The sequence below is a fragment of the Amblyomma maculatum genome, chromosome 11 (assembly GCF_055883805.1).
Source record: "Amblyomma maculatum isolate TAMU_Amacu chromosome 11, ASM5588380v1, whole genome shotgun sequence".
Classification (NCBI taxonomy): domain Eukaryota; kingdom Metazoa; phylum Arthropoda; class Arachnida; order Ixodida; family Ixodidae; genus Amblyomma; species Amblyomma maculatum.
In genome coordinates this window covers 156,906,360-156,978,448 of record NC_139354.1, presented here as the reverse complement: position 1 = coordinate 156,978,448, position 72,089 = coordinate 156,906,360, and the positions used below count along the sequence as shown (strand labels likewise).

The window sequence follows — 72,089 nt, the reverse complement described above, 5'->3', positions numbered from 1 at the left end:
TAGAAATGGTTCGATTAAGTTGTATCACTGGTGCGAAAACCAACAGTTCGGTACCCCCAGAAGATCTGTGTCCTGTGGGTGGCAAGGGTATATAGAAGAGGATAATCAGTGGAAAAGCCTGCCTAAAAACTTACAAAGATGACGCAAAAGCGAAATGCTGATCAGGGTGAGTGTCTGATTAGTTCTGTTATCCCACTTCACTTGCTAGGTGATGTGACTATATATGAAGCACCTTAGTATATTTTGTGGTATACTCGCTGAAAATTGTGTAGACATTAAATTTTTCCTCGTTCAATTATTATCAGTAACGCACGAATTGGAATAAAGCGAAGTCATCCACACATCTAATGTCCCTAGACATTAGATGCGTGAATGAGTTCATTAATTGTGTTCCTATGTGAACATGCAATAGTTTGTCGAATATATAATAATATGGTAAAAGTCGACTTTTTTACTGTTAACCGGAGTAATACATATGCTCCGTATCATATCCTTATTTGCCTATAGTTTGTGACTGCTCTTTCCTAAATTGTATTCTGCAGAGTACACGTGTGTCATCCCGTACGCCTATTTAACTCGCGAACAATTTGCAATCGAATTCCTTTTGTGATGTTGTTTCAGCTACAAATAACGAATGACAGTTGTGACAATATAGGTAGCTTTAGGTACAACGTGTAGCGCGGAAATCTTTAATATATATAATGATATTTTTATTCACCGCATTGCCTAAACCAGCCTGTTTGAAGAGACGAAATGAAAACAAATATGGATGTCTTTGGACAGGAACAGTAATCGTGGAGTAATTAAATTTCCCTATGTCGTGGGCTAATCTCTCGACACAAAGGAAAGACCCTTAGGTTTGCAAGATGCGTCGTAGTTTTCTCAGAAAAAAAAAAAAAACTCCTATCACTTAAGCTGGAAAACCCCGTTTTTGTCATTTCAAAATGTTGCACGTTTGGAGGCCTGCTGCTTGCGCACTAAAATTTTGTCATCCATTGTTTTTTACTCACCACATCAACATAACTGTTATTTGTATAAGAAGTATTGAAAGCTTGTTTCATTAATGCAGTTGATTTAGTAAAATATTGCAAACTTTGCTTCAAGCGCAACGCGCTACAAAAATGTTTATTCTCAACCTTACATACTGGCGTGATGCGTTACGTTGTTTGCACTAAAATATTCTGTCTTTATTACGCAGGTTATATTGTTAATTTAAGGCAGAATCTGGAGATCTAAGCTGCTATGTGTGTTCTCTGTAACGCTGGAAAGCAATTTGCTTATGATTGCATTATAATAAATTACACATTTAAAAACTATCTTCAAAAATATATTATTGTTAGTTATGGTCAAAGCTGAGAAATGGAATAATATATTAATAGACTAGATTGAATACTACTGCACCTAGAAATAAAAAAGAATGAAAGACAGAGAAAAAGTGCAGCCTTCACTTGCGCTCTGCCATGAAATTGACAGAAATAGCGAATTAATACCATTTTAAGCTAGATTATGTCCTTGCTGACAAGCAGAAAAAGGCTTTATTAGCGCTGACAAGGCTTTAAATTTTACTTACAGTAAAATGTAACTAAATTCAGCAAATACTAAATTGAAGTTTTGATGCCTACTCTATAAGGGGGAGTCATATAAGCAAATCTATAGATTAAAAACAGGCATTTTTATATTTCTAATTTTACATTTTGCAGAATTCAATATATTTACTGACTCATATTAACAAAGTGCTTTGCATTGTTTCCAGAGATTTCGGTAAAATCGATGTTGCGGCATTTTCTTCAGTCCTAATCAGTTTTCCTTATTTTACCATTTTTTTTTAATTTTGGCCAATTTAAATATTATATGTAGAAAAAAACAAACCTAGAGCTTAAGTTTTTTCAGAAATAAAGAATGGAACCTAGATCATGCAGAGAAATAGTTTCAGTGCCAGGATAATATTGGATCTTGCAAGAATGCAGGCTGAATTTGGCCATTATCAGGACAAGCACTTGGTTTAATATTTAATGTTATATTTTTAAACAATATAACGCAACACTTTTTAGTCCGCGATATTGTTGAGGTACTGAAGATTCTTGAGAGTATTTGAAGATCGAAGATCTTTTTTTTTAATCGCAGCAAATTTACCTTTTACTGCTGTTTTCGAATTTTGGGCAATTTTGATGCGTTGTGTAGAACACACCTAGCGGTCTGGAGCTCCCAATATTGCCTGGAATTAAGAACATGCGTTAGGAAGTGGAAACATATTTAGTGCAACCGACCTAATGCATCACATTCCAGTATACAAGGTTAAAAATGCATGTTTTTACAGCGCATCGCTCCTGAACCAAAGTTTGCGATTTTTTAATAACTCAACTGCAAAAACAAAACGGGTTCCTAATACTGTTTGTAAATGTAAAACCTGCATATATTTAGTGAGTAAAAAATAGTAGATGACAAAATCATAGTATCCAAGTTTGCAACATTTTGAAATGGCAAAAGCAGCGTTTCCTAACTCTAAAGATATGCCGTAATATTTTTTTTTTGTTTTCGAAGAAACTACGCCGTATCTTGCAAAACTAAGGTTAATTCCTTTGTGACTTACAGAGTCGGTGAGCACGTTCGGAAACCTCTGTTTCGATATTTGCGGTTAGAAACCTCATGTGTACCTTTTTTTTCTATCTGCAGTGTTATGTAGATACCGGTTATGTAGATACCGAAACCGTTACCAGCCCATTCGCACACCTCAATTGTGCTGCTCTAAACATGATTTTGAGCGGACGAAACAACCTGCCGCTGTGATGGCTGGTCCCATGCATGAGTAAGGGTGATATGCTGGCAATTTGGTTGCCTCGCGTCAGCCCTTGGCGCACATGAAGGCGCGAGTTACACTGAGCGCGCTGAACTTTGCAGTGCGGATAATGACTACAAAGCGGTAAGGATACAAATGAGTGGAACATTATTTTTCAGCTGTAAAGTACAAATACGGTCTTGTTGAACGGTTGGGCTGGCGCGGACAAAGAAACCATAGGCAACTTATAGGTCTAACGCTACACAGGGCTGTCGAGCCAAGCCAAGGTCTCAATTGTATTGTCCGGCAATCTGATTTTTGTATTTTCGGGGTTTCCTATTGTATCTGGGGAACGAAATGCAGACGTGATGGTTCTTTATCGCTAATAATGAAACGTGGTTTGTGCCGGTAGTCTTCAAAGTAGCAATACCATTTATTGTGTAAGTCAATAATCAGTAATTTAGGTAAATAATGTCAATTAAGGATTCCAAACAAAACCTTTTCTGTGGCGCTCAAGGTAGCTTCCAGCAATATGTATCTGGTTTCCTTCCCCTGCCTCGGAAATGTCTTTTTTATCCCTTGGATCAAATTTGCTTGGACAAGCAGTATATGTGTAAAAATGGTGCACCTCATATTTCAAATGACTTCAGATATCATCGGATGACTACATCACTACTGATACCACTGAAGGTCCTTATAATTGCTTGAGTGACAGCCTTTTATCATTTTAACAGGCTAGGAAACTCATATGAATACGGAATGAAGGCTGATATTTTCTTTCGTATATTTTCTAGGATGCCTGAGGAGAGGCAGCGTGTACCTGAGTGACGTCCTCTCCAAGAAGACCGCGGCAGCAATCAAGCGATGGCTCGTGAGAGTGAAGTAATAGGACGGCGGGCACAACGAGCAGGGAAACGTGACATCTTCAACTCAGTCTAGAAGCTGAAAGCCAGAATAAATTGATGTGAAGCCTCACAAACTTAGCTGTAAGTGCCATTTTTTTATTAGCAGGGCTTTGAGCATGTTTCGAATATTTAAGAAAAACCAATAAAAAGTGCTGTTTAAACCTACATTTGCCGATGCTCAGGCTTTTTTGAGCTACATACGTATGGGTTGCTTTTCACCTGCCCGGAGAACATCATTACTGATGCCACAAAGTTAGAGCCCGCTTGGAGGAGAAGATGCGCATCTCAAAATACTGCCGCAGCGCTAATTTTCCATGCACAATTGAACTGCAGACGTTTTAATGGGTACACCATAGGCCATGGATGAGTAGACCACTAATTATACATGGATAAACCACCGGGCAGTGTGTACCGCCGAAGTGGTTGGGCCACGTGTGGGTAAGCCATGGCCCATATGCATGACCCTAGCGCGGCAGTAGGCTGGCCAAGTCGGCCATACTCGTTGGCCCGATGTCCGCTGCCGACGGTGGATAAACCACCGGCCAGCGAGTACCGCCGAAGTGGTTGGGCCATGTGTGGGTAAGCCATGGCCCATTCATGACCCTAGCGCGGCAGTAGGCTGGTAAAGTCGGCAAGCCATGGCCCATGCATGACCCTAGCGCGGCAATAGGCTGGCCAAGTCGGCCGTACTCGTCGGCCCGAGGTCGATTGCCGATGATCGGCCGTTCTTAGGCCATTGTCAATCCCCTACCTCGGGCTGAGGTAGGTGGCCTAGGTCGGCCCGGTAAGTTTCAGTCGGCCATATTGCCAAGGGCCGAGTACGGGCCGACAATAGGCTTGCCACTTGGGGAAGGCCTGAACGGAGCTCCAGGGAGAACGGTAGGCGGGTCTAAAGCGAGAGGGGGGGGGGGGGGAATACTAATCGCACCTCCGCCACTTGTAAGGCAGCGCTTGCTGCCTTACAAGTGCCAGCTGGTTCTTTTCTAGAACCAGCTGGCACATAGCGCGCGACGCTTAGAGCATAAGTCAGCGATGATGATGATGAATCTACACAGATCAAAAAGGTGAAAGTTCACGCACTGCGCTCACAGTAGTTGCAATAAGTAGTTTTGTTCAAATAAACCAAGACAGAAATAAAATGATGTTTAACAGCACGGTATCTGCTATTTAATCGTCAGAAACACCTGAACTGGGGCAGCGGAAGTCGAGGAATAGTAAGGAACAGGGAGAGAAAATCGGAAATTTGGCAGGAAGAAAGGACAGGGTAGGTTGTATAAACGACAAGTACCTGTTAAAATTCTGCACATCCCTGAATGTCTTGCTTGTTCAATTATACGAAAAATATGGGCAGGTGTCATCTCTGTTAAACCAGACGCAGTGAAAAAACGTGTTTCTGCGTTATTTAAGTAACTGTATCAGCGGGGTTTGCACGAAAATGTTCTCATAACTTCTGGTAGTTATGGACCTGGTCCGAACCTTCTCATTTGCGAAAACTTGCGCGTGTTTACTACATGGATCGAGGGGTCAAACGAAAATTGATGAGCGCATTAGCTAAATTCCTCTTTTTCTACTGCCTGGGGCACTGGTAGTGCTGTTGCAATGAATAGCGGCCTTTTCTTCTGCTCTGTATGATAAGAAGAAGTCAGTGGTCTTGTGCACTTCAATCTGCATAGTTCATGTTACCTAGTAGGCCATAAATGTAGGTCATATGGGGTAAAATTTGAATTGCAGACACCAACAAAATGTCTCAGCGTTTCGCAATGTTAAAACAGACGCTCTTAACGTGTACAATACTAGGCCTTAACATATATTTCCAGACTATTGTCTCAATAATGTGCGCCTGTTAAACATAAAAAAGTGATTGGTTTCGGCGGTTGGATCTTGTGACGACAAATTAAATCTTTATTTGTTTTTTTTCGAAAGCCGCCGGAATACGCTGTTGTCATTGTGAATCTAGCGTGCGAATCGATTCTGTATTCTTTGTTTGTTCATGCTAGTAGTCGCGAGACGACGCTTTATAATTTTGTTTGTCGCGCACAATGCTTCAAGATGTACCTCGAAGATTCGAGCAATCGCGTGCAGTTCCACAATGTTCCAGGTTATGCAACCTTATCTAGATATTTCTTTGCCTCCTGTGTTTATCGGGGAGCGAAATACTTTATTTGTTCGACGACCGCCGAGTACGATTAATGCTATCGCTGCCACCGATTCTTTAGTTCATTTGCGGGAAATGTCAGCCCAATAAAGAGTTCCATTCAAGTGCAGAACCAGTGTCTTCATTTTTAGCTACTGGATTTATCACCACCACGCGAAATCTGGTAGAGGTGCTGCCCTTCGCGTTCCGGTTTACTCCATCAAGCCAAGACCACAACCCTGCTCATGTCCCCATGGGGGACCAGCAAGCAGGCCACCGAACCAGCTGCCGACTTCAAGGGCTCCGATCAGAACACGGTCTGCGGCCTTACCCGATTCGACGCCGGAAGGCGTCAACATTCAGAATGGCCCATTCTACAGTACTGGCTGTCTTCGTGCAGCCCCGCAAGCACCCATCTTCCAAGGGCTGCCCACTGAAGATGCGGAAGACTGGCTTGACCTGTTATCCTGCCGGGGTGGCGCTGTGGTTACGGCGCTCGACTACTGTTCCCAAGGACACGGGATCGAATCCCGGCCTCGGCGGCCGCTTTTCAATAGAGGGGACAAGCAAGGCGCCCGTGTGCTGTGCGATATCAGTGCACGTTAAAGAACCCCAAGTGGTCGAAATTTCCGGAGTACAAACTAACCAACCAATTGTTCGAACGCGTGGCCACGTTCAGGCTTTCACGAGTACAATGAGAAGACAAAGAGCCCAATTCCTACTTCAATCATGAACTCAGCACTCTATGAGTCAGTTCTCGAATAAAGTTAAGAAATTCAGCGTCTCTTCTGCCGCGTAGATCCCAACATGAACGAGGACGCTGATGTAAACCTCCTCATGCGCGCTGTGCAAGATCAGCTATTCGGAGGTCTTCTATAGCAGCCACTGAAGACTGTGGAGGAGTTCTGCCAGGAAGCACCAGCAATTGAGAAAACTGGACCCCAGGTTGCGGCATTACAAGTGGCCACTTCACATGCTCACTGCTAGCCAATGCGACACAGCAGCTATAAGGTAGAAGCCTGCGGAAACTCATCCGTGAGGTCATTTATGAAGATCTTCGCTGACTCTTTCATTTGCAAGCGCAGCCGCAGGTTGCGTCGACCATGGACGTCATCCGTGTGGAGGTTAAGCAAGCATTCGGTGTTTCTCAAATGACGGCTCCGACAGCTCCAGCACATGAAGTAACAGACATAAATTATGCTGCTGCAGTACGCCGTCCTACAACCCGACGCGACCTTCGAATCTTTCCTCGACGCGAACAAGCTGCATCTGAGCGCCCTCCCTTCGCACCCGCCCATCAGGCCTGTGCACGACACCCAAGCCCCAGTAAATGTGACACCTGGAGGACTTCTAACAACCGACCAAACTGCTTTCTTTGAAATGAAAGCAGATTCACTACCCCTACAGACATGTTGGCCTCCGGGGTTTCGCCGTCGACGCACCATGACCCTGTCCTGGCGTGCGACCACATGAAATAGACGACTTCCTGCGTAGGGGAGAGTACGCGCTGCCAAGAGGTCTTTCACGCGCCCCTCACCGTACAACACCCGATTTGCGTAGTGGGGCCGCGGTTGCGTGCGAGGCAGGTCGCCTAGCCCCGTAGTGGAAACTAATGACAGAAGCCTTTTTGAAGTGAGGTTGCTAAACGATGAACTAAAGAAGATCCACCACCACCGACGACGACTGACGAGAGTTCACTCAATACACCGCCGCTACGCACGACGAGGGCATCGATGACCACGCGACCATAGGGTAAACCTACACTACCACCTTGTGAAGCGACAATGGTGTGGCCTGTCAGCGACCTGAGCAAACCTGAGAAAATGACGAAGTATTGATCGAACACCAAAGCCAGCACGCAATACGAGGACACAAAGAAGTGACCTCGCTGTTCCTGTCGACGGTCGCAAGGCTACGGCCATTGTGGACACAGGAGCCGCCTATCCTCTCATTAGTGAAGCTTTAGCTGCCCAGCTAAAGAAAGTGATGACCACCTGGGATGGGCCTATGGTCCGCACTGCTTGTGGCAACCTCATTTCTCCCTCAGGGCGACGGACTGCAATAGCAGCAGTGAATGGACACACTTATCCTACTAGCGTTGTGCTGCCTGCAGCAGTGTTCTCGCGACGTGATTCCGGGAATTGATTTTCTGAACAACGGCGATTATTCACATTCGCTCGAAGCTGATCAAGCTCTCGACAGACAGCGCCCTACTTTCCACGACGACATCGATCAATTACATCGCTCTAAACATCCTCGACTGAGACTTGACCGCGCCGCCCTTATCGGGCGACGCAGACATCGAAAACACCGAAGGCATCGTCGAAAGAAGCACCCAGTTGCTATTGGAAAGAGGGCTCGGCATCGCATTAGGTGTCGTTCATACCCGAGGAGGAAAGGCTCAGGTGCTGGCCACGAACTTCACCTACGAATGCTGGCACCTGAACAAGGGTACAACGATCGCTTATTTAGACGAGCTAGTGGGTGCACGAGATGTCTTCGCCCTTCTCAGTCAGCCTGAAGGCGATGCACTCAAACAAGCCAAGCAGCCAATGCTCGACATCTATGCAGCACTACCCGGAGAGAGACAAGATCGAATTCGCACTCTTCTCGGAAGCTACAGCGAGTGCTTTTATTCAGCTTCGAACGTACGGCAAACTCCACTAGCAAAGCACCGCATCATCGCGGACGCACACGCCTGGCCGCTTCGTCAAAGCCCCTACCGTGTTTCGCAACGAGAACGCCAGGCCATACGCGATCAAGTTGACGAAATGCTTCATGATGATGTGACCCAGCCATCGAAGAGCCCATGGGGGGCACCAATCTTTCGGTGAAGAAGACGACGCACATCGCTTTTGTGTCGATTCACCAGCTGAACATAAAAGGATATCTGTCCGCTCCCTTGCATCGATGACACTCTAGACCGTCTCAGCAACGCTAAGTATTTTTCTTCCATGAATTTGAAGAGCGGATACTGGCAAATTAAGGTTGGCGAAAGAAATCGAAGGAAGACAGCGTTCATGACAACAGACGGCATCTTCGAATTCAAGGTAATGCCCTTCGGCCTTTGTTCCGTATCACCCATGTTCCAGCTAATAATAGATAATTGAAGGGGCACATTTGTTTGGCCTACTTACATGGCTTCGTTGTTTGCTCTGGACTTTGAAGACCACCTGAAAATGCTGCGAAAATGCTGGACGCAATCAAGTCATCAGGGCTAACGTTGAAAGCCGAGAAATGTCACTTCACTTACAAGAAGCTGTTGTTTCTGGAAAGAAATTGTGCATACTCGCAGAAGCCCGCAGTGATTGCGCAGTTTCTACAGGCTTGTGATAAGATAGCAGATCGCCGATTCTTTGAGCTCTGCGCGTATTGCCGACGATTTGCGAAGAAAGTTTGGAATATTGCCGAGCCCTTGACGAAACTTACAAAAGCAGACTTCTGGTTTGAATGGAAAGCACCTCAAGCGGACGCCTTCGAAGAATTTAAGCGCAGCTTACAGTCTTCTCCTGTCCTTGGGCACTTTGAGGAAACAACCAAACTGATATTCATGCCGACGTAAGCAGCGTAGGTCTCGGCGCAGTCCTTGTTCAGTAGAGTGCCAGTGTGCAAAAACTTCGCATATGGTACAGGTGTCTCAAACGAAGCAAGTTACTCGACCGCCGAGGAAGAGTGCACCGCGATAATTTGGACCATGTCCAAGTTCCGTCCATACCTATAAGGTCGACCACTCAAGATAGTGAGCAACCACCATGTGCTCTGCTGGATCGCCATTAGAAAGATTACATCAGATTTAAAATGAAACAAATCGGTAACGTGTCAAGTGGTGGTGGCCAGGGTCGACGACACAGATGAAGACACAGGCTTGATGGTTACGGAAATTAACTCTTTATTGGGCTGACTTGCGCCCGCAAAAGAACTAAGCAACTTGGCGGCGGCAATAGCATCAAACGTGTTGGTCGATCGTTGAACAAAGAATGGTCGCCACACTCGTCAACGCTAAATTTAAAGGCTGCACAGAACAATCTAGATAACGTCGCAAACAGCTACCAGCACGGGCTGGAACATTGTGGAAAGACACACGAGTGGCCGAAATCTTCGAGATAGATATCGGTGCATCTTGGGCTACAACGAAACTGATAAAGGTGTGACTGGCGACATCGAGCATTAACAAACAAATATTACGGAACTGATACGCGATCCAGAATCAGAGTGATAAGCCTGTATGCCGGCGGCTGTTGAAAAACAGCAAATATAATTTTGAAGGTTTCGCGGCAATATACTACTAATAAAGCTCTGACAGCTTTGTACTAACTCAAGCGCTCGCTTAGATCTGCATCAGTTGACATCAAACGTCTAGCATACGCGTCACTTAATCGCACTATACTCGAATATGGAATAGTATGTTGGTTCCCCTTCCATAAACAGTACATAGAAAAATTGGAAAGCGTACAAAGAAAAGCATCTAGATTTATTTTGAACAAGTACCGCCGTCATGACTCCCCTACAGTATTATTAAAATCAGCTTACCTTCCAACTATTCAAATTCGCATCAGACTACTCCGTCTTAAGTTTCTTTTTCTCTCCTTAATGGCCGCATGAAAATTGACACCAGTAAGTACTTAATGCCGTCAGTTACACGCACTACAAGACTAAAACACAGCAAACAATTAACTCTGTAGAGGTTTTGCGACATATTCAGGTACTCGTTTTTCCCATAAGCAATCCCTGTCTGGAACAGTTTACCTGGTGACACGGTCATCTGTACATTGCTCGAAAGTTTCATCGCCACTTTATCAAACAAAGCCATGTAGTGTTCGTTACCATTTTGTTGCAAAGATATCATGATTTCCATCTGATTCACTTATCTGTCTCGTCTTTTTTTTTCCTCGATTGTTTATTACTTTTGATAGTTGTCAGTGGTTGCCGTCACTATATATTGTTTCTTTTTGCTGCATGTTCAATCATACCACCCGTTCCTCCTTGTTTAGCGCTTGAAAAATGAATACACAATGCATATGTATCGCTTTGGTGGATTTTGTGTACCTATGTTCGCGACTGTTTGAACTTTGTCTGTTTCAATGTATATTGTGCCCCTTTCCTGCCTGTATCGTGTAGATAAGCTGAATGCGATGCAAGCCTGCGGGCTGCATCACCGGCGCATGCTCGCCACTTGTGTGCCCTTTCCCGGAGCCTGTAAAAAACAAGCTCTAATAAACGATGAGGCGGCTTTTCGTTTGCCCGGAACTGGTCTCGGCGGTTACTTGGACGAAACAACGAAAGATACATGGTGTCAGAAGTGATTGGAAGCCAAAGCCACGACGCTCTTCCACGGTAAAGAAGCATGGAACTTGCCACCGGAGCCGCTGCACTTCATCGGCGAAATCAGTAAGCAACGAAAACTTTTCAAACAAAAGTTTGAATTTTTCTTGGCTGCTTCCGAGCCCAACAATCAACCTCGAAAGGATGCCGCGAAGGTTGCTTTACTGCTAACTGTGGCATGCGACGAAGCACTGAAAATTTACAACTTCACCTTCAGTGACGAAGAGAGTCGGGAAAGTTACGCGACTGTGATCGCCAAGTTCGACACCTACTGCGAAGAGCAGCTAAATGAAGTGCATGAGCGCTACCTGTTTCGGCAACGCGTACAAGCTCAAGGTGAGCCCGTAGAAAAGTTTGTCAGAGAGCTCAGGAAGATGTATCGCTCCTGCAACTTTGGAACTATGGCAGAGTCTTTCATATGTTAGGAGATAGTTTTTGGAACGAATGATGATAAAGTAAGACAAAAGCTGCTGCAGGATAAGAAGTTGACCTTGGCTAAAGCGGAATAAGTATGCAGGGCTGCGGAAAGGACTGCCGAGCAAAACGAAATCTGGGCCCGCTTGCACGATAAAGTCCGAGCTAAGTCGAGACTTAAACAGCGTCTTTAGTAAGACCAGACTTTTTCAAGACCGGAGTTATTCAGGGCTGTCTTAACATACCCATAGAGACAGTGGATACCTAGTTTGAGGACATCGGGTACCTATATGTGGGAAATCTTGGCCCCTGCTTAGGGAACGCACCGTGGCACCTGACGGCGCTTTCAGTCTGTCACGGCGTGGTGAGGGTGAAAAACTTTATTGAAAAAAAAAAGACCTAGTATGGGAGGCCACTGGACAAAGCTATCACCATTGCCCGCTGGCCAGGGCCAGTTGGGACTCTAGCGATGAGCAGGTAAGCAAGGCCGCCTCCAAGGTCGAATTTTCATGCATGTATAATTTCTTAGGGGGCATGATGCGAGCGCACGTTAAAGCGTACTGCAGTCGTTGCTGCCTAAAACAGAGCTCAACTTCGCATGCATATGACGTGACGTTCACGTGTTAAGCAGCAGAAACCGTAGCCGTCGTGCGTGCTTCATTGGCAATCAGAATGTTCATTCTAGCAATGACAATCAAAATGTTAAGCCGCGTAGTTTTTTTGCCTCGTTGCCTCGTTTTGTTAAATTACCTCGTCTTTGCTTGGGTAAATTTGTTTTTCTCTCATAAAATGCCTACAGGAACGCGCCACGCCCTTCCACCACACGTTTTCGGGATGACTTGAAAAAGCCTCATAGGGCAGCGGTTACACACATTTGGTTAAGCAGCGTAAGAACATGCGCGCGTACTGGTGCTGGTGTGTGAGGTGTGTGTGTGGGGGGGGGGGGGGGCAGACAGGCCGCGGATATCAGACTTGTACGTAGCAGTGCTCTTAGGGAGCTTTAATTGACTGCAGTCCTCAAAAGCAAGCATTGTGCTGACGTCAGTGCCGGTTGAATCGCTATGAGGCATATTGTAGGAATCGACCAGTTCTACTTATTAAAATTTAACACCTATCAAAAGTTGAGGGTTGTCCCCTACAATTTTATAGCACTCTACGAACTGCAGCAACAATTCAGGTTATGTGCGCCGCAAATATGACCTAAAATCAGGTTGTGACAAAAGATGCCGTATTGGAAGGCTCACAGAATTTCGACCTCTTCTCTAAAGGTCGCTCATTCACGGATCGTGCGTTTTATCTTGACGCAAGATTCACCAATCCTGCACTTTATCTTGACGCGAGACTGTCGGGTCGCTCATTCACCAATATCATTGCAATATTCAATATCATTCAGTTTTTAGAAAACGCCTCACTAGCTGCCACGCTCACACATTCCCATTTTTGGAGCCGTCACCACATCCTTTCTCCAACACGTTTTCCTTACCCACTGCTGGCACAGGCCCGTCGCTCGGAACGTTGCCTGTGAAGCTATTTACCAGCGGTATACAAAACGGACCGCAATGGCACTAATATAATAATAATGCAAACACGGGGGCCAGTTGTTTGATCATTCTGTGAAATACTGCGCTACTTGATCGGACAAACGGGAAGATGTGTTAATAAGAGGCTCCTGGAACATCATAATGACTGTGGGAAAATCAGCCACCCTGGAAATCTTGCGCAACATTGCTTGCGACGCGAAACTGGCTGCAAACCATTATTCCACAGGACTGAAATTGTAGGTAAACAAAAGGAAATAATTGAAAGAGAAATCGTAGAAGCCTTCTTAATCGAGTCAGCAGAAAAAGATACGTGCGTTAGTACATCTTCTGTGGCTCTCACAAAAGAGGAGCTAGATATAGCTGTGCAGATGCGGAGTTGTGGTCGAAATGATAACGTGCGTGACCACACGCATGAATGATGTGTTTGTGATTTGACAAGAATGCTATATGTATATATGTACGTGTTTTGTCGATAAAAATAAATAGTTGTAAGTTTGCGCTTCATTCGTGTGTCGTCTTCCATTTGTCTCTGTCTATCAAGTAGCGCAGTATTTCACAGAGTAAAAAAATAACTTGCGCTTAGCAGCGGCACAGGTTAGAACACATGCCTGCAACACCCCTGAATAGAAAACGGGGACGTATTGACGAACTTCAAGATATGCGGTTTTCGTTTTAGAGGGGCTTCGCGAAAAAATCGATACGATTTAAATATGCTTGTTAATCTATCCGTCTTCCGAAAAGTTGATTTGAATTTGTGACTAGTGTAAAAATACCAAATATACCATTAATTTCTCAATCACCTTAATTTGAATGCTTCCACACTTTACCGTGATCGCGTGGACCATGCAGTGAAGTATTCTCGAAACGCGATGGGGCCGTTTTGTAAAGAGGGCCTTTGCGACGGTGTGCCCAGTAAAGCGCTTTACGAAACCCGATAATAACGTTGTTCTCAATACGCTTTCACTTAAAAAGCAGACAAAATCGCGCAAGTGCACGTCAGGTACAAATGGTTTCTGTCAATTTATTCAGGCCCCTTAAATAAACAATGCTTTCTTATATACCGCAGATTTTTTTCATGATCCTTAAAGGCTGATATACGTATATGGAAGTTTACTGCATTCTGCCACGATATGACACCTCCCACTAGTTTTATGCAGGGCCTTATTGAAAAAACAATTGTATGTCCAAAGCTGTGTTACATTTGTAATGTACTTTTAGTTCTGGTGTATGCCTATGCATAATATCAGTCATGTGCAAATGTTACGCAGAAATGACATACAAAATTTAATTTTTATTATTTTTGCACCAGTTTGTAGAATATATATTCTAATGCATTCTTCCCCATAAATGTACTCGATTTGTATATCAAAATGTCAGCACTCCACACCCCAATATCTGAAACACAAATGAACACAAGTATGTTAGTATTGTTGACAAATACAGCTCTTCATATGACTACAGCAGTTGACATCATGACAGTAATATGGTATACTTGTGCAAGCACAGAATTTGCTCTCACCGTTTTTTCCTGCGGATAAACAAAAACGACCAGGTACTTTTCTTCCAGTCATGTAATTCTGGCCTGTTCTGGGTGTTGGATGTGCACAGGTTTCGAGTGGTATTGCAACCATATACAGATGTGCAAAATCAGTAGCCCTTGAGGTGATTTAATGAAAGCATGTGACCAGCACCAGCACAACATTGAGCAAAATCATTTGCACATACTGTTCCCACAGCATACAATTGAGGAAATGGTGGCCCACATTGGCAAGAAATAATATCCTACAAGCAAAACTTGAGAACATATACTTGAGAAAAGTACCAAATGACAGTTGTAGATGCCTTACACACTCACCAGACATGCTGATATTTGTTCTGCAGGTCACGCTACATAGTGAGCAGCAGAGAATAAATAACAAACAACAGTTTGTAAGGGTTACAGGTCTTGGTTTGAAAGGGTGGAATTAATAATTTTGAAGCACTTGCAAGAGTATAATGCAGAAAAGCTTAGTTGACATAAAAACTGGACACAACAAAACATGCACATGATTTGAATCACGGTGGGTGAGGAGTGCTACAAAAGGCTATAAACATTCTAATACGAGGTTAACCAAAATGCTGTTGAATATTGTACCTGCAAATAAGACAGTTTTCTGTGGCCCTATATATACTCTACAGTTGTCGCAACTGTAATTGCAATGTAAGCACTGCCAATAATACAGGTGTGATCATTGAAAGTTGATGGCAAAATTACTCATAACACTTTGAGCAGGTAGCTCGCATTTTATTTTTATGCCACATGACTCCTCCGAGCATTGCTGCCATGGATGCCATACAACGAGACAATATATACAAAACCTGGGGCTGTGAACACCTACCACAATATGGTAGCCCGGGCTTTTACTTTTGCATACATTCACCAAGTCTCCCAGAGTTTACCATTGCACTCTAATGCCATGCAAGTATTTGACAAAATGGCAATCTTTGAGTGATGGAAAAACATATTGTATGTTTAACAATTTACTGCACAGACTCTAACAAAATATATATTGTAGGCCTTAAAATAACAAATTCACAGCTTAAAAACGTATCTGTAATCTGTTAAGTACCATACTTTACCACATTGCACCAACTCTTGGTGTAACCGATGTTAATGTTACGCTTGGTTTCATTTATTGGGCTTAACATCCCACAGTGATTCAAGCTACGAGAGATGCAGTAGTGGAGAGGTAGGGAAATTTCGACCACCTCGGATCATTTAACAATCACTGACATTGCACAGCAGACGGGCACCTATGTTTTTGCCTCCATCGAAATGTGGCCACCATGGCCAGGATTCAATCCATCTTTGGGTGCAGTAGTCGAGCACCCTAACCACTGTAACTCCACTGCAGGTAGACATTAGCTTAGTGCTCAAATATAATCTCCTGTTTACATGTCTCGAATCGGGTGTTACAACCAAAATGAAGTAAAAAGGAGATGTTTATGCTCCATCTGTTATTATGCTCTATATGTACTGCAATGTTAAACAGCTCAACAGCAAATACTTCAATGCACACTCTTGCATAGGCTTCAAGATGTCAATACAAGACTGACGTAGCACATAATGAAATAAGCACATTTGCATAGTTATCCGGTCATGAGAGGTCACCCAGTGAAAACATTAAACTCAGTGACTAGCACAGGCATAATTTATTTCACGTGACTGTACTTAAAGCAGGAGAAATCGTGCTGCACCATGCCTCTGCGCAGCATAAATCTATAACCTCAGTGAGGATAAGCATGTACAGACACTTCATCTTGCACTTCCGTGTGCTTGCCTATGCTGCACGCATACTCCTGGAAAACGTTGTGGAGTTAGCACTTGGTCATGATGCTGGTCCACACATGGTCCAGTGACATGTGCTGCTGATCATGGAGGGAATGGAAGCAGCGTTTCAACTGCCCTATTGTCCTACAAAAAAAAACATGGTGAGTGGGCTATGCACTGGCACTATAAAATTGGTGACGCGCGTAACGCAAGTTGCTGCAGTTAAAGTGAATGCATATGCCGAATAATAAAAATTTTCTCTCCATCATGATGCATTTCAAATAAAGCCACATCTGCTCTGAGTAACATGTGGTTTATGGAACTGGCAGCTTCGTAATATGCTGTGCATGGAATGTATGCTTTGAGCATTTGTTCTTCCAGGCTATCACACAACCTGTAAACGTGTCCGGTGGAAAGTAATTCAGCAAATACCTTTGCACCATTAATGAATGCAAAAATTTTGATACCTTCATTTAAGGAAATATATGTCATGCTCAAAAGTCAAATAATGCTATGATTTTCTGGACAAATCTAATTGCTAAGTAAATATTGATATGTGTCATTCAACAAATATAACTTGACTGACACCCAACGATAATTTGTTTGCTGAAATGCTCCCCCATCCCTCCCCCCCCCCCCCCCCCCCCACAGGCTTGGCCAAAGTTATTTGACTGCAGTGTTATTTCACTAGTAAACAAATGCGACATCAAAGTCAATTTCTTTCAGCATACATTCTTCGCTCAACGACGCTTGCAACTGTACCAAGCTTTTCGAAACACACGGACATCCACAACCGGTCAGTGTCCGGGATACGATGTAATCCTTTATTTAGAATGTGCTGCGCACCTAACTTTCAATCACTGCTCTGCTGGTGCCGTGAGCTGCGCTGTATCGCTTTTTGCCGCACATGCCTGCATTCTGGAGCCAAAGTCTGCATGGATAGCCACTGCAGCAGGATGCCGGTGTAAGTGCCCGATTTGAAGAGCTGAGCGAGGGCGCTGTGTGTGAACACTCGTGCGTCATATGTGCCACCGGGCCACTTTGCGACCACATCGAGGATCTGGCACTTGCTGTCTACCACAAGCTGCACGAAGATGGAGTGGTAGAAATGCCTATTTATATGTACGCTTCCTCACACAGCTCATGGGCCTGGTTTTTGACATGAGTGGCATCGATGGCGCCCACGATGCCAGGGAAACCTCCAGCAGCACAGACGTCGCTCATGCAGCCCGGCAGCTCATCCTGGAATGGCCAGCTGTAAAGCAGGAAGCCTATGTCACTTCTGGTGCGCATTATCATCGCTTACAGTTGCAGGCATTCATGTGGCAGCACAAAACCGAGATTAACTTCCACGCTGATGCTATAGCGCAGCAAGACTTGTCGTCTCTTACTCCGTCGGTGATGTGCCGATGGAGCTCTGAAGAAGATGCAGTGCAGAGCACATGCCCTAAGTTCTAAGGCCAGCTGCCGAGATGGATCTTCGCCACATTTTATGGACATGCCCAGGAATGCAGCCGTCAAGAATAAGACGACTACAAGAAGTTGGATAGACTGTCGGCTACAAAGGAGGAACATTTACACTTGTGGCTAATGGACAAATTAAGAGCCGGAGCTTGCTCCGATTCCTTGAAGAAAATAGACTGCATGATTCCCTTTAAGTTAAAAGACAGCCTCATTCTGTGCCACATGGCAAGCCTTCCAAAAAAGAAAAGGAAAAAAAGTTGTCGTAGACCCTGTATGATGCAAACCCCGTCAAGGTGCGCAATCGGTACTATAAACCTGACTTAGTCAACCGTTGTGCCCGATCAAGGCAATATACGCTTTAGACCGTAATAAGTGAAAAAAAAAATAAACGTTCCTGAAAATGTTGCTTCGCTGTCGCTAACGTCCGCTATGGGCCCTGTACATCACAACAATCGCTTAATAAAGCTATACGATTTAAAAACTTTCTTCTATTTCTTCGTGTCTTGACTCTAATGTTCCAGAAACATCACAACAGGCAAAATGGGTGAAATGACAACGGCGGCTCTTACCGTGCCCAGGCTGCGGCGTTCCGTTTCAGTACGACCACGACTCTTCTTACTGCCCGGCTTGCCATCGACTCGTCCACGCCGACCGGTTCAACAGCCTTTATGAGAAAGCCGCCGGTAGCAAAAACTTCAACGCCAGAAGCACCTGGCAGTATGAAATTAACGCGACTGCGATGAGTCGGGCTCGCTTACCGGATGCTGACCCTGTCGAAGTGAGATCGCAGCTGCAGCTCCTACTCGCAGGGATATTTCCTGTCCCTGAAAGCACGTTCACGACACAAGTGGAGATCAGCAACGGGCAGCACGCGATACTGACGCTCCGCAGGCATTCGACGAACGAGAAAACGTGAGCGAACGCACACTACGCCGATCAACACACAACGGGTAACCATCTGTTTAGTTTTACGGCCTCCCAAAACATGACGACGGGATTCAGTGCAGTTTCAGTTATTTTGGAAAGCTGCCGAAAAGCGGCGCGCACATCCTTATTTGACAAAACAACGCAAGAAAGGCAAGGGGCTAAAACAAAAACAAAAACGCGTATATGAGCGTCAAACCAAGCCGCTACTTCTATGGCGTTGCCACCTCTCGGTGGAATATTGCGGCAAACGTCGTGACTGTCCAGCTCGTTCATAGCCTTTGTGCAGGCACCAAGTCTATCTCGGTTGGCTCTGTGTGTCCCTATGGCCAGCGTTCTTAGCTTAGATTTCCCTACGGCTTAAGTCGCTTGCACAAAACGTTCAGTGCGCGTTTAAGACTGCGGTTAAGACGGAGCTTAAAGACAGCGTACAGGCAGTCTTAACTGCGAACATTATTAAGATTCAAAATGGCTGCAGTGGGGCTGCTACGGCTGGATGCACATGATAGACCCCTTCGAGCGTGGAAAACGTGCAACTAAGTTTTTCTGTACCCCTTCGCGTTGATGCAGAGGTGACACGCGTCCACTCGGAGTTGTTTAGTGACTGAGAACTTGTGACGACGTTCTTCCGTTGCTCTTTGGACTGCCATGCGAGTCGCGCTGGCTTCGTCGGCATGAGGTGAGTTTGAACATTTTCGCCATTCTTTTGCGCGGGTGCTTTGCTATGATACCTCTATCGTGTATTAAACGGTGAATGCAGTAAAAAAATAATAGTACGCGGAACGTAGTGATGCTCTTCATCACCGTTTTGTTTGTGCTGTGGTACCGGGCGATGCAGAATAATTGATGGTGTGTTTCTGTAGCCATTTCTTGGTTGCCGTATTTGTCGTCGTAGTTGTTGCAACGCACATATTTTTTCCCGTTTTCCCTGTTGTGTGTACTGGCACCGTATATCCCACGGGGGCCTTTAGTGGTGTGACTACGTCTAAACGCGGCACGAGTTGCAGGTTTCAAACCTCGCATGAGTCTCGCAATTGCTAATCGCCTGTTTCTTAATCAGTGTGTAAAACGGGGCGTGCAGCTCAAACATGCGTTCGTACCGCTACATGTAGGTGCCAAATCAAGAGCAATTGAAACGTGTGTCACAAGTGAAACACGTACGTCTTGTTTCCAGCCGTCATTCTTCGGAGGATGGGCCTGGCGTGAATTACATCAAAGCTTTGGGAGGCTTCTAACGCGTCGTGGGCACCGTCCATTGCACTCTCTTCAAGATCCTAGTGCTGGGCTGCATCAGAGAGCGTGCACAAACCAACTGATCGTCTTCGCATTAGCGCTTTAGTGATTTTGCGCTGTTCAAACAGCGCTTGTTCTGCCATCTCAGGTAGCAGCTCGCAAGTAGCCCGTTGATGGTTGTATATTTATACGTCCCCGCTGCTTTTGGTGTCAACGCGGTGTGCTTATTGTGGGAACCCTTCACAGCGTCACCAGAAGTGAGACTAGCTGCAGATTGTTTTGATTGCCCATGTGTTCTTGGTGTCAGCACTATGTGTTCAGTGTGTGCAACTTGGATGTTCACAGTGCCGCTAGAGAAGTGAGACCCGTTGCACCTGTGCTGTTGGTGTCAGCCTTGTCAGCTTTGTGTGGTGCCGAAACGTTCAGTGTTAACACATGTGAAGCTGCAGCTGCCAATGTTGGACTTCTAACATATCTAGCAAACCTTAAAGGTAAAGGTTGCTGTATCAGGCTCCAGCATATTTAAGCACTCACTTTTGTGGAGACAATTGGTGGAGACCTGACCGGCCTGCTTTTAATGTGTGATTCACAAGAATGCAGATGTTTGCAAAGTGTTTATGCAATTAAAAGGCAATAGCATTCCTTTATAGCAAAGTATCAATACACTGTTTAAAATATATTACTGCATTTGCAACTTTTGGAACCCTTTCATTATCTCGCAGAGTTCACATACTCATACTCCTGTATCCAATGTGAGCATTGTGTTTTGAATACTGATACTACCTGTTGCTGCGCAAGCAGGTACGTTATGTGTTTGCCAAGAATGTGAGAGATGTTTCCAACTCCCTTGTATATTCTGTCCCCTGTCTTGAAGACCTTTCTCTCAAGCTGCACTACCACGATAAAAATGTGCTGTAGCAAAATCCAACTCTGAACCACGGCTTGTCCTTTATGTATTATGTTACTGTGAAAGCTACTGTGGCAATCAGCAAAAGACGCTAAAGACGCAGGCACGAAAGTTATCCGTGACAAACTGACAGTAAATGGTGTAGCCTATACCTGGAACATCGAAACTAACAGTCGTGTTAAGCTCGCGGCAACTCATGCGATAAAGACCATTGACAAATATTCAATAAGGAACCTAATTTGCTAAATGTTAATGCCCGCAGTATTGTTAATAAGCCTGAACTATTCGAATTTTTGTCAGTGTTGCACGAACCGCACTTAATTGCTGGCACAGAAACTTGGTTGCACGACGACGTACAGGACGATGAATTTTTCCCACCCTACTATCATGTCCCCAGGAAAGACCCAAAAACAAGAGTTGGTGGCGTCGCCTTGTTAATTAAGAAAAGTTTAACCTACAAACATCTTCATCCCATAGATGACTAAGAAAGCGTATGGTGCACGTTATTTCTTAAGGATACTGCATTGATAATTGGCGTATTGTACAGGCCCCCTTGTAGCTCTGTTGAACTTTTTCAGACGGATGATTATATTGCGAATAAGCGTAGCAGAATAGTACTGTTGGGTGACTTCAACCTGCCAGGTGTAGACTGGGAAATTTGAATCCCAGGAACAGTAGAAAAATCGCATGCCGATTACATGTTAGAAATAATGGCTAAGCACGGTCTAATCAGGTGGTTCTAATCCAGCAACTCGAGTGCAAGGGCAGAGCAGCGGAATCCTGGACTTACTTCTACCAGACGGTATTTTCCAGTACGACGTAACTGTAGAGGAGGGAATTTCTGATCACAGTTGTGGCGAACATTTGGTTGGATAACAACATTACACGCAACGAAAGGGTAACTGCTTATAACTTTAATCAGGCTGACGATACCGGAATACTTGACAATTTAGAGTTTGCACTCGACCGAATCCCCACTACTAGAGATGTAGGCACTTTATGGACATATTTTAAAGCTGTTGTTCATGACTGTATGGTTCAATTTACACCATCCGATGAGTAGAAAGGCCCAGTCCATTAATAACGCGTAACATAATTCACTGAAAACAAAAACTGCGGCGTGCACGGCAAAAAATTCCAATAGACCCGGTTCTTATTGCTTAGTATGCCGGTGCGAGAAGAGCTACAGAAAGCTAGAAGATTGTATTTTTCTACCACATTACAAGCATATTTGAAAAGTTCTCCTCATACGTTCTGGCGTTACCTATCCGGCTCTAAACCTGATTTGAACGGTGTCGAGATGAATGGAAATATTTGCATTACTCCATCCTTAATTGCTAACGCGTTTAACAGTTTCTTCAGTCCCAAGGCCTGACGATAGTACAACGATAGCAATGTATAAGGCCAACTCTGACTGTAGTAAGGATCAAAACATTATCTCGAAAGAAGGAGTGGCCTTTGTTACTAAAGATGGGCCCGAAAAAGCCGTCAGGTCCCGATATACCTAATGAATTCCTCAGCCATTATTGCGAATGGCTCTCAGAGTTTTTGGTGAAGGTTTTTACTGTATCTGTGCATGAACGTTCTGTTCCGAGGCATCGGCTGCTTGCGAGGGTTACTCCCAGTTCATAAATCGGGTAAAATTATCCTTTTATATTTATTATATATACTTCGTGCAAATTACTCGTCATGTTAAAGCTAAACATTTAATGAACTTTCTCGAAAATAACAGTCTGTTTTACCCCAGGCATTATGGTTTTCTACGTTGCTTATCGACAGTAACTCAACTTATTGAATCTGTTCGTACCTTCGCAGCAAACAAACAGATAGATGTTATTGAATTAGACCTACGTAAAGCATTTGACACAGTGTGTCATGATAAACTGCTTAAGGAAATGCATGCATATGGCATTGATTTGGAGATTATTAACTGGGTACGCGCTTACCTCTCCGACAGGAAACAATATGTCGAAATAGCCAGCAAACATTCATCCACCTCTCATGTATCATCCAGTGCATAACAAGGTTCTGTTTTAGGTTCAGTGTTATTTTTAATATACATAATGACATTGCTGAAGATATAGACTGTCATGTGGAAGTGCCTCTGTTCGCACACGATTGTCTCTTGTTTTGCCACGAGGGAACTGATGATGATCAAATGTTGCTTAATTAGTCTTTAAAAAAAGTCTATGATTGGCGTATGAAATGGGATATGCAAATCAACCCAACGAAATCTGTTGCCATAACCAGCAAGAAATCTCCCCTTATGTTTACCTGTACTATTAACAACAAATTAACATACTTAGGCGTCACAATTACTGAACCTTTAAAATGCGGCGTACACATTGATCAGATATTTGGTTCAGCTCAACGAAACCTTGGCTTCTTAAAACGTAAACTGAAACACTCAACACCTGATGTTAAACTTCAAGCATTGAAAAGTATGGTCCGACCTAAGTTAGAGTATGCAAGTATTATATGGAACCCACATTGCCAGTATCAGATCAATAAACTCGAGAGGGTACAACGATTAGTCTTAAGATCTATAATTTCCGCTTACCAAAAAACACAGTCAGTGACTGCTCTACGCATCCAAGCTTAACTACCTGAACTAGCCACATGTAGAAAAAATAGCGCGCCACAAGTTTCTTTATATGCTGCGTGAAAATAAGTTTAACTTACTCTACTTTGTATATCCAAACCCCAGGAAGATTATCAGCCCGTACTAATCACTCATTTGCCATCATGCCGTAGACACCTAGAATGGGCCTGTTTGAGCACTCGTTCCTTCCGAAAACCATTGTTGAATTTAACAACCTGAACCCCCAACATTTTTTTATAACACTAGCTCCGCTGAGGCTTTCGAGTAAAAACTAGAATTGTATTTCTTGTAGTAATGTTAGTGCCTTTCTTCTGTGTTTTCTCTTTAATTCCAACCCTGTAACAGCCCGTAAGGACTTACAGTGTTGTAAATAAATAAATAAATTGAAATAAATGTCAGTGTTGGCCAAGAAAATGTACCAAAATGAGGGGCTTGTAAATGGCACACACATGATTGGTTTGCTTCGTGGGGTTTTGTGTCCCACAGTGACTCAAGCTATGAGAGACATAGTGAAGGCCTCCAGAAATTTCGACCACCTGGGGTTCTTTAGCATGCACTGACGTCGCACAACACACAGACAGTATTTGACACTTTTGGCAAGTGGTGCTCTCCCTCATCCCCTTCATGGATCACTGCCTTGTCGTGGCGGAGGGGCTTGCGAAACTCGAAGTCGTGAGCTCTGCTGCGTAGGGCCATCCAAGATAGACAGGTCACGACAGAGAGTTCTGACAAAATGTGATTCACTGGAGAAGGTAATGGCAACTCACGCCAGTATTTCCTGCTAAGAAAACCCTATGACCAGTCACAGCCAGAAGATCAAATCAGTCGATATTGTCGACCATAAACCCTGACTGCTCATTGGAGGGTCAAATACTAAAGTTAAAGCTTAGCTACTTTGGTCATCTGATGAGAAGAGAGGAGTCGCTGGAGAAAGATTTGATGTTGGGAAAGGTTGAGGGTCACCGAAGAAGGGGTAGGCAGCGAACGCGATGGTTAGATGGCATCCTCGAGGCGCTGCAGATGAAGTTACGTGATGTTAGAAAGATAGTGAGAGACCGGAAAGCGTGGCGTGGTATGGTCCATAGGGTCACGAAGAGTCAGACACGACTGAACTGAACTCTCTCTCATAGGGGAGACAGGACAATTACCTAATGGAATGTGAACACAGTGTGAGAGTGGGAGCTATGCAAGAAACCCTCTATGAGAACATCAAGACAACCAGTATAGCAGGGTAGCTAAACCATTCTTACAATTCCATAATAAGCAACAATTCATTGCTATACAGGTTGGATATAAAAGTTACCAAGTTTTACATGGGTATTCATTCTGATGAAGGAATTGATGATCAAAAGTATGAGTTGTGCTCACACCACAGAAGTGAAGAAAAGCTCTTCAATCACAATACATAAGGTAACATATTTCATTTCCACTATCGTCGCCCTCACAAAATGGTGCTTTATAAGGTGCTACAGTACACTGCAGCGGGGGCTTTGCTTTTCGGTTGCATTTTTTTATATTAAAGCAATTGTTTTTATGCAAGATGCTGGTACTACCCATGACTTCATGTACTCCCGCTCGGCCTGCGCCATGTACAGAACGCTGAAGACCGTCTCATCTTTTATTTGCCGTTGGCTCAGGCTTTTTCAGATAGTAGCATCACAATATTTTACATGACAAACTACAATCCTTAAACATTCAACCCTTTAAGGCTCATGATCTTTTTAAATTGCTTAGTTTTTCTTTAGGTTATTGAGCAGGCTGAGTGCATGGAAACAATGTGCACAACAGGCTATTTTGCTAAGATTCTGTATCATGATATATTAATTGTTTGTACACATTTCCTTGTGGTTGTGCTATGCCGCACTTCACTTCCAAATGGTCATCGTTGAAATATTTGTGTGAATCACAAAAGGCCAACAATTGAATGTAATGATTGCAATATGCCAAGTTTGAAAGCATTTTGTTCCAACATATTCCTGCTTACAAAAATTTAAATATTTCGGCAGAGAAATAGCTCGATTGTGGTACAGCAGAACAAAATTGCATACTGTTCGTCACGTCAGCTCTATAAGTGCAGTATCGTCACTTGTCTAGCATCTTAATCTTTGCTTTTGCTGTTAAGTGAAAGCCTCCAACAAAGCCTCCAGGCATGAGGTTTTTAGTGGTTTTCAGCCTCCAGGCAGAGGTTTTCAATACCTTTAACGATTACAGCAGACAAAGTAGGTCACGGTCACGACACTCAGCACCAATAAATGGTTGTTGACGTATTTATGCACTTTCCTTTATACCTGATTTCATTAAGGACGTTAAATACCGTTAATGAAAGTATGTTCTTTGTCCTTGCTAATATCCGAACACTGTGATTCTTTAACTGCATGTGCACTAGCAGCTCATATTGACAATGGTTAACCTATTGAAAGTAGATGGGATGCTACAATTTTAATGGGGTGTTTGGCTGGGTTTCAAAGAAACTTCAGGGGAAAAAAGGCGGGGGGGGGGGGAAACATGCCCACCAATATGGTATAGAGAAATACCTTAAGGCGGTCTTTTAGGCCCCCTTCTTTTTATTCTCTACATTAATGATCTTGTTTCCATAGATTCATCTGCACAACACATTATTTATGCTGATGATACAAGTCTGTTTTCCTCTGTCACTCAGGCATAGAGCTATCCAGTCGGGCTAACATAACCTTGGAAAAACCTGAACACTAGAAGTGTCAAAATAGTCTAAAACTCACTGACAATAAAACAAAAAGCAGTTCTCTTCCATCCCAGAAATAAAGCAATCGAGCTTCATCAATAGTACTCAGTGGCGCTAAAATAGAAATTGCTCACACTGTGAAAACATTAGGCGTGTACTTCTCAGGGCACATGACATGGGATGTTCACATAGAATATTTAGTCAACAAACTACCACACACAATAGGTTCTCTACGCCGACATTTCCCAGTATTTCCACTTACCATTAACATTATGCTTTATAATTCACTCTTTTCGTCAGTTCTGAACTACTCCTTGCTAGTATGGGCAACAACAACAGCAGAAAAACGTAGAATAAGAAATATTCCTAAAGCTTCTTACCTCTAACATACAGGACCAATATTTAAGCAGCTAAAAATGGGTAAAGTAGCACCTTTGTATACCAACAGGCTTTTGTGATTATATAAACAAGACATCAATAAAAAGGACCACACACTAACACTCATAGCAGCGCTTCAAGACAACATAAACACATACGACACCCGTTACCCGGAGCATTGGCACGTTACAGCATCAGGGTAAACTGATCAGGGTCTTAAAATTCAAGGCCATGAAATACCTAGAGTAGCCGAATATAAATATCTGGGGGTATGGGTAAACGAAGGATTGACATACATTGGAAAGAATGAGCAATCACTTAAGGCCAAAGGGCGAAGGAATGCCGGGATAATGAAGCATAAGGCATTGTGGGGATACAATAGGTATGAGGTTTTGAGGGGTATTTGTAAAGGAATTATGGTGCCCGGACTTACTTTCGGAAATGCGGTTTTGTGCCTAAAATCAGAGGTACAGTCGACATTAGAAATAAATCAGAGATCCGTTGGACGATTAGCACTAGGTGCCCACGGCAAAACTACAAGTGAGGCGGTACAGGGAGATATGGGCTGGGCATCTTTCGAAGTACGGGAAGCTCAGAGTAAAATATTATGAGCAATGCCTGAGGAAATTGGACAGTAACAGATGGGCAGCTAAAGTATTTAAATACCTGTACTTAAAAAGCGTGGACTCACAATGGAGGAAAAGAACTAGAAAACTAACTAGTAAGTATGCTAGTCACAAGGACGGAGAAATAAAGAGCATTAAGCAACAGGTGAAAAACACAGACGGTAAAAATTGGATAAATTCGATGGACTTACTTTGCGGCCACTGTTTGCACGTGCTAAGTTGCTTTTCCTGCCTCGTCGTAGGTATCGAGCTCCTGCCGAGTGTGCTTGCCCTTCGCGCCTGCCAGCCATCAGCCCGTCAGTCCTGCTATCTGCGCCTTATCGACCCACAAAAAAAAAAAAAGCCATTGGTTGTGGAAAGCAGTGCTTTCTTCGTCTTCGTGACGTCATCACTACTCGCCGTGCCACCTGGACGTATAAAAGGAGCGGACAACTACTGGACCCTTGGGATTTGCGGCCACTGTTTGCACGTGCTAAGTTGCTTTTCCTGCCTCGTCGTAGGTATCGAGCTCCTGCCGAGTGTGCTTGCCCTTCGCGCCTGCCAGCCATCAGCCCGTCAGTCCTGCTATCTGCGCCTTATCGACCCACAAAAAAAAAAAAAGCCATTGGTTGTGGAAAGCAGTGCTTTCTTCGTCTTCGTGACGTCATCACTACTCGCCGTGCCACCTGGACGTATAAAAGGAGCGGACAACTACTGGACCCTTGGGATTTGCGGCCACTGTTTGCACGTGCTAAGTTGCTTTTCCTGCCTCGTCGTAGGTATCGAGCTCCTGCCGAGTGTGCTTGCCCTTCGCGCCTGCCAGCCATCAGCCCGTCAGTCCTGCTATCTGCGCCTCATCGACCCACAAAAAAAAAAGCCCTTGGTTGTGGAAAGCAGTGCTTTCTTCGTCTTCGTGACGTCATCACTGCTCGCCGTGCCACCTGGACGTATAAAAGGAGCGGACAACTACTGGACCCTTGGGATTAGCGGCCACTGTTCGCACGTGCTAAGTTGCTTTTTCTGCCTCGTCGTAGGTAGGGCTTTGTCTTTTTATTTACACCTACTTGTTAGTACTTTGTGGCCGCTGATCCCGTTCTGGTCTGTTTGATGTATACATGCTATAAGGTCAACCTGTGATATGGGCGTTGACGTAAACACGTACCGCGCACGCATAGGTACATTTCTACCATGTTCTCATCGTCGCAGTGCAATAACTGTTCGAGCAAACGCAGTCACCGCGCTTCATCGCGTACTTCTGCCGAGACCTTCTTATGTGCTTGCATCTGTATGCTTAGCCCTGCTACTTCTTTCTGCTGGAGACATTGAGGCAAATCCTGGACCTAAGGTGGAAGACGTTCTTAACCTGCTGAAAGAATTCATTAAAGAAAACAAGCAAAATTTTGAGGCCGCGACAGCAACGTTAGAAGAAATTAAGCGCGATGTTTTTGACATCAAGTCTCGGATTAGCGCTATTGAACAGAACACGAGTGGTGTATCCGGCATTAAGGAAAATGTCTGTTCTGTTCATGGCACGGTTAATGAAGTAAAATCTGCAGTGGCAAGCACAAGCAAAAACCTAGATAACGTGGTTGATGATCTAAATAACAGAATGAGGCGAAACAACCTCCTATTAAAAGGCATGCCTGAAACAGAAGGTGAAGACTATGAAAACACTGAAAGCAAAATGCTGGACTTCATTTCCACCCACCTAAAGGTTAAACTGGACGCAAACGATATCGAACGAGCCCATCGCATTGGTCAGCGTCGCAATGACTACAATCGCCCCATGATCATCAAGTTTCTTAATTTTAAGGTAAAGGAACAAGTACTGCGGAATGCATTTAACCCTAAAGACGTCAAACCCAAAGTTTGGTTAGAAGAAGACTTTTCACCTAAAATCCAACTAGAACGAAAACAATTGAAGGAGTATGCAAAAACTATTCGTAAAGAAAACGAGAAATTCACACTTCGGTTTAATAAGCTTCAATTGCGTGGCGTAACCTACAAATATGACCCCACTTTGGAACAAGTCGTTAAGGTAAGCGAACAAGATGTACGCAGTCCTAAATGACCAAGAACTCAAAGCAAAGGATCATCCGGAAAGGTTCACGAAATTTCTGTGATTCTTGCTAATTTCCGTAGTATTGTTCCTAAACTTGACACCGTAAAAGGCATGATTTTCACTTGCTGTCCAGATGTCATTATTAGCACTGAAACATGGCTAACTACTGAAATTTGTAACAGTGAACTATCATTTCTTAACAATCTATGTGTCTTTCGTAAAGACAGGAAAGAGGGAAGGGGAGGAGTTGTAATTATCGCCTTAAGAAGCGATTATCAGCCATGTCAGGTCACCTTCGACACGTGCCTCGAGCTGTTGTGGGTCATGTTTCGACTCAAAGGTGCCACATATATCATAGGTGCATGCTACCGCCCCCCAAACAGCCGTCCGGATTTCATTGACCATCTGCACGATGCATTAGAATACATTTTTGCTACTTACCCCCAAAGCATTGTTTTATTAGGTGGGGACTTCAATTATCCTGCTATTAACTGGATAAAACCATCCGTCACAGCTGGACCCAATCACCACGAATGTTCACGCCTACTTTGTACAATAGCTGAGTTCCATCTAACCCAGCTGGTTTTAGAGCCTACCCGAGGTGATCATGTTCTAGATTTATTATTTACTAACCTCTCCACTCCTTCTCGCACCTACGTACTCGAAGAAATAAGCGATCATAGATTCGTTCACAGTTTCATGACCATGCACATCCCTGTCAAGCAGATTGCTACCAAATGTATACTGAACTACCGAAAGTGTGACAATGAAAAAATGAACTGCATGTTAAAAGACTTTGCGCAGATTTTCGAAGCCGCTTTTGAGACTCGCACGACGAACGAAAATACGCTGTTATTTCGCGATAAGCTGAAGGAAATTGAGCATGCCTGCATTCCAAAATTACACATAAAGCGGAGAACTGATGCCCCCTGGTTCACAAAAGATGTTAAGAAATATCTTAACAAAAAGAAAAGAGTGTACCGGTGAGCAAAAGAAATTAACTCCGACGACGCCTGGAAGAAGTACAAAGCCGTATCAGCTATAACTGCAGTCGCTATTAAGGAGGCTAAAAACAACTTTTTCAACCATACATTACCGAGTTTGCTCACAAGCAACCCTGCAAAATTTTGGCAAGTAATTAACCCCAAGAATAGCCACGAGATTCCTGTATTGAAAGATTTGGGTGGACTTGTGGTGGCTCCAGAGGAAACACCTGATTTATTTAACAAGCACTTTACATAAATCTTTACTAAAGAGTCAGTGCCTTTTAATTTTCCTGAACCTTTGAGGCCATTAGTTCTTGATCCATCAGAACCGGTCGTCATTAACGTAGCTGGTGTTGCCCGTGCTATTGAGCGATTGCCACTTAATTGCAGCCCTGGTCCAGACGGTATCAACATTAACTTCCATATTTCAGCAGGCTTTAGATACCGGATGCATTCCAGATGACTGGAAAACAGCAAACGTCAGCCCAGTTCTTAATCCGGTGACAACACATCTCCGGAAAATTATCGCCCCATATCTCTAACCTCGACTTGTTGCAAACTACTTGAACATATTCTTTACTCGCACATAATGGCTCATCTAAACGACAACAACTTGCTTATTGACAACCAGCATGGCTTTAGGCAAAATAAATCTTGTCAAACAAAATTATTCGAGCTCGTGACAGATCTTCATGAATCGATACACGAATTAATATATACTGACGCCATATTTATAGATTTTTCAAAAGCTTTTGACCGCGTTCCCCATAAAAGATTAATGAAAAAAGTTATTAACCTTCAGCTGCATCGCGACATCACCCGATGGATCGAAGAATTCTTAAGAAATCGCTCCCAACGGGTCAAAATTAAAGACTATTCGTCGAACAGTTCACGCGTCATATCTGGAGTTCCACAGGGATCAGTTTTAGGGCCTCTGCTATTTTTAATTTATATTAATGACATAGCGTTAATTATATCATCTAGCGTACGACTCTTCGCTGATGATTGTGTTATTTATAGAAAGATAGCTGACCCCACTGACGTAGTTATCTTACAGACTGACTTAATGCATCTAAATGAGCGGTGTCACATGTGGCAGATAGAAATTATTATAAACAAAACCAAGCTAATGACCTTTTCCACGCGCAATAATACGCCTTCTAATGCTTACATGATTAATGGCAGTTTAGTTGAAAGAACAGATTGCTTCAAGTACCTTGGTGTTTTTTTCAGTTCTGATTTAGGCTGGAGCGCCCATATAGATCATATCACGAATAAAGCATTTCGAAAACTAGGACTCATTAAACGTTGTTTACAGCTTGCCAACTCCGAGACAAAACTTCACGCGTACACTACTCTCATAAGGTCAGCTCTAGAGTATGCCTCCATAATATGGAATCCAAGTAGTGTGTCATTAATTAACCGTCTTGAGTCTGTCCAAAATAAAGCTGCCAGGTTCATCCTTTCGTCGTACTCAACGTATCACAGTGTGTCTAATCTTAAAAAATCCCTCAATATGCCCGACCTTGTCATTCGACGCAAGTTTTCTCGTTTATCGTTCTTTCATTCCTTATATCATGGTGACTGCCCATTTGCAGCTAATCGCATCGCTCCTGCCCATCATATTTCATCCCGGACTGATCATCTCTACAAAGTACAGCCAATATTCGTAAGAACGTTAAAATACCAAACTTCACCCTTACTGTTATCTGTAGAAAACTGGAATTCAATACCGAGTTATATAGCTACTGAAACTTCTTTATCACAATTTCAAATAAAACTTTCAGCGCACCTTGGTTGTCTGTAATCACCGTTGTGTTGTTCCCACTATTGTCTTCTTAAGCGTTACGTGCTGTTCCCTGCACACCTATGTATCCACTAGTAAATGTAGTGCTGTGTACGTCAATCTGTATGTTGTGTATAGTTCTTAAGTGCATTTTTGTTAATTTACAGAACCTCTATGTATCCGCTAGTGAATGCAGTGCTGTGTACTTCGATCTGTACGTTGTGTATAATTCTTAAGTGCATTTTTAATTAATACGCGTGAAGGATATGTGTTGTGCCGTTTTTATGCCGCTCCCCCCCTATGTAATGCCCACTTGGGTTTTTAGGGTATTTAAATAAATAAATAAATAAATAAATAAATAAATAAATAAAAAAAAGAAAGAAACAGAGTGTGGAATTATACCCTAAGTGGAAAATGCAGATCAGCAAGGAAGATTTCTTTGATAACTCAAGAGGCAGTGCTCTACTTTTTGAAGCTAGATCAGGGTGCCTTAGAACACGCTGCTACAAAAAGAAATTTAACAATGAAGATGACGCATGTGCTGTATGTGGAAACTCCAGTGAAACAATTCACCATATTATACTCGAATGTAATGGTATCCATCCGGAAGTTGATGCAGGCGCAATCACTGTTCCTGAAGCTCTGGGGTTTAGAGATATCAGTGGCGGGGTGAATAAACCGGCGGTGGAAACTAGCAAACAACGACTGGAAGATTGGTGGCTTAAAAGCAGAGAAGTCACATAATGTTAGTAATGTAGGAACAAAAAGTTAAGAAATAGAATGATGGTTTAGTTAACCATTCTAAATCGATAATTAACATATATGGAGAAAAATGAGCATGATAGTTACTGCTACCACCCCGTTTCAAAGGGGACGCTCCTATAATCCATCCATCCATCCAGCACGCCAGACGAACTATATCAAGCAGATGCTTCGCTTCAGGCTTCCTACCATATTAAATCAATAATTTCCTTATAGTGGTCAAAATTTCTCTCTTCCTCCCATTAAATTAATCCGCAAAATGTTTCTATGAATACATGTTTTTAAATTAGGTGTTCTATCTTGCAGCTTGTCTCTGTATTATTTTCATGTATTTTCCCTAGTTTACCTTGTGCTTTTTTGTAATATAATTATTTCTTCATTCATTATTTATTCATTGTGTAACCGTGACGTCTCTGCTGTTAAATGTCATCACATACAGGGGCAGCCGCCCCGTCAAGCTGCTCTTCGAAGCAGCTTTTTAGCGGCTGCTCCTTTCCTTGTACTAAAGGAAAAATAAAGTATATTATATTATTATTATTATTAAATTGCTGTTTTGTATTTCACAAATTGATGCATAGTGCACTGAATCTTTCAAGAGGTACCTGTGTAATATTTAGAATATTACAATGCAATTTTTATTAAGTACATTAAATATTAAATAACATTACATAAACATGCAATATTCCTAATCAGTGGTCCTTGTTTGGAAATGGTGACTGTTCCAGCGTCCAACAACGAACAAGCAGCGTGGAAGCAAGAAGACGAGCGTTTATTCGAGATTGCATGCTGGTATTTATAGCCTACAAGCGGCTGCATGATAACGGCCAGAACGCATGCGCGACTGATACATTGCATCTTCCTCGGTGTAATCTTTAAAAGTATGAGAGCACAATACGCGACACTTGTTGGAAATTCTGGTCGTAGTGAAGACGATTGGGCTGTCTCTTTTGTCGGGTGGATCGCCTTGGCACAAATTGAGTGGGCTGTCTTGTAGACTGTGACGCTTCCACGTTTTCCTGGGAAATGTCTTCGCTGCCAGAGTCACCTTCCGTTAAGTCGCTTCGGAATGGCTCACGTGTGGCTACAAGATGTTGTCGGTTGCGTCGAAGCACTTTGTTGTCCTCTGTAAGGACGCGATAGGACCTTGATGCTACCAGGCCCATGACTCGAGCCTTGCAGTCCCATGCATTCCCTCGTACTCTTACAACTGCATCTTTTTTTATTTCAGGCGGATTTTTCCCTTTTGAGGGCCTTTGCTGGCGTGGTTGGCGCCGGGACTTCTGTTGACTGGAGCATGACACGAAGTCTGGTAGCCGAGTGCATAACTTTCTGCCTTGAAGAAGCTCTCCAGGGGACCGGCCTTCGGCTAGTGGAGTCGAGCGATAACCGAGAAGGCCCAACCAGAATTCCTCGTTGAGTTCGCCAGTCTTCTTCATTATTATTTTGACAATTTGGACTCCCTTCTCGGCGAGGCCATTGGACCGTGGGAATCGCGGACTGGACGTGACATGCTTGAAGTCGTATCTAGAGGCGAAGAAAGCAAATTCATGTGATGAAAACTGAGGACCGTTGTCGGTGCAGACTTCTAACGGAATCCCATACCGTGCAAAAATTGAGCTAAGCTTAGCAATGACAGTGCATAGCGTTGTGTCAGTAAGCTTTTCGACTTCAGGGAAGTTTGAAAACGCATCGAACACGCACAGGTAGGAGCTCCGCCGTACATGAAGATGTCCACACCCACCCTGTACCAGGCATGGCCTAGGATCGGCCTAAGCAGCACTGGTTCGGTTTCTTGTTTGTAAGCGTATTTTTGACAAACAGAACAGGTCTTCACCATGGTTTCAATGTCCGTATTCAGTCTTGACTAGCAGCTTACCGGTATCGCTCAAGAGGAAAGTATACAACAGTTGCATCTTGCCTGTACTCACCTATGGGGCTGAAACGTGGAGGCTAACCAAGAGAGTTCTACTTAAGTTGAGGACAACCCAGAGGACTATGGAACGAAAAATGGTAGGGGTAACATTAAGAGATAGAAAGCGTGCAGAGTGGGTCAGAGAAATAACTCAAGTTACCGACATTCTAGTGGAAATTAATAAGAACAAATGGACATGGGCAGGACATGTAGTGCGAAGAGAGGATAACCGTGTGTCGCTTAGGGTAACAAACTGGATTCCAAGGGAAGGAAAGCGTAGCAGGGGGAGGCAGAAACTTAGGTGGGCGGATGAGATTAAGAAGTTCGCAGGGGTCAAGTGGATGCAGCTAGCACAGAACCGGGTTAAGTGGAGAAATGTGGGAGAGGCCTTCGCCCTGCAGTGGGTATAATCAGGCTGATGATGATGATGATGATGATGATTCAGTCTCGGCCAAAATACCAAGCGACGGGCTCTCGCCTAGCACTTATTTATGCGTAAGTGACCTTCATGAATACGACCCAGTATTTCAGCTCTAATATTCTTCGGAATGACGACCTTTGTCCCCTTCATAATAATACCCTTAACTTCTGATAACTCAGGACCAAAAGGTTTCATCGAGCCTTCAATTTCTTCTCCATTCCTTAGTTGCCGCCACACTGTTTGCAAGTCTGGGTCAGAGGCTGTCGCTTCTGCCAGTCGATCAAACATTTTCTTGCTCACCAGCTCTAAAGTCACGCTCACTGCATGAACGTCGACGTCTTCAGTGAGGTCATCACGTTCGCTTGGAACGGCTGGCGACGATCTTGAAAGCATATCGGCCAGGAACAGCTGCTTGCCTGGAACAAACTGAAGAACGTAATCGTATCTTAGCAAGCGCAGGAAAAATCGTTACAGTCTTGGTGGCATGTCACCAATGACTTTCGAAGCAATTGCTATCAACCGTCTGTGGTCTGTTTCGATGACGAACTTGCGGCCGTAAACGAAATGAAAAATATTTTCACAGCCGAAAGTAATGGCCATTGCTTCTTTCTCGATTTGCGCTATCTTTGTTCTGCCTCCGTCATTGTGCGTGATGCATAGGCGACCGGCCGCCAACTACCACCGTAGTTCTGAAGAAGGGCAGCACCAATCCCATTTTTTTAGGCATCAGCAACGACTTTGGTCTCTTTAGCAGGATCGAAAATGGCTAGCAAAGGAGGACCCCTTAGTGCGTCAGAGACAGCTTGCCATTCCTTACAGTGGTTTGCAGACCATTCAAAAAGGGCGTCTTTTTTAATGAGGCTTCGTAGAAGCGTCGTCCTTTCCGCTAGATGCGGTATATACTTTCCGACGTAGTTCACTACCCTGAGCATTCTGTGAACGCCGGCTTTGTCCTTCGGCTGAGGCATTTCACTTAAAGGTGCGATCAGTGCGGGGTTAGGTCTTATTCCGGCTTTGTTTATGATGTCACCCAAAAAGTCAATTTCCGTGACACCGAATTTGCATTTCGCCGCATTGAGCGTCAGGCAGGCCTTTTTGGCTAGTTGCAAGGCTGTGCGGAGGCGAGTATCGTGCTCTTCCCTTGTGCTCCCCCATATCAATATGTCATCGACATAGATTCGGACCCCTGGAGCCTGGTCGAATATTTCATTCATAGTTCTCTGGAAAACCTCAGGCGCCGAAGCAATGCCGAAGGGAAGTCGCAAGAAACGGTAGCGTCCGAAGGGTGTTCCGATTGTGCATACCTTTGATGTAGCTTCATCTAAGGGGATTTGGTGGAACCCCGAATTCGCGTCGATGCGAGAGAAAAAGGAGGCCCCGGCAATCTCAGCCTCAATGTCATCTTGCTTAGGCATTTGATAATGTTCTCGCTTTAGGCACTTGTTAATTCGTCTGGGGTCAATACATATGCGCAGTTTCCCATCCTTTTTTTCTTGGTTCAACAAACGGACTCACCCAATCAGTGGGTTCGGTGACTTTGGCCACGATGCCAGCCCGCTCCATCCGATCCAACTCTTCTCGAGCAACGCCAAGGGCACCCGTAGCACCGGCTGAACTACCGGTGTTGCATCCTCGCGTAGAACCATGTGGTAAGGGCGTGCTAGGCAGCCGATGCCCTGAAACAACTCGGGAAATTCCTTAACCACTTGGTCAGTGCTGTTCATGTGCCCAGTGTTCACAGAACGCGACAACAGACCTAACGCTTCACTTGCAGACAGTCCCAATATGGCCTAGTTGCCCTTTTTTACAATGAAGAAGTCGAAGTACCCACTTTGGTCGTTCACAACCACTTGAAGCGTAGCCACGCCGATGTGCTTTATAACGTCACCGGTGTATGAGCGGAGGACGGAGGGGCTTGCTCTTAAACCAGACTTCGCTTTGAGCCTTTGAAAAACGGAGTAAGGCAATGAATTCGCTTACGAGCCTGTGTCTACTTTCAGAGACACTACTTGGGAAGCCACTCTCGCGTGAATGACCCAATCAGCTCTGTTGCCTAAACAGACGTCGAGTATTTCAAAACCTTCCTGCTCGCCGCGTACTTCGCTTACTTGAGACACGTTTCTGCAACAGGCCGAAAATAGTTAGCGCCACGGCACCGGAAGCATGTTTTGCCGAACGCTGGGCATCTGCCGCGTTCGTGGACATGGTTGCACTTGGAGCATTTGACTGCCGGCGTGTTTTTATACGAGAAATTTCCTCTTCTCGTTGAGCCTTGTCCTGCTCTGAACACTCTACACACTGTTCACAGGCTGAAAAGTTGCCTTGCTGGCGCGTTTCAATTCATGCTACTTGCTTCTCCGCTTGAGCCCATGTATTGTTTTGTTCGGCGCATACCTCTTCAGCCCTGCAAATTTCCTCCGCCCTAAGTAAAGTAAGTTCCTTAACTTTCAGCATCTTTTCGCCCAATTTCGGATTATTTGTGCCAAAGACAACCTGGTCCCTGACCATGGAGTCACTCAAAGTTCCAAAATTGCAGCTTCGTGCAAGTCTCTTCAAGTCCCGTGAAAAGCGTTCGAAGGGTTCGCCCTCAGCTTGCGTTCTTGAACGAAAGACATAGCGTTCGTACACTTCGTTTTGCTGCTCTTTGCAGTATTCCTCGAACTTCTTTGTAACAGTTTGATAATCTTCCTTGCTTTCGTTCTCCGAAAACAAAAAGTTGTTGAATACCTCTAGGGCGTCTTCACCGGCTACGGTGAGAGCAGTGCGGTTTTGACTCCTTCCGTCCGTGGTTCTTTCGTCGACTCAGTGGCCTGCAGGAACAGCTCGAACCGCTGCTTGAAGAGGCTCCAGTTCTTCGCGGTGCTACCGGACTGCACCAGCGGCTGCGGTGGCTTCACTAAATCCATCGTGCAGTGCACAGTGACACCACCGCTTCGATCAGCGCGTTACTGCATACGTGAACGCTATCCCACTTCTGACACCATGTCCCAGCGTCCAACAACGAACCAGCAGCGTGGAAGCAAGAAGAAGAGCGTTTATTCGAGATTGCATGCTGGTATTTATAGCCTACAAGCGGCTGCATGATAACGGCCAGAGCGCATGCGCGACTGATACATTACAGTGACAGTTATTATTAAGACTCTTTGTGTTCACTGATTTCAGTCTACTGCATGTTTCCTTTTTCCAGCCATTCTATGAACATCTTTGCCCCTGTCATTGTGCAAGTGCATGCAAAATGTTTTCAGCCAGCAGCAAGAGGCTCATGCTAGTTGGTCACCGTCTAATAAGGCCAGTGCCGAGCATGCATTTACATGCCTGTTGCTTATGTTGAGTTTTTTTTTTTTTTCAAGAATAATTTTTCCCAGTAATTTCCCCTTGCAAAATAAACTGTTTCCTTCGTTAGTTGCCTTGTTTTCAGCCTCAATAATTTCTCATTGTCAACCCTTTGTGTTGTTCCTAGGCCCTAGATTACATCATTCACATCACAGCTTGCAGCTCGGCAGCCTATGGGTACTCATGTTGTCTGAGCACAATGCAGTGGCCCAATTTATGGAACTTGACTGTTAGATTTGGAGAACCCTACTTCGATTCTGCCTTGGTGTCTGCGTTTAGATGGTGACTAAACGCAAAGCTGGCCATGCACTGGGCAATCTCAGTGTATGCTAAAAAAAGGCGCAGTAAGCTTGTGCACATCCCGACTATGACATTGCTTAAATCTTGACATGCTAAATCCTGTAAACAAAAAAAAAATCATTTTCTCAAAACGTACGGGCAGAGGATGTACAGACAGTACTAAATAGGTGCTTGAATGAAGACATAGTCGTTTTGTTAATTTTCAGTAGGTGAGCGGCGGACCGGTCACCGGGAAGTGTCTGTCATATGAGAACAGGTGAAAGGAAAAATGATAGTGGTATTGATTATTAGAGGTTATGACTTGTGATGACCAACATGTGTACCGACGACCTGTAATTGCAATTGATTAGAAATGAATAAAATGACTTGTAATGACCAAATGTCTAGCAATGACTTGTTACGACTACAATTGATCCATGAGTGCTTGGTATTCCAGCCAAGCGGCAACAAGTCCTGTCATTGACACCGCTCAGTAAGAGTCACTTAAGCACTTGATGTTTTATGTGTATGCGCTGTTATGTGTACGCATGTGTATGCCCTGTTCACAAATGTGGAGCACCACCAAATGGTCTAACAGCTGTTCCGATTTTTGAAGACATGGGCCATACAAAAAGTCCTGTCCGTCAAGCTTACTATATTTAATCAACATCAAGCAACACAGGTAATGAATATACCCCTTGTTAGCTATCAAACTAGACTTTTCTGCAGTGCAACACACCATACCGCAATTCCTATTATGTCAAAAGGTAAAAATACGGCCAGCAAAAACAAAGATAATAGCAAGGTACTTTCCCAATCTTCATACAAAGAACATATCTGTACTAAAGCGGGGGGAAAAATGGTAGCACATCTGTGGGGCACATTGCAAAAATAAAGGAATAAAATAAAATTCTGGAATAGCAGCAAGCAGTGAAAACGTGGTCTGTGCGTGTCTCTTCCCGATTTTTTCTCACATCCAACTTCATAAAACCTTTCTTGTCATTTGTGCGTTAATTGCAGCGCGAATGTTACTGCAATTCACACCAATCGCAGCCCAATTTGTGAACACAAACACGACCCAAGGACGAAAGTTTGTGCTGATCACGGGTCGTTTACATTACGAAGACAGTAAAATGGAGGCATGTAGAGAGCACAGCATTGCATTAAAGCCACTGACGACCACAGACGTGACACAGGCGTGATCACGCGCACAACTCATCACTTCGCCACGAGACGTATGCACACGGTGCACAGCGAGCACACATAAGCGCGCACTCAAGCGCGCGAGAACACACACACGCACACACACACACACATACGTCGAATAAAATTATACATCACAGCATGCGCGTTGGACGCGGAAGCTCTTCGGCCATCACCGGAGACGCACTTAGTCACAAGGACGATTTTATCGCACGTTCTGTTTTTTTTTTCTTTTCGCTGATCGCTCACTGATTCACGATGTGCTTGTCTGCCTTACTGCGCCGCGAAAGGGGCCCAAATGCTTCGTACGCTTGCAGCCGGATGCCGAAACTCAGAACTGATTTCAACAGTTGCAGAGAAATAGACTGCTGGAGAACGAATGCTGACAGAGGAAAAAACGAACTAGTGAGCGTACAGGCGAAACAGGCTCGGCCCGTGTTCACCAGGGTGGCTTCCCTGAACACCCTCAGCAACCACGTTAGTCATTTTACCTCATAACACAATCTTAAGCCGCAAAAAAGCAACGGCACGGGCCTAGCACAACGCAAGAATGACAATGTTTACATCTCAAAGCTGGGACGGGGCCAGCACGTCCCTGCTTTCCCCTATTTTGCTACTTAGGTACCTGCCGTCCTTGTGTCTTAACTAAGACGGCACTAGAGTCGTAATCTTCAGTCTTGGCTGCAGTCTTAAGCAGCCATGCTAGCGGCCTATCCTTAAGACTGCAGTTAAGTCTGGACTTAGCTAAGACAGTCTTAAGATCGTTTGTGCAAGCGGGCCCTGGTCTCGAGAACACAGACAGATCCACGCTGTCAAACGACAGGAACAGCAGCCGCTACGCGACGGACAGCCCGCAACTTTCAACTGCCGTAGGTGTGGACGTACACATAGTCCGCGAAGCTGTCCTGAGTTTGGCAAAACTTGCAGGAAATGCCAAGGGCAGAACCATTTTGCTGCACGTGGTAAGGTTAATCGACAAGTTCGGGAAGTGAAGAGCGCCGACGACCGTGATGCTGGATTTGACATCCTGGACGTATCTGTCAACAGCGGTGGAAGAACGCATGGCCGTGGCTGGATGGTCCAGGCGCAATCTGCGGACACGACACTAACCTTGAAAGTTGACACGGGATCGCAAGCCAACCTCTTGCCATTCTCAATCTACAAAAAGCTGCAGCCGCGGATACTCTTGACTAGAAGCAACTGTATCCTACGAGCTTACAGCGGAGGAGCCATCAAGCACCATGGCGTCATAACTACCCCGGTGACTGTCGGAAGAAAGAATGCAGAGATTAATTTTTTCGTCGTGAAGAGGGACCGACAGGCCATACTTGGACTGCGATCCAGCGAACTACTCGCGTGCCGTAAACGACGTCATAGTAAGCAGCAGAGAGGAAGTTGTTCAGCAATTTCGACAACTTTTTTCGGGGACTGGATGTATTCAGCGACCATACCGCATGGTTCTTCGAGAGGACGTTGTCCCAGTCATCCAGACAACCCACCGGGTGCCCCTTTCTTTGCGGGGGCCTCTGTGCAAAGAACTTGCCCGCATGGTCAAGGCCGACATTATAGCCAAGCAAGATTAGGTGACAGACTGTGTAAGTCCTCTGGTTATTGTCAGAAAATGACGGCAAACTAAGATTGTGCATGGATCCGAGGAAAATTATCGAAAGCCTAAAGCAGGAGCACTACGAGATGCCGCGTAGAGAAGATATATAATCTGAACTAGCTCGAGCACCCATTTTTACCCTCCTTGGCGCCAACTCTGGGTTTCACCAAATATCGTTGCTTGATGAAACGTGAAGGATATGTACGTTCGAGACTCCCTTTGGCCGTTACCGCTTCTTAAGGCTACCCTTCGGTGCAGCCTCTGCCCCAGAAGTGTTTCAAAAGACTCTTAGTGAAATCTTCGAGACACTGCCAACAGGGCGAGTGTACGTTGATGACGTCTTCGTGTGGGGTGTTACAAGAAAAGAACACGACGAGAGGTTACGAGCGATACTAGAAGCGGCACAGAAAGCTAGCTTGACATTCAATGGAGCCAAATGTGGCATTGGCGTGCGCAAGATTTTTTAAATATTGGTGACGTTATTGCGTAAGATGGCAACGCCCAAATCCTGCCTTGGTCAGATCTCTGCAAAATATGCCACCCCCGGCTGACAAGCAAGCAGTGCAGCGCATACTCGGGGTTTTAAACTACTTGTCGGAGTTTCTAACATAAATTACAGAGAGAACGACGTTGCTTCGCGACTTGATAAAGAAGGACCGGGTGTTTGAGTGGACGGAAAACCACGCTGAAGAATGGAAACTAATCTGTGATAGTCTGATCAAAGATCCTGTGCTGGCGATCTTCGATTCTAAAAGAATCACGAAGATAACATCCGATGCTTCGCAAAATGGAATAGGCTCTGCTCTCTGGCAGCGTTTTGAGGGTTTGTGGAAGCCCATTGCTTATGCATCACGGGTCCTAACCACATCGTAGCGAAGTTTCATCATTTTGTGTACGGACGTAACATTCTCCTCGAGACAGATCATCGTCCCTTAATAGTAATAATTGAAACGCCGATTGGAGAAATGCCGCCCACACTGCAGCGATGTTTTCTTCGTTTGCTTCGCACTACAAGCTCCAATTTGTTCCAGGAAAATGCTTGGTGGTTGCAGACATGCTGTTTCGTGCATCTGTCGAAGACCCAGAGAAAGAAAGCACCGACGATGACGTGGAAGTTCATGCTGTGTTTTTTTCATCACTCGTCAGCGAGGCAACGTTGAAGTGTTTGGCAGAAAAAACTAGCAAGGACGATTACTTGATTGCAGACATTCATTGCTTGGCAAAAAATCGTCCAGTCCAGGGAACACTGAAGCCCTTCAAAAACGAACTAGTTGTCGTTAGTGGCGTGTTGCTTAAAGGGCCCATGAAAAGCTTGAAGCCGTGCTTAAGAAAGGCGCACGAGCGGTCGGCGTGCCTTCGCTAGTCAGCAAAGCGCAAAAAAATTTTAGGCTAACATCTTTAATAGCGCAGATATTCCATATTAAAAATGACGCTCCTCCTCTCCCGTCACTGTAGCCCTCAACTCATACACGCCGATGCGCCGGCCAAAAAAAAAGAAAATGTCCGGGTCGACGCCCCGCCCATAATGCGTCACGAAGTGACGCCACCGACTCTCGGTTTGTTTACTTCCGGTAGTGCTCCGATTTTTCCCCCTTCGTGTTTGCGGAGCGGCGGTTCGCGTGTCGGTCGCCATGGATCGCATGGATCCCGAGCTCGAAGCGAGGCTGCGTGAAGCCGCTGCCGAGCTGGACTTTGATCCATATGATTATACTCCGTTTCGTGATCCGCTAGACAGCGACGACAGCAGCACGCCATCGACTGGCCCTTCTGAACCACGCTGGCAACGGAGACGACGGCCTACTATGGTGCGTTCCGTGGCGCACGCGCCACTGCACATAAGTTATTACAACTTTCTTATTTCACGAAATGCCATTTCGTGTTTGCTTCGCGGCCTTTTCACATTTTACTTATGCACAGGTGCCGCTGCGGTCGCTGCGAAAGATTTGCCCACACCTGAAGAAGATGTGTGCTGCCGCAGCATGCCGGAGGTGCTGGTGGTGTGCCAGCAGGACGGCGGCTGCATTACGATCCACCCAGCGTTCCAAAGCGTGTGCCTAACGCCCGAAGTCCTTCGGGCTGTGCACATTGCACTAGAGGAGGAGGGAGCGAACATCGATGGAGACGGAGATGTAAACAAGTAGGTAGTGCGGAAGCGACAGGTGACAGATTCGCATTATTTTTTTTGTGTGTGTGTATGATCCGTTTACTGTAAAGCGTGGTATTTTCAGGCAGCACCGCTTCATAGCCTACCGCTTGTTTACTAAGTGGATTTGGGGCAGGCTGGGCGAAGCCAACAGGGTGGTCCTGCCAGCCTGCGTCGTTTGCCGGGTTCGGCGTGAATTTCCGTCGGCGAGCTACATGGGATTCAGGCACCCTCCCCTTTAATCTCAGGTGATTGTCGCTTCACTGCATGCTGTATTCTAAACTTTATCACGTGTGCAGGCGCACTGCTTCGAGTGGTGTATGGAAGTGCGTTTATTTTTAAGGTGGAAAAATAGAGAATGCTACTTTATGAACGCCAAGTTATGCACTGCGTCAAGTGTCTGTTTTGTGGCACTGTTTAAGAACAGACATCTCATTCCTCTAAAGTGCCAGAACTTGTAGATATCTAAGCAAGAAAGGTGTAGAACTGTTAGTGAAAAATAAAGCCTGGGAAGAAAATTCAAATCCTAGTAAAAAAAAAGATACACATCCAAAAACAATCCAGAATGGAGGACAATGCCGAGCATCGCCAAGTCTGCTTGAGAACATGCTTCTAAGCATCTACCGTAAACATTCATTTATTTGGAATGGAATTTTATAGAAAAAAAAAATTAAAATCGAAACACAGAATGCTTATGCCGAGGCAGCACAAGCATTCTGTGTTTTGATTGATACCGAGTGTGTGAGTGCTCAATACTGACACAATGAAATGAGTGCTTGAAGGTTTGTTTATTGATACTCCTAGCCGTGAATACATGACAACAGATCGCAGAATACATCCATTCCAGCAGTGGAGTAATACAGGTGAAGCACAGATCAAACCACAACTCTTGTTCCTGCATTTGCTGATCTGAATTATTAATTTGAATTTATTTACAGTCTAATACGCTTGCAGAGTGTTACATTTCTTATCTCCAAGCTGCAGTAATAGCTGGTCCCTTTCAGGTGTGTTTGCCAAAGTGTAGGGGCAGCACTGCATATTTTCAAAACGTTGTGCAGGTTCAACCGTCCTTGAACCAAATTTCATGAGCGTTAGCCATTGGCCGCAGTAGTCACAGTTGCTGCTGCCACTTCGATCTTGGCTCGCTTGCACTCTTGCTCAGCTTTTTGGCAATGGGCTAGTCTGGCTTCTCTTTGTTCAATGGTCTCGGCAGGCTGTCTGGCACGGTTGCAACCTCCGTCTATAGTGAGGTGGCGTATGTGCATGGTGTATTTCCGTAAGTTTAATGAAGGAGAAGGAGTAGATGAAACATTAAGACGATGATCATTGTAGCGCACGAAAATGTCTTGCAATTAGAAATTGATGGAGGCGATGTTTACTGTACAGAGGAGAGTGTGTTGTAGTTTTACTACGAGGTGTGATAGGTTGTGGCAATAGCATAGTGCTCTCATGTCTAAGCTATAAAGATGACATTATTTGCTGCACAACGTGAGAGTTCAAAGTCTACATTGCATTCACTTTGAGGTTTGTGCACGGGAGAAGTAGAGCGAATGCTCTAAAAGCCTTATTTTAGCTGTCTCGGCTATCACCAGCTGTCATGCCTGGACATAATTCCCTATTTCTTGATTATCAGCTGTATCTAACTGTGCATTACATCGCTCTCCTTTCACAGTGAATATATGTACACAAATTCTGCCAGCTAAGGTAGCCACTGCTTCTCATTTTGTAGCCTGTACCGCAGGAATCACTTTGTTGGGCTGGGAGACCTTGTCATTGCCTGTTCTAATATTTATCCCTCTGGCATTTTATAGAGCGAGGAGCTTCTTTCATAATTCATTCATTTGGCACTGTTGATAAGGATGTTTTTAACTTGTTCTCTTGCAATTTCTGGGGTCTGAACTTTGTCGACAGCTTGGCTTGTTATCTTGCTTCCTTGAGATCTGTGAATATGTTTCTAGTTTTTACTGTCGCTTTTCTATCTGCATATCTCCTCTTCTGTGGCTTCTTTTCATGGTCGCTTTTTCCAGTGTTGGTGTTTACATTTTATTCATCTGTGCAGGATAGTCAAAGGAAAACGAAAGACAGTATAGAACAGAGCACCAGATAGAAGGAGCAGAACTGAAGAATTTACAGCTTTGCAGAAAAAGACCACGATGAAATTTGCAAGGAGAGAAGAAGGGAGCACTTATCCAAGGGGAAGAGGTCATCTGCCTTGGGGCAGAGCACTCCGACCAGTTACGTGGGTGTGTGATGGTGGGCTGTCGGCTTTGACGGTTCCAAGCGGCCTCCACTGGCTTCTGCTTTGGTTATGTGGGCTGAGACATTCCCAGTCTACGGTACGAGCAATGCACTTTGCAACGCACTCTCATGCAGTGCAGTAAGCATCCTTCTCTTCATCAAGTTCAAACTACAACATACTGTTCAGCTGTGCGGCAAACATTGTGATCTTCATGAAGTACCATCTGCACCACTCTCATTTAACCTGGGTAAATATGGCATACACGTACGCCATCTGGACGAGTGCGGCCGAGGTTTGCTAGTGTAGTGTCGGACCAATTTAAGCAGTGTGACATAATTCGCAGTGGTTTCACATTACTGCACCTAAGCAGAATTGAGTGCACTCGTGCAATTTCTTTTGGAGGGGGGGGGGGGGAGCAGTTCTTTTCACTGCACTAGAGTATGCAGGTTGTGCCACAAATTTTTCTCAAAGTTGGCAAATCCCATGAATCCTTGCAGCTCATTGACCTATTTGTAATTTTTGTAATTTTTTAGCATATGTAATACCTTTCCTGCAGTTTTGGTCTGTTTTATATTGTCACAGACCCCGCCTTAACGATTAACAAAGGCGCGGGATCCACTTTACGGTTACCCGTCGTCCCTCTATGAGGTTTGAGAACACAGTTAAAAGTTAGGCCGGTCAACCAGTGAAGTGCGTGTGTTGGTGTGTGATCAAGGAATAAATTTATGCGTCACTTTTTTAACACACAATGGGAACATATATAGGTAGTAGTCCAAATTACACTGCATAAAAAAAATTAATAAAACACCAGGACATGATAGTAAAAAACGACCCAATAAATGACAAGAGAAAAAAACCGACAATGAACAAACGCTGCGATAAAGAAGACTATAAAATAACAAAGCAAGTATTCCAGAGATAGTAAGTAAGGGCGAGAGTTGCACAAAAACACAGCGTAAAATACTAAGCCAGGTCAAGGTTTAAACAAAGGCAAAAAGAATATTCAATTAACCGACAGTCTGTAGCAAAACGGATTCTCACAGCCTTCTTATCTAATGAAGTATCGTAATCGCAGAGTTGGCCGGTAGCGGCGGCCGTACAGGGAGTGGGGACGACAAGTTGGTCGTGGGCTGGGTGAAAAAAACAAGACACTTTCCTGGAGCAAGCAGCCACGAGAGTAAACGTTTTTGTATAGCAGGCCATCACATAGGCATAGGCAAAACTGGCTGTTCGAGGTTGGGTCTTGAGCAGCAGCTAATAACGACTATAGATGCTGATCGGTGTGTTCCTCGGTTCAAAAGGTATGAGTATTTGGAAATCTCTGAGATAAAGCAGTGACGTAATGATCAAAGTTGTCCGCGTCGCATTCCGTCGTGGCAGGTGGCAACCAGGAGAGGCAGTCTCCATCTGCGTGCCGTCGGCCACTTTTGTATGAAATGCTGTTGTCGTATTCTTGCAAGCGAAGTGCCCAGCGGGCTAGGCGACTAGACGGATCACAGAGATTGAGTAGCCAGCATAGGGAATGGTGATCGGTTACTACTACGAAAGGCTCTCCGTACAGGTAGCAGCAAAACCGCTGCACGGCGAAAACAACCGCGAGACATTTCTGCTCGGTGATGGTGTAGTTGTGCTCAGTCTTGCTTAGAGTCCGACTGGCGTAAGCAATCACATGTTCACAGTCGTCATAGCGCTAAACGAGGACAGCACTGAGGCCTATGCCACTTGCGTCCGTGTGCACTGAAGTTGGAGCAGAAGGGTTGAAATGCCGTAAGATAGGATGTGATGTTAGGAGGAACCTCAGTTGTCGGAAAGGATGAGTCGCATTACCTCACTGACTTGAACTTGTGCAGTGTGCAAAATGGCTCCATTCTGCACAGCTAGTACACTGCAAGTCATGTACTTTGCGCTGTAGCCTGGCGAGTCACAGCGACCATCCCCTGCCAGGTCTGTTGTTGTCCCTACAAGCTCACTAGCAAGTTCTGCTTGCCTTTGCTGAAAACGCTGCAAAGAAGGAGATGTTCAATTTAGAGGCTACAAACTTGCAGTCATGTGATTGCCTTAATGCATATTAGGATGAGGGGGGCAGGTTTCAAATGCTGCATTGCTTTTCACTTTTCTCACAGCACATTTACTAAAAAAAAATATTGCAAAAATTATGCCTTCAGTACTAGAGCATGCAGCTGGTCTATTAAACATGTAGCCAAAGGCAACAGAGATGTGCAGTAGCAGGTGCATTGCACTGCAATGCCTCCGCTGTTGCATATATGCTGAATTTTATATGTTTTATATGTTGCATTGTAGCTTCAAGTTGTTGTCATGAAAGGATGCGACATCTAGTTATTGAGTTAATGACATATACTTTGACTTGAATGTTGTATGAGAGATATCCTTATTGTCAAACCTCATTTCTGGCAGGTAGCAAGTATGCCCATTGGTAGTTGTAGTAGGTCCTCTCTGTGATGCCTTGCACCCCAATGGATTGCAGGAACCGAAGAACTGAAGCTATACCGCAGCCAGAGAACAAGATGCCTGCAGCAAGGAGGACATTTCTTGCTGCTTTTCCTTCAACCAGTGGTTGGCTTTTTTAGAGGAAAGAATGCTGCAGTGAGCATGTCCCCTTCACAGTCACAAGGCTTCCCGCTATGCTAAAGTAAAGGGTTCTTGTTTGCCCGCACATTGTTCAGATCTCAAGAAGCTGCCGCAGGCAACCCTCGAACACAAGGAATTTTCGCTCTTTGTAGAGGGGTTCCTCAATCGCTGACTGGGCCGTTTCATCCTGATGGTCGCTGAAAAAGAAGTGCAGTGATGTCAGCGATTGGTGCCGTGTGATTGTTAATATTATGAACTAATACGTAGCAGCCGTGGATGTTCATCTCGGAATGTCTTGGCTGTAAAATGTGCTAAATAAAGCTGCTGTCAAAGTTTATAGTAGGTATGCTTTTTTTTTTTTTCATTCTATCAACAGGGAACAGAAAAATGCCATGGCAAATTAGGTACACTTTAGGGCTACGCAACTTAAATTTTTTTCACAACAGAATCAAATATCCTTGCGCATCTTAGTGACTTGTTCAAATATTTGTGCAAAATTAAACTTCAAAGTGCATGTGATGGCTCCGTAGTAGCTCTAAAGACAGCACTAATGTACACTAGGCAGACACAGCATGACCATATTATGTAAGGAAAAATTGCCCTTTTGCTACCTGACGCAACTGTGAATAACCTAACACCACGTCCGAGATTAGTGGTGTGCAAGGTATGTATGAGGCATGGTCTCAATAGACTCATCAAGGCAATATTTGTTGACCCATTGTGAGTATTACCACATCCTTAATCATGTCAAGCCATGCATGAGAGTTATGAATGCTATCATTCGAATGGACTGTGTCACAGGGAGGGTATATTTGCAGGTTTGAATGAGTGAATATGTGACACATAGGTGACGTATTTCGTCAAGTTTTCTTTTTTTTTTTGCCTAATGAACCGTGCTTAAATGACAAATTTTCTTGCCTGCCACAGCCAGCAAATGCACAAAAGTGGATGAAAGAAGTTCTGTTCTAACGAGCGGCCAGTGATAGCAGTAACTGGCCAGTGATAGCAGCCTGCCACCGACTTCTCTGGTGGCAGGCTTCTCTGTTTAAACCTTGGTTCTGACTAGAGATTTAAATCCAATAGACACCTGTGTGCCTGGAAAAATTTCATATATTTAAAATTATTCGCAAGCACCCCATCTACGTTTAATGTAATCAATCATATAGCTCTTTAATACATTTTCACAACACTACAACATCTTTATCAATAATGACTTACCAACAGAATGGCACTCCCACATTGTGTTGCCACAGTATGCGTGCGAGTAGTTGAAGGCCCCGCTGGTGATTCTTCCTGCAGACAGATATTCATAATTATAATGATGGTTGCAGATTTGAAATTTTTCATGCTTTCATTTTCAGGTGCTGTATAGAGAACTGCCCGTAACAAAATGCAAACATTGTCAACTTGCTAAACATACACAAATATTCTGAAAGTGGAGAACTGATATGACTAAGAAATTTGCACAGACAAGCTGTAGTTTGTGGAGTTTCAAGAGCCCTGAAAAATTTGGAGGCATGTTAGCAGCACAAACAAAAGACACAGTGCAGGACAGTCGACTGATACACTGTTCCATGAACCAATCCAGCAGCTCATTATTTTTGAACGTCGGGTCTCCCATGTTAATCCAGTTAATATATGTGCTCCGAGTTTCTTTTTTTGGTGTGCCAGTGCACACCAAAGCCTTGCATCATCCACTAAACAAAATTAACTATTTGAACTCCAAAATAATCTCATCTATACAAGAAGAGCTACATTTTAATTGCTTCCAGAAGGTGCCTCAAGCGATGATCGAGCTTGTGCATGGAAGCAGACATAACATTTGCACTAATTTGCATAGCTTACTTACTCGGGCAATAGAGCCATCATATGCAATATAATACAAAGCTGTTCAGTACAGTTGAAAATTAAGTGTGTACATATGTCAAAAGACTTGCATCATCCACTGGACAAAATGAACTATCCAAAATATTCTCACCTCTACAGGAAGAGCTGTGGTATTTGGATCACCTCCGGTAGGTGCCTGAAGCAATGGTTGAACACATAACTAACTGCATGAAAGCATAATGACATAGCAACAGTTGTGCTAGTTTATATAGCTTCTAGCAATAGAGCCATCATATATGTGTGCAACATATTCCAAAGTTATATATGTGGCCTAAATATTCATAAATATAAATATAAAAGTATATATACATTGTTATTAATACCATGATAACAGTACTAACCTGTCCAAAGGAAACCTGTGTAGTGCTGAGGTCTTTCGGGCTTCCTGGCGATGATGGTTTGCCATGCTAGGAAAAGAAAGGAAATTTGTGCGTAATCAACATTGTGTTAATGACAGTTTTATTATTCTGCACATGAATGAGAATGAAAGGAGACAAAAGTCTGCAAGTGCAAGGTCAAAGGGGATAACCTTCTTTTTTTTTTTATCTATATACCACATGTATTTTTCCTTCCACTTGGTATTTAATCATCTTTCTGCCTAAAATCGTTACAGGACTAATTCTGATTAATATCACCACAAAAGTATTTAAAAAAAACCTACATTTACCTTGGACTCGACTGTTGGCTCCTTTCATTAATTGTATCATAACGAGCCAATTTCCCCTTCAATTCTCTGCTTCATGAATGAGAAAGACATGCATATACAGGTGTTAAAAGGCAAAGATCAAGAGTAGACTAAACGCACTGTAAAATAAGCATATCTTTAGGTGGATGGGGGGTGGGGGAGGGGGGGATGCAGTTGGTCTGTATTGTTATTAGTGTGCTGGTATTTTTTTATTACAAGTCAGGCTTGGTTTATGGGGTTCAACGCCCCAAATTCGACTCAGACGAGGCGCCGCACAGCACTGAGTGACATCGCACAGCACATGTACAGGTGCGGACGTAAGTAAACGGAGCAGCTAGGCTTTTTCAGTCAAATTGCCTTCCTCACTGGAGATCAGGAAATATTTGTCCGTGAAAGGGCACTTGCGTCTACTACCGGTCCACGCATCCCACGACTACCAGTTTCAAATATGTACCGAGTGAAAAATGAAGAAAAAGCGTGCTCCGTTTACTTTTGTCCGCACCGGTACGCGCGGGCACCTTGCTTGCGCTTCCGTCGAAAAGCGGCCGCTGTGCCTTGGGCACAGCAGTCGACCACCCTAACCCACTGCACCACCCAGGCAAATTATACTGCGATTGTTGTGATCGCGTACACGTTAGTGTATGTTAATTCATGGTTCCATGTGCGCAGGTCGCCTTATTTTTTTTTTTCCTTATCCGCGCGCCGCAGGGCGAGAGCTCCCTTTCATACATTTTCAGCGCCTTAACTTGTTGTGGTCCTCTCGCAAGAGCGGTTTGCGCGCAAGGAATTTGCGCCTGCAAAACTTGCGCTAGGCTTCATGCACTTCCATGCGAGACTCCGAGCCATGCTACGCGTTTCCACAATAACTCGCAACCCAGAAAACTTACCATTCCAGGGAGAAACTTCGTCGGCAAAGCGTCGGACTTGAGGCGTTGACGTCTCATGTTGAGGCCAGTTTGCTGCGCCAAACTGGGATTATACTGGTATGCGTCACGGGAAAAGTGGCGGCCACAAACTCTGAGCTCCTGGCGCTTGTCCGACGATGACAGCCCGACGCGTTGGAGCCAGCTTTCCCGCGTGACACCTTGCTTTGTAGGGACACGATGTCGCATTATAACATCTTTCCTGTCCTCGGCTTTACAGCCAACTACACAGCAATGGTGGTCCATTGCAGACCAGAAAAAAAGCAGCAGCAGTTGAGATCGCGAGATTTCAAGACTGACAACCGGGCAACACGTGCTTTTGCGAGCAGACGGATCTCTCTCGGCCGGAAGTGTTCCGCTTCTATCAAGATGCGCGCAGAATTCTTACCTTTCTTTAATGTACAATAATAACTAACGAATAAAATACTTCTTTCAGGAAGAATAGTGCTAATTTTAAAATCTATAATTGCAAAAATTACACGTGACGTCATATGGCCATGGCCAATGATAACGCTAACCCCAATGACGTCGCATGGGCTGGGCGGCTGAAAACGCACGGTGGTGTGTCGCCGAAATCGGCTGCGAGCGGCAATTTTCCAAAATTATTTGTAAATTACAGCTAACACGCCGAGCTTTTTGAATGTGATCTCGATGCTCACTAAGACCACCTCTAAACACATGTAGCATCAAAATACGGCCGTAAATGGCGTTTCAGGGGCCCTTTAAGGGTACTTCGCCCTGAGGTACTTCGAAGTATTCATGAAGGCCATGTGGGATAAATAAATGCAAATCACGAAAGCGTAAGTTCATGTTTTGGCCTGGTATTAATGCGGACATTGTAGCCCTCATCACGAGCTGCGCAGTGTGTCAGAAGTACGCCTACCGACAACAAAGTGAACCACTTTGGACCGCCCAGTGCCTGAACATGCCTGGTACCGAGTGGGTGTCGAAATTTTTCAGTGGGCTGGAAAATCGCACCTTTGCGTTTGTGATGCGCTATCCAACTTTCCAGAGGTAGAACTGCTATGCAACACAACGACAGCCACAGTTGTGAAGAAACTCAGCGCAGATTTCGCGCGGTATGTATTGCCTATTGAAGTCTGCACGGACAATGGTCCGCAGTTTGCAAGTCACGAGTTTGCATTGTTTGCGAAGAAGTACGATTTCAAACACATAACTTCCAGCCCGCGGTTTCCCCGCTCAAACGGTCTCGCGGAAAAGGCGTCCAAATTGTAAAGAGAATTTTGAAGACATCTGAGATGAACGCTGAATTTTGCCTTGGATTGTTCGCTTACAGGAGCAGTCCGTTAAAAGACGGCCAGTCGCCTGGAGAGTTACTTCAGGGTAGGCGACTTCGGACACCTCTTCCCGACTTCAGCGAAGCTCCAGCCAAATCTGCAAGAACACATATAAAAGACTGACCCCCAAAACGTAGTCTAACACCGCTACAAAAATGACAGGTTGTCAGAGTACGCGGACACTGTTGGTCACCGAAAGCCAATGTTCTTAATGCACAGGATCAACGAAGGTCCTACCAGGTTGCCACCGAAGACGGTAGAGTATTGCGACGCAACCGACAACACCTCATGGCGACGGCTGAGCCTTTCAGCATGTTGCACAGCGATGATGACATGCCAGACGACAGCCAAGAAAACAGAATCTCCTGCCAGGTCCAACCAAAAGATGACACTGCACCCTCCCCACCGACACCCGCACCAAGAAGATCCCAGCGCGAGAGAAGGCAGCCACAGCGGTTGGGATATGGTGACAACTTGACGCAGGTTTCGTGAGGGAACTTTGAACCTCCAGAAATGTGATTTTTTGTTGTGAGTGTTAGAACTGTGAGTGTGATTGTTTTTTGTCACAGCTTCAAATTAGTTTAGATTGTTCGTTTTCTGTCCAAGCAGAGGAAGATGTATCGTGTAGATAAGCTGAATGCGATGCGAGCCTGCGTGCAGCATCATCGGCGCATGCTCGCCACTTGTGTGCCCCTTCCCGAGTATTGTGTAGATAAGTGGAGTGCGATGCCTGCGTGCAGCATCATCGGCGCATGCTCGCCACTTGTGTGCCCCTTCCCGTGTATTGTGTAGATAAGCGGAATGCGATGCCTGCGTGCAGCATCATCGGCGCATGCTCGCCACTTGTGTGCCCCTTCCCATGTTCTGTGTAGCTAAGCGGAATGCGATGCCTGCGTGCGGCATCATCGGCGCATGCTCGCCACTTCTGTGCCCCTTCCCGTATGTTGTGTAGATAAGCGGAATGCGATGCCTGCGTGCAGCATCATCGGCGCATGCTCTCCACTTGTGTGCCCCTTCCCGTGTATTGTGTAGATAAGCGGAATGCGATGCTCGCCACTTGTGGGCCCCTTCCCGTGTATTGTGTAGATAAGCGGAATGCGATGCCTGCGTGTAGCATCATAGGCGCATGCTCGCCACTTGTGTGCCTCTTCCCGTGTATTGTGTAGATAAGCGGAATGCGATGCCTGCGTGCAGCATCATCGGCGCATGCTCGCCACTTGCGTGCCCATTCCAGTGTATTGTGTAGATAAGCGGAATGCAATGCTTGCGTGCAGAATCATCGATGCATGCTCGCCACTTGTGTGCCCCTTCCCGTGTATTGTGTAGATAAGCGGAATGCGATGCCTATGTGCAGCATCATCGGCGCATGCTCGCCACTTGTGTGCCCCTTCCCGTGTATTGTGTAGATAAGCGGAATGCGATGCTTGCGTGCAGCATCATAGGCGCATGCTCGCCACTTGTGTGCCCCTTCCCGTGTATTGTGTAGATAAGCGGAATGCGATGCCTACGTGCAGCATCATCGGCGCATGCTCGCCACTTGTGTGCCCCTTCCAGTGTATTGTGTAGATAAGCGGAATGCAATGCCTGCGTGCAGCATCATCGATGCATGCTCGCCACTTGTGTGCCCCTTCCCGTGTATTGTGTAGATAAGCGGAATGCGATGCCTACGTGCAGCATCATCGGCGCATGCTCGCCACTTGTGTGCCCCTTCCCGTGTATTGTGTAGATAAGCGGAATGCGATGCCTACGTGCAGCATCATCTGCGCGTGCTCGCCACTTGTGTGCCCCTTCCCGTGTATTGTGTAGATAAGCGGAATGCGATGCCTGCGTGCAGCATCATCTGCGCATGCTCGCCACTTCTGTGCCCCTTCCCGTGTATTGTGTAGATAAGCGGAATGCGATGCCTGCGTGCAGCATCATCTGCGCATGCTCGCCACTTGTGTGCCCCTTCCCGTGTATTGTGTAGATAAGCGGAATGCGATGCCTACGTGCAGCATCATCGGCGCATGCTCGCCACTTGTGTGCCCCTTCCCGTGTATTGTGTAGATAAGCGGAATGCGATGCCTACGTGCAGCATCATCGGCGCATGCTCGCCACTTGTGTGCCCCTTCCCGTGTATTGTATAGATAAGCAGAATGCGATGCCTGCGTGCACCATCATCTGCGCATGCTCGCCACTTGTGTGCCCCTTCCCGTGTATTGTGTAGATAAGCGGAATGCGATGCCTACGTGCAGCATCATCGGCGCATGCTCGCCACTTGTGTGCCCCTTCCCGTGTATTGTGTAGATAAGCGGAATGCGATGCCTACGTGCAGCATCATCTGCGCATGCTCGCCACTTGTGTGCCCCTTCCCGTGTATTGTGTAGATAAGCGGAATGCGATGCCTGCGTGCAGCATCATCGGCGCATGCTCGCCACTTGTGTGCCCCTTCCCGTGTATTGTATAGATAAGCGGAATGCGATTCCTGCGTGCAGCATCATCGGCGCATGCTCGCCACTTGTGTGCCCCTTCCCGTGTATTGTGTAGATAAGCGGAATGCGATGCTTGCGTGCAGCATCATCGGCGCATGCTCGCTACTTGTGTGCCCCTTCCCGTGTATTGTGTAGATAAGCGGAATGCGATGCTTGCGTGCAGCATCATCGGCGCATGCTCGCCACTTGTGTGCCCCTTCCCGTGTATTGTGTAGATAAGCGGAATGCGATGCTTGCGTGCAGCATCATAGGCGCATGCTCGCCACTTGTGTGCCCCTTCCCGTGTATTGTGTAGATAAGCGGAATGCGATGCCTACGTGCAGCATCATCGGCGCATGCTCGCCACTTGTGTGCCCCTTCCAGTGTATTGTGTAGATAAGCGGAATGCAATGCCTGCGTGCAGCATCATCGATGCATGCTCGCCACTTGTGTGCCCCTTCCCGTGTATTGTGTAGATAAGCGGAATGCGATGCCTACGTGCAGCATCATCGGCGCATGCTCGCCACTTGTGTGCCCCTTCCCGTGTATTGTGTAGATAAGCGGAATGCGATGCTTGCGTGCAGCATCATCGGCGCATGCTCGCCACTTGTGTGCCCCTTCCCGTGTATTGTGTAGATAAGCGGAATGCGATGCCTACGTGCAGCATCATCGGCGCATGCTCGCCACTTGTGTGCCCCTTCCAGTGTATTGTGTAGATAAGCGGAATGCAATGCCTGCGTGCAGCATCATCGATGCATGCTCGCCACTTGTGTGCCCCTTCCCGTGTATTGTGTAGATAAGCGGAATGCGATGCCTACGTGCAGCATCATCGGCGCATGCTCGCCACTTGTGTGCCCCTTCCCGTGTATTGTGTAGATAAGCGGAAAGCGATGCCTGCGTGCAGCATCATCTGCGCATGCTCGCCACTTGTGTGCCCCTTCTCGTGTATTGTGTAGATAAGCGGAATGCGATGCCTACGTGCAGCATCATCGGCGCATGCTCGCCACTTGTGTGCCCCTTCCCGTGTATTGTGTAGATAAGCGGAATGCGATGCCTACGTGCAGCATCATCGGCGCATGCTCGCCACTTGTGTGCCCCTTCCCGTGTATTGTATAGATAAGCGGAATGCGATGCCTGCGTGCAGCATCATCTGCGCATGCTCGCCACTTGTGTGCCCCTTCCCGTGTATTGTGTAGATAAGCGGAATGCGATGCCTACGTGCAGCATCATCTGCGCATGCTCGCCACTTGTGTGCCCCTTCCCGTGTATTGTGTAGATAAGCGGAATGCGATGCCTACGTGCAGCATCATCGGCGCATGCTCGCCACTTGTGTGCCCCTTCCCGTGTATTGTGTAGATAAGCGGAATGCGATGCCTACGTGCAGCATCATCGGCGCATGCTCGCCACTTGTGTGCCCCTTCCCGTGTATTGTATAGATAAGCGGAATGCGATGCCTGCGTGCAGCATCATCTGCGCATGCTCGCCACTTGTGTGCCCCTTCCCGTGTATTGTGTAGATAAGCGGAATGCGATGCCTACGTGCAGCATCATCGGCGCATGCTCGCCACTTGTGTGCCCCTTCCCGTGTATTGTGTAGATAAGCGGAATGCGATGCCTACGTGCAGCATCATCGGCGCATGCTCGCCACTTGTGTGCCCCTTCCCGTGTATTGTGTAGATAAGCGGAATGCGATGCCTACGTGCAGCATCATCGGCGCATGCTCGCCACTTGTGTGCCCCTTCCCGTGTATTGTATAGATAAGCGGAATGCGATTCCTGCGTGCAGCATCATCTGCGCATGCTCGCCACTTGTGTGCCCCTTCCCGTGTATTGTGTAGATAAGCGGAATGCGATGCCTACGTGCAGCATCATCTGCGCATGCTCGCCACTTGTGTGCCCCTTCCCGTGTATTGTGTAGATAAGCGGAATGCGATGCCTGCGTGCAGCATCATCGGCGCATGCTCGCCACTTGTGTGCCCCTTCCCGTGTATTGTATAGATAAGCGGAATGCGATTCCTGCGTGCAGCATCATCGGCGCATGCTCGCCACTTGTGTGCCCCTTCCCGTGTATTGTGTAGATAAGCGGAATGCGATGCTTGCGTGCAGCAGCATCGGCGCATGCTCGCCACTTGTGTGCCCCTTCCCGTGTATTGTGTAGATAAGCGGAATGCGATGCTTGCGTGCAGCATCATAGGCGCATGCTCGCCACTTGTGTGCCCCTTCCCGTGTATTGTGTAGATAAGCGGAATGCGATGCCTACGTGCAGCATCATCGGCGCATGCTCGCCACTTGTGTGCCCCTTCCAGTGTATTGTGTAGATAAGCGGAATGCAATGCCTGCGTGCAGCATCATCGATGCATGCTCGCCACTTGTGTGCCCCTTCCCGTGTATTGTGTAGATAAGCGGAATGCGATGCCTACGTGCAGCATCATCGGCGCATGCTCGCCACTTGTGTGCCCCTTCCCGTGTATTGTGTAGATAAGCGGAATGCGATGCCTACGTGCAGCATCATCTGCGCGTGCTCGCCACTTGTGTGCCCCTTCCCGTGTATTGTGTAGATAAGCGGAATGCGATGCCTGCGTGCAGCATCATCTGTGCATGCTCGCCACTTGTGTGCCCCTTCCCGTGTATTGTGTAGATAAGCGGAATGCGATGCCTGCGTGCAGCATCATCTGCGCATGCTCGCCACTTGTGTGCCCCTTCCCGTGTATTGTGTAGATAAGCGGAATGCGATGCCTACGTGCAGCATCATCGGCGCATGCTCGCCACTTGTGTGCCCCTTCCCGTGTATTGTATAGATAAGCGGAATGCGATGCCTGCGTGCAGCATCATCTGCGCATGCTCGCCACTTGTGTGCCCCTTCCCGTGTATTGTGTAGATAAGCGGAATGCGATGCCTACGTGCAGCATCATCTGCGCATGCTCGCCACTTGTGTGCCCCTTCCCGTGTATTGTGTAGATAAGCGGAATGCGATGCCTACGTGCAGCATCATCTGCGCATGCTCGCCACTTGTGTGCCCCTTCCCGTGTATTGTGTAGATAAGCGGAATGCGATGCCTGCGTGCAGCATCATCGATGCATGCTCGCCACTTGTGTGCCCCTTCCCGTGTATTGTGTAGATAAGCGGAATGCGATGCCTACGTGCAGCATCATCGGCGCATGCTCGCCACTTGTGTGCCCCTTCCCGTGTATTGTGTAGATAAGCGGAATGCGATGCCTGCGTGCAGCATCATCTGCGCATGCTCGCCACTTGTGTGCCCCTTCTCGTGTATTGTGTAGATAAGCGGAATGCGATGCCTACGTGTAGCATCATCGGCGCATGCTCGCCACTTGTGTGCCCCTTCCCGTGTATTGTGTAGATAAGCGGAATGCGATGCCTACGTGCAGCATCATCTGCGCATGCTCGCCACTTGTGTGCCCCTTCCCGTGTATTGTGTAGATAAGCGGAATGCGATGCCTACGTGCAGCATCATCTGCGCATGCTCGCCACTTGTGTGCCCCTTCCCGTGTATTGTGTAGATAAGCGGAATGCGATGCCTGCGTGCAGCATCATCGATGCATGCTCGCCACTTGTGTGCCCCTTCCCGTGTATTGTGTAGATAAGCGGAATGCGATGCCTACGTGCAGCATCATCTGCGCATGCTCGCCACTTGTGTGCCCCTTCCCGTGTATAGTGTAGATAAGCGGAATGCGATGCCTGCGTGCAGCATCATCTGCGCATGCTCGCCACTTGTGTGCCCCTTCTCGTGTATTGTGTAGATAAGCGGAATGCGATGCCTACGTGTAGCATCATCGGCGCATGCTCGCCACTTGTGTGCCCCTTCCCGTGTATTGTGTAGATAAGCGGAATGCGATGCCTACGTGCAGCATCATCGGCGCATGCTCGCCACTTGTGTGCCCCTTCCCGTGTATTGTATAGATAAGCGGAATGCGATGCCTGCGTGCAGCATCATCTGCGCATGCTCGCCACTTGTGTGCCCCTTCCCGTGTATTGTGTAGATAAGCGGAATGCGATGCCTACGTGCTGCATCATCTGCGCATGCTCGCCACTTGTGTGCCCCTTCCCGTGTATTGTGTAGATAAGCGGAATGCGATGCCTACGTGCAGCATCATCTGCGCATGCTCGCCACTTGTGTGCCCCTTCCCGTGTATTGTGTAGATAAGCGGAATGCGATGCCTGCGTGCAGCATCATCGGCGCATGCTCGCCACTTGTGTGCCCCTTCCCGTGTATTGTATAGATAAGCGGAATGCGATTCCTGCGTGCAGCATCATCGGCGCATGCTCGCCACTTGTGTGCCCCTTCCCGTGTATTGTGTAGATAAGCGGAATGCGATGCTTGCGTGCAGCATCATCGGCGCATGCTCGCCACTTGTGTGCCCCTTCCCGTGTATTGTGTAGATAAGCGGAATGCAATGCCTGCGTGCAGCATCATCGATGCATGCTCGCCACTTGTGTGCCCCTTCCCGTGTATTGTGTAGATAAGCGGAATGCGATGCTTGCGTGCAGCAGCATCGGCGCATGCTCGCCACTTGTGTGCCCCTTCCCGTGTATTGTGTAGATAAGCGGAATGCGATGCCTACGTGCAGCATCATCGGCGCATGCTCGCCACTTGTGTGCCCCTTCCAGTGTATTGTGTAGATAAGCGGAATGCAATGCCTGCGTGCAGCATCATCGATGCATGCTCGCCACTTGTGTGCCCCTTCCCGTGTATTGTGTAGATAAGCGGAATGCGATGCCTACGTGCAGCATCATCGGCGCATGCTCGCCACTTGTGTGCCCCTTCCCGTGTATTGTGTAGATAAGCGGAATGCGATGCCTACGTGCAGCATCATCTGCGCGTGCTCGCCACTTGTGTGCCCCTTCCCGTGTATTGTGTAGATAAGCGGAATGCGATGCCTGCGTGCAGCATCATATGCGCATGCTCGCCACTTGTGTGCCCCTTCCCGTGTATTGTGTAGATAAGCGGAATGCGATGCCTGCGTGCAGCATCATCTGCGCATGCTCGCCACTTGTGTGCCCCTTCCCGTGTATTGCGTAGATAAGCGGAATGCGATGCCTACGTGCGGCATCATCTGCGCATGCTCGCCACTTGTGTGCCCCTTCCCGTGCATTGTGTAGATAAGCGGAATGCGATGCCTACGTGCAGCATCATCTGCGCATGCTCGCCACTTGTGTGCCCCTTCCCGTGTATTGTGTAGATAAGCGGAATGCGATGCCTGCGTGCAGCATCATCGATGCATGCTCGCCACTTGTGTGCCCCTTCCCGTGTATTGTGTAGATAAGCGGAATGCGATGCCTACGTGCAGCATCATCTGCGCATGCTCGCCACTTGTGTGCCCCTTCCCGTGTATTGTGTAGATAAGCGGAATGCGATGCCTGCGTGCAGCATCATCGATGCATGCTCGCCACTTGTGTGCCCCTTCCCGTGTATTGTGTAGATAAGCGGAATGCGATGCCTACGTGCAGCATCATCGGCGCATGCTCGCCACTTGTGTGCCCCTTCCCGTGTATTGTGTAGATAAGCGGAATGCGATGCCTACGTGCAGCGTCATCTGCGCGTGCTCGCCACTTGTGTGCCCCTTCCCGTGTATTGTGTAGATAAGCGGAATGCGATGCCTGCGTGCAGCATCATCTGCGCATGCTCGCCACTTGTGTGCCCCTTCCCGTGTATAGTGTAGATAAGCGGAATGCGATGCCTGCGTGCAGCATCATCTGCGCATGCTCGCCACTTGTGTGCCCCTTCTCGTGTATTGTGTAGATAAGCGGAATGCGATGCCTACGTGCAGCATCATCGGCGCATGCTCGCCACTTGTGTGCCCCTTCCCGTGTATTGTGTAGATAAGCGGAATGCGATGCCTGCGTGCAGCATCATCTGCGCATGCTCGCCACTTGTGTGCCCCTTCCCGTGTATTGTGTAGATAAGCGGAATGCGATGCCTACGTGCAGCATCATCTGCGCATGCTCGCCACTTGTGTGCCCCTTCCCGTGTATTGTGTAGATAAGCGGAATGCGATGCCTACGTGCAGCATCATCTGCGCATGCTCGCCACTTGTGTGCCCCTTCCCGTGTATTGTGTAGATAAGCGGAATGCGATGCCTGCGTGCAGCATCATCGATGCATGCTCGCCACTTGTGTGCCCCTTCTCGTGTATTGTGTAGATAAGCGGAATGCGATGCCTACGTGCAGCATCATCTGCGCATGCTCGCCACTTGTGTGCCCCTTCCCGTGTATTGTGTAGATAAGCGGAATGCGATGCCTGCGTGCAGCATCATCGATGCATGCTCGCCACTTGTGTGCCCCTTCCCGTGTATTGTGTAGATAAGCGGAATGCGATGTTTACGTGCAGCATCATCGGCGCATGCTCGCCACTTGTGTGCCCCTTCCCGTGTATTGTGTAGATAAGCGGAATGCGATGCCTACGTGCAGCGTCATCTGCGCGTGCTCGCCACTTGTGTGCCCCTTCCCGTGTATTGTGTAGATAAGCGGAATGCGATGCCTGCGTGCAGCATCATCTGCGCATGCTCGCCACTTGTGTGCCCCTTCCCGTGTATAGTGTAGATAAGCGGAATGCGATGCCTGCGTGCAGCATCATCTGCGCATGCTCGCCACTTGTGTGCCCCTTCTCGTGTATTGTGTAGATAAGCGGAATGCGATGCCTACGTGCAGCATCATCGGCGCATGCTCGCCACTTGTGTGCCCCTTCCCGTGTATTGTGTAGATAAGCGGAATGCGATGCCTACGTGCAGCATCATCGGCGCATGCTCGCCACTTGTGTGCCCCTTCCCGTGTATTGTATAGATAAGCGGAATGCGATGCCTGCGTGCAGCATCATCTGCGCATGCTCGCCACTTGTGTGCCCCTTCCCGTGTATTGTGTAGATAAGCGGAATGCGATGCCTACGTGCAGCATCATCTGCGCATGCTCGCCACTTGTGTGCCCCTTCCCGTGTATTGTGTAGATAAGCGGAATGCGATGCCTACGTGCAGCATCATCTGCGCATGCTCGCCACTTGTGTGCCCCTTCCCGTGTATTGTGTAGATAAGCGGAATGCGATGCCTGCGTGCAGCATCATCGGCGCATGCTCGCCACTTGTGTGCCCCTTCCCGTGTATTGTATAGATAAGCGGAATGCGATTCCTGCGTGCAGCATCATCGGCGCATGCTCGCCACTTGTGTGCCCCTTCCCGTGTATTGTGTAGATAAGCGGAATGCGATGCTTGCGTGCAGCATCATCGGCGCATGCTCGCCACTTGTGTGCCCCTTCCCGTGTATTGTGTAGATAAGCGGAATGCGATGCTTGCGTGCAGCATCATAGGCGCATGCTCGCCACTTGTGTGCCCCTTCCCGTGTATTGTGTAGATAAGCGGAATGCGATGCCTACGTGCAGCATCATCGGCGCATGCTCGCCACTTGTGTGCCCCTTCCAGTGTATTGTGTAGATAAGCGGAATGCAATGCCTGCGTGCAGCATCATCGATGCATGCTCGCCACTTGTGTGCCCCTTCCCGTGTATTGTGTAGATAAGCGGAATGCGATGCCTACGTGCAGCATCATCGGCGCATGCTCGCCACTTGTGTGCCCCTTCCCGTGTATTGTGTAGATAAGCGGAATGCGATGCCTACGTGCAGCATCATCTGCGCGTGCTCGCCACTTGTGTGCCCCTTCCCGTGTATTGTGTAGATAAGCGGAATGCGATGCCTGCGTGCAGCATCATCTGCGCATGCTCGCCACTTGTGTGCCCCTTCCCGTGTATTGTGTAAATAAGCGGAATGCGATGCCTGCGTGCAGCATCATCTGCGCATGCTCGCCACTTGTATGCCCCTTCCCGTGTATTGTGTAGATAAGCGGAATGCGATGCCTACGTGCAGCATCATCGGCGCATGCTCGCCACTTGTGTGCCCCTTCCCGTGTATTGTGTAGATAAGCGGAATGCGATGCCTACGTGCAGCATCATCGGCGCATGCTCGCCACTTGTGTGCCCCTTCCCGTGTATTGTATAGATAAGCGGAATGCGATGCCTGCGTGCAGCATCATCTGCGCATGCTCGCCACTTGTGTGCCCCTTCCCATGTATTGTGTAGATAAGCGGAATGCGATGCCTACGTGCAGCATCATCTGCGCATGCTCGCCACTTGTGTGCCCCTTCCCGTGTATTGTGTAGATAAGCGGAATGCGATGCCTACGTGCAGCATCATCTGCGCATGCTCGCCACTTGTGTGCCCCTTCCCGTGTATTGTGTAGATAAGCGGAATGCGATGCCTGCGTGCAGCATCATCGGCGCATGCTCGCCACTTGTGTGCCCCTTCCCGTGTATTGTATAGATAAGCGGAATGCGATTCCTGCGTGCAGCATCATCGGCGCATGCTCGCCACTTGTGTGCCCCTTCCCGTGTATTGTGTAGATAAGCGGAATGCGATGCCTACGTGCAGCATCATCGGCGCATGCTCGCCACTTGTGTGCCCCTTCCCGTGTATTGTATAGATAAGCGGAATGAGATGCCTGCGTGCAGCATCATCTGCGCATGCTCGCCACTTGTGTGCCCCTTCCCGTGTATTGTGTAGATAAGCGGAATGCGATGCCTACGTGCAGCATCATCTGCGCATGCTCGCCACTTGTGTGCCCCTTCCCGTGTATTGTGTAGATAAGCGGAATGCGATGCCTGCGTGCAGCATCATCGGCGCATGCTCGCCACTTGTGTGCCCCTTCCCGTGTATTGTATAGATAAGCGGAATGCGATGCCTGCGTGCAGCATCATCGGCGCATGCTCGCCACTTGTGTGCCCCTTCCCGTGTATTGTATAGATAAGCGGAATGCGATGCCTGCGTGCAGCATCATCGGCGCATGCTCGCCACTTGTGTGCCCCTTCCCGTGTATTGTATAGATAAGCGGAATGCGATTCCTGCGTGCGGCATCATCGGCGCATGCTCGCCACTTGTGTGCCCTTTCCCGGAGCCTGTATAAAACGAACGCTAATAAATGTGAGGCGGCTTTTTGTTTAGCCGGAACTGGTCTCGGTGGTTACTTGGACGACATAACGAACTGCCAAAGGCCTCAAATACGAAGCTAGCAGTATGCTTAAGTAAATAAATAAAAAATGAATCCTTCTGGCCGCCTTGCCTGCTGGAGCCTGTCTTGAAGAGTTTGACATAACTGTAGTCTATAAGCAGGCTGGTTATCCCGTGCTCCCGACGATGACTCCTTTTTGGGGCCGGTAAGCGGGAGCGTTTTGCGCAGCAGCAGCGCTTGGACTTGAGAGACGTAGCCTATTACAAGGAAGGCCGTTTTCCCTCCTGATGCGTTCAGGCGTCATTTATCGTCGTTCGCATTTGGCAGTTCCAGCCTCGTGAAGAACTTTGCATCCAACAGGACCGCGCAGTGTCTTGTGCTTAAAAACTTCCGGCATGAAACTCGGCAGGCGTTGCACAATGCGCTCACAGAAGGGCATCTTGAGTTTGCGCGAACATTGCAGGGAATCCAGGAGAAGTAATACTGGCCACGTTTGCCGCCCAACGTTGCTCATTACACGAAAAGAATGCTGTGGGTGTCAGCGACGAAATACGCTCACGATCAAACCTGCCGGGCTACTAAACCTCATACCACCCACGAGTAGGCCTTTCAGCAAATTGTGGTGGATATCATCGGCCCCTTTTCAACTTCGTGTGCGAGTAACTAGTATGCCGAAGCGAAAACCCTACCTAGTGGTACCGCGGCAGAAGTCTCCAAGTTCTTCCTCGAACGCATTCTACTGCGACATCGCGCCCCCGAAGTACTCATCACGGCCGGAGAACATCATTTACGCCAAAACTCACTCAGGCCATCTTGACCTAGCCATACAAGTCAGCGACGTACAACATCGTACCATCCCTAGAGCAATGGAGTTACGAAGCGCCTTGCGGACATGATTGCTATATACGTCGACGCCGAACACACAAACTGGGACACCATCCTACCGTATGTGAACTTTGCGTATAATACGGCCGTCCAGGAGACAATCAGAGGCACCCCGTTCAAGCTTGTGTACGGTATGGAGCCAACGACACGCGACGCGATGCTTCCGCACGTGAAAGAGGACAACCTCGACGTCACCCTCTACCTGCATGGGGCTTAGGAAGCCAGACGACTCGCCCGGTTGAGCTTCAAAGACCAGCAATTACCGATGTCCGACGACACAATTTGCGGAAACACGACGCAGAGTTCAAACCAGGAGACCAAGTGTGGGTTTTGACGTCGATACGCCGTGGCGGTACGAGTGAAAAGCTCTTGCAGCGGTACTGCGGCGCATACAGAGTCCTTCGACGCATCGGACATCTTGACTGTGAGGTCATCCCTGAAGAAAGAACCACATTCCAGCGGCTCCAGGCGCGTCCAGAATTCGTCTGTGTTGTGAGACTAAAGCCTTATTACGCGCACTAAAGACGCGTTATTTTAATATCTCGTATTTTGTTTACCTTTCTGTGTGTATTTTGTAAGCATCGAGGCGACGCCTTTGTAAAGGGGCAGTAATGCTGCGAACCATTCAAATCTTTATTTGTCCTTTTTCGACAGCCGCCGGCATGCGGTCTTATCATTGTAAATCTACGTGCGAATCGATTCTGTATTCTTCATTTGTTCATGCTCGTTCTCGCGAGATGATGCTTTATAATTTTCTTTGTCGCGCAAGATGCGTCGAGATGTACCTCGAAGAATCCGGCCACTCGCGTATGGCTCCACAATGTTCCAGGTTCACCGTTTTCAGCTTAATCTCGACGCTTCTTCACCGCCTTTCAGTTGATTGTTGACGGGCGTGAGAGGCATTCTTTGTTCGACGACCGCCGAGTCCGAATGTTGCTACCGCCGACGTCGACTCCTTAGTTCTTTTGCTAGAACAAGTGAGCCCAATGTAGAGTCATTCAAGTGCAACCTTCATTTGTGGCTACGTGGCTTGTCACCACCACGTGACAGTATGCTTCACCCCATTAGGAGAAAGCCCTCTATACCATGGGCGAAATCGGTGCTCTTTTGTTTGTATTTGTTTTTCTGCAATGTTACTGCAATATATACTTGACCACATTTTGATCACGAAACAACGTTTTCTTGCAATGATCCTTTTACGTCATTATTACATTTCAGAGCCAAACCAAGTAGTTTTCACAGCATTTCCAAGTTTGACGAAGTGCCTTCTTAAGACACTCCGTAGAAGCCAGTTTTACCTCTAGCATTCATCAACTAATCTAAGGCGCTATGTGAAGTGCGGAACGGCCTGAAGGTTTCGGCCCGTCTCGCTGCATCCCAGCCGGCAAATTCGGTTCCAGCGTTTCTGCCTCTAAGGTGAAGCAGAAACAACACTTTGAGAACAGCGCACATTCGGAATACTGGCTCTGATTTATCAGTTGGCTATTTTGCGGAGGCTCTTCCGAAGCCCCTCGAATGGAAACTGCGCGCCAAGCGATGTATGCAGACACAAAGCTTGGAATGAGAGCGCGGGGTGGGAACGCAAGAAACGTGAGTCAGCGACAGTTATTGGCAGGACGACGCAACGCTGAGGAGAAAGAGCGAAAAGAGCTCTGTTTTTGTCTCCTGTATTTCTCAATAGATTAAAGTATCCAACTGTTTTCTTTATCTTAGGAAAACAAAACAGCGCACTGCTGACATACGGACAAAGGAAGAGACTACAACACCGCGCTGACGTCAACTGGTTATTTTATTACAGAGCAACACAATATATATGTTCGAAAAGTGGACGGGAAAGCTGGTAACAGTTGCGGAGTTTGCACGCGACAGAAATATAACGTACCAAAAGTTGGAGAAACGCGAGGTATCAAAGCTGAACAGGAAGCGATACAAAATAATGGAAGGGCGATAAAACGGTGAAGTCCATGGGCAAAAACTAAAAACAAATAACATTATGTGATGACACGGAAACAAAATGCAGAGAAATGTAGAAAGGCCGTTAAAAGGAGGCCCGCCGCGGTGGTGCACTGTTAAGAAACCCGACTACTGTGCAGGGGTTCCCGGGTGTGATCCTGACCGCCGGCTGCTGCGTTTCGAAGGAGGCGAAAGGAAGAGGCGTCCGTGTGCTGTGTGATGTCAGTGCACGTTGAAGATCTCCAGGTGGTCGAAACTGCTCCGCAGCCCTCCACTACCGGCTCCTGTTTCTCTCTTTTCTCTTTCACTCCCACCTTCTTCCCTTCCTTTACAGCGCAATTCCGGTGTCCACAGAAACAGGTGTGACAGATACTGTGCCTTTCCTGTGAGTCAAATATTATTATTATTTAAAAGGAGAATAAAAATTGAAAGCGGTAAAAGCCAATAGGGGTATGCCTAAAACAACCTATGCCAAAAGGGCACTAAGAGCTGAAATATGTATAATCCGCTATCCTGAACATTGAAACTACTCTGTGCGTGGCTCAAATAGACGTAGACTCACGTTTCGTTAGCGCAATCGAGGGTGTGCTAACACAATGTTGTCCTAGCTTTAGAATGTGGGTGGCTTCTATTATTTAGCGCGTGATTTGATGCGTATTTCTCGCAATGACAGTGCGTTTCTGAAAGGAAGGCTCACAGGACGGAGAGACACTTTAGACAGTGGACACCCAGGTTGCTCTGTACAGTGTTGTACACATTATTTGAGTGTTCCCTAAGACGTTCATTGAAGCATAGCCTGGTTTGCCCACGTACGCTTTGCCACAACTGAGAGCACTTTTATCGACCACACCAACTTTGCATGTAACGAAAGGTGCTTGGTAATTAACAGGACAGGCTGGCTCTCGCAGAGCGGGGACATTCACTCTGCGACAAAGCTTGGATAGCTTGTCTGGCGCCAAGAACAAAACACGGACACCGGCCTTTTGCCCGATCCTTTTGAGCCTGTGAGGAATAGAATGAAGGTAAGGCACCACAGCAACCTTGTATAGGGGGTCATGAGCAGCACTCACTTGATTTCCTTTGAGTTTCTTCAACAAGAAGCCAGCTACTGAGAACAGCAGGTGCTCAGGGTAGCCAGCTTTTAAGTGCCACTGAGTTTGCTCTTCGAGGCTATGGCCCATAGAGTGGACAAAGGAGGAGGAGGAGGAGGAAGAGGAAGAACATTTATTTCCGCCGAATATGGGGCAGCAGCCACCTACGTGTCCGCACGCAGGCGTCCGGGGAGGCAGTCTGTCACACCGCGGCCAGAGGACACCCGGCCTCGTCTAGGAGAAGAGGTCTTCAGCCTCGGCCACCAGGCGGACGGCGAATCACTGTTTTTTCGTCGGAGCTTCTTAGCGTGGTCTCCCATTCATCGCTAGTTTTAATCGCGTTGCGCCCTGGGGCACGAACGCATCTCCATATTATATGATCTAATGTTGCCACGTGGCCGCAAAATTTACAAATTTCGGTTTCTGCACCGTCCCTCTTCCGCCCTCTGGCACCCGTCCAACTCCTCCACAGGGGCGAAAAGAAATTTCAAGCTTGGAGTCTTCTCCAGTCGTACGATTCCTTTTTACTCAAGGATCTAACCGGTGGCGGATATATCCTCCGGTCTTTCTTCAAGTTGTCGGTTACATCCCTAAAGGTACCTATACATTCTTTGGTTTTAGATGTTGTGGAGGCGTCCGCAGCACCCCGAGGTAGCGAGGAGCGGGCGAGCATGTGGGCAGCCTCGTTGCCGGCGAGACCGGCGTGTGCTGGGGTCCAGATTATGGTCACGCTTTCGGCGAGAGACGGCTCGTTCAGAAGTTTTGCAGCACGATTGCTGACTCTACCCTTGCTAAAAGTTCTAACCGCCGCTTAGCTATCGCTGATGACGTGTTTCACGCCTGGTCGTGCAATGGCAATGGCTATTGCAATCTCCTCCGCCTCTACCGGCGGTAGATCTCGATTTCTTTCTATTCCTATGGCGATCCCAGTGTCCAATAGGGCGACCGAGGTTACGTCGCCTTCTTTCCCGATCGCTGCATCCGTGTAGCGACCGATCCCGGCGGGAGTTTGTCCAATTTGTTAGCGAGGTGCTTAGCTCTGCTTTTCCTCCTCCCCTCGTCGTGCTCTTCGGTATGGGCGAGACGTATAGATGCTTTCTGATTTCTCGATCTATGGTTTCTCTGACACTTTCGCCTTCCCCGGGCGCTAGTAGGTTTACCCAATCGAGGATTTGCCTACCCGCCGCCGTTCCTGCGAGTCGCTCTCTCTGGGACAGCCTGACCGCCGCAGCCAGCTCTTTCCACTCATTATGCAACCCCATTTTCCCTAGAATGTCGTTAGAAGTAGTTATGGGGAGTCCTAGAGCGCATTTCGTGCATCTCCTAATTATGGTGTCTAATTTGTGTTCTTCGGTCTTGTTGATATTTAGGAATGGAGTCGCGTAGCACATTCTGCTCGTGACAAAAGCTTGTATGAGTCTGAGTCTACTAGCCTCCGTGAGACCACTCCTTCTGTTGGACGTCTTCTTAAATACTCTGACTACGAGCTCCGCCTGATCTTTTAATTTCTTAATCAGGCTTTTGTTACTACCCCTGCGGTTGATAATCATACCTAATATTCTAATTTCATCTACTTTCCGGACTTCGTTTCCGTTGACTTTAATTTTGATATCTGGAGTTATCTTCCCACTACTGCTGGTCATTACCAGGAGCTCCGATTTTTCTGGCGAACAGCATAGACCTACGTCCTCTGCGTGATAGCTGATTATATTTGCTGCCTCTTGGAGCCTGGATGTGATGTACAAGTCGTTCCCTTCGCACATCCAGACGGTCACATCGTCCGCGTAGATGCTTAGTTTTAAGTCATCGAGATGGCCAAGCTTACTGGGGAGCTTCCTCATTACGATGTTAAAAAGGAAAGGTGAGAGCACAGCCCCCTGCGGAGTGCCTCTGTTACCCAGCGGGAACTCCTCCGAACATAAGCCCTGAAAGCTGACGATCGCCGTCCTGTCTCGCAGGAATGATCTAATGTAGTTGTAGGTTCTTTCGCCTACTCTAAGCTCAGCGAGCCCGTCGAGAATGGCGTCGTGACTGACGTTGTCAAAAGCTTTCTAAGGTCTAAGCCTAGAATAGCTTTCGTATTTTTTTTCCTGAAGTCTCTGACAACATCGGTATGTATTCTGAGCATGGTATCTTGCGTACAAAGGCCGGGCCTGAATCCGACTAATTCAGCCGGCCACGCATCATTCTCTTCGGTGTATTTGGTTAGCGTCCTCTGAATAACTTTCTCAAGTAGTTTGCCTACGCAGGATGTTAGTGATATTGGGAGGAGATTCTCCAAGCCCGGTGGTTTTCCCTCTTGTGGATTAGGGTGATCTTAGCCCTCTTCCACTCTTGGGGTACTTGACCACTCTCCCACACCTGATTTAAATATTTGGTTAGGGCATTGATCGATTCGTCGTCCAGATTTGCGAGCATCTTGTTGTTAACGAGGTCCGGCCCGGGTGCCGAGCGTCTTTTTAGGCCGTGCAGCTCCGCTCTGACTTCTGCCACTGATATGGACGCGTCAAACTCGCTGTTCGCCGGTCCGTTGTAATCTCTGTAATGCGCTGTGGCGGGGGGAGCTACGTACATGGACTTGAGCTTGTCAATGAGCTGTTTGTCCGTACCCTTAAAGTTATACCTTGCCTTGACCTGTTCTATATTGGCGACCGTTTTGGACTTAGTCGGGTCTATCAGGAACCTGAGCAGTTGCCACGTCTTGGCCCCATTCACGGTGCCCTCCATCTCGTCGCATTTGTTATCCCAACGTTGCGACTCGAGTTTCCGGGCGTATTTTTCTATTTCGACGTTGTGTCTGGCTATCTCTCTCCTGAGATTGCGGTTCCACTTTTGCTTTTCGAGCTTCTTCGTTAGCTCTTCTTTCTTTTTGAACATGCTGAATAGCCTGCTATCCATCGCCTCAGGCAGAGCTTCGCCTTTAATTTCTTCGGTGGCCTCGTTGACATGGGTAATTAATTGGGCGGCCCAATTTTGGATGCACTCTATATATCCAATTTCTTCCCGTTCTCTGATCTGTCTGAATTTATCCCAATCCACTTGGGTTTCCGTCCGACACACAGCGCGCTTAACGCTCACTTTCCTACTTAGTTCTACCTCTAGCACGTAGTGGCCGCTACCCAGATCCTGATGCTTGTTCGTCCACTTGACTATGCCAGTTCTACGGCAGAGAGTCAAGTCCGGGTTTGTGTCCGCTGACACACTGTTGCCCACCCTCGTCGGGCATCTAATGTCGTTAGCGATGTAGAGGTTTGACTCAGTGATATCTTCCAACAGCGTTTGACCCTTCGGGCTGCTGGTCGTGTAACCCCATTCTCGATGTCTGGCATTAAAATCGCCGGCTATTATTAGTGGGTTCTTACCTGCCAGGCTAATCGCT

The 72,089-nt window shown here is 46.7% G+C and overlaps 1 protein-coding gene and 2 long non-coding RNA genes across 4 annotated transcripts in view; 2 read left to right on the top strand and 1 right to left on the bottom strand.

The window, feature by feature from the left end:
• LOC146175248 (uncharacterized) overlaps positions 1 to 3,887 on the top strand; it is a 4,307-nt gene extending 420 nt beyond the window's left edge. Inside the window, exons 2-3 of the long non-coding RNA XR_014701910.1 lie at positions 1 to 166; positions 3,571 to 3,887. The exon at positions 1 to 166 is cut by the window's left edge and continues 25 nt beyond it. This is a non-coding gene — a long non-coding RNA (uncharacterized LOC146175248). The remainder of the gene's footprint in view (positions 167 to 3,570) is intronic.
• A 39,282-nt stretch (positions 3,888 to 43,169) lies between these two features.
• Positions 43,170 to 48,874, top strand: LOC146175247 (uncharacterized). 2 transcript variants are annotated; one of them, XM_084584684.1, is made up of 5 exons: positions 43,170 to 43,371; positions 43,484 to 43,703; positions 43,795 to 43,957; positions 45,769 to 46,195; positions 48,434 to 48,874. In XM_084584684.1, the coding sequence occupies exons 1-2, from the start codon at positions 43,198 to 43,200 to the stop codon at positions 43,622 to 43,624; spliced, it is 315 nt and encodes a 104-aa protein (XP_084440810.1). In that variant the 5' UTR covers positions 43,170 to 43,197; the 3' UTR covers positions 43,625 to 43,703; positions 43,795 to 43,957; positions 45,769 to 46,195; positions 48,434 to 48,874. The 2 variants fall into 2 exon arrangements, with proteins under 2 accessions (XP_084440810.1, XP_084440813.1); XM_084584687.1 differs by lacking the exon at positions 45,769 to 46,195.
• Positions 48,875 to 49,487: 613 nt separating this feature from the next.
• Positions 49,488 to 50,866, bottom strand: LOC146175246 (uncharacterized). Its single transcript, XR_014701909.1, has 3 exons — positions 50,766 to 50,866; positions 50,516 to 50,560; positions 49,488 to 49,830 (listed from the first exon to the last, which is right to left on the bottom strand). It is a non-coding gene; the product is annotated as an uncharacterized LOC146175246 (long non-coding RNA).
• Positions 50,867 to 72,089: the final 21,223 nt, after the last annotated feature.

Coding starts and splice junctions, on each gene's coding strand:
- LOC146175247 (XM_084584687.1), top strand. CDS start 43,198: ATGGATCGCATGGATCCCGAGCTCGAAGCGAGGCTGCGTGAAGCCGCT. Junction 43,372..43,483: donor GGAGACGACGGCCTACTATG/GTGCGTTCCGTG, acceptor ACTTATGCACAG/GTGCCGCTGCGGTCGCTGCG.